Below are 55,002 nucleotides of genomic sequence, written 5' to 3' on the forward strand. Positions count from 1 at the left end.
ATTGTCCACAACGACTATATTGACCAGCTGCAAGTGTGTTTCAGTGCTGTGAGTGTGTAACGTACATCCAAAGGGGAAGTTCATATGTCATAAACGTGGAGTTTGCGCACCGTGGGAGCATCCTTTCACCCCTTTAGCTGCCCAACAGCTTCACACAATAGAAGATGGATGGGTGCTGACACCTTTGCTAGAGAACTTTTTTTTCAGAATGCAGGGCATCTCTGGAGATACGTCACTGAAAAAAAAAAGCTTTTGCTGGAGTAAAACGCCCGCCCTTGTCCCCATCATCATCAGTAGCGCAGCAGCGTCACTTTGTTAGGCGACTAGCATCTGTTCTGTTCCTTGTTTTATCCTTGTTTGCTATACGTGTCATGAAGTGCACAGAAAAGGATTGATTCAAAATAGATGGAACAGCCTCGTCTGGCTCGTAATATGCACTACTGTGTCACTATGTACAATGGAAGTTTGAGGTAATGTGCAAAAGGAGCGCATGCCGCATCTGTCATGCTAATAAGCTAATGTCATTCCATCTGTCCCAGAGCACTGTAATAACTCATATTAACCAGGACGATACGTCCCTTCGCTTTGGGTAGAGTTTAATTTTGGATTGTGGGTTCTTTGATTCAGTGAGTATATATAAATACGTATACACTTATATATAGTAATTATATATTTATACGTGTAATGTATGTATAAACACAATATAGCCGAGATCCCTGCAGTATTGATACAGCTTCCGTTGCTGTAAGAATTACAACAGGTTTCCGAAATGTAAATTTCCCTGTACATTTGTTAGAATAGATACAAACCCATATGCACATATTCTGTACAGTACTCTGATTTGAACTGGTAAGTGGAGGCTCTCTGCTGGTGGCGTTTGGCCCACTGAGATCGATTTTCACCTCAGCGGTATCCTAGTTACCGTGTATATAAGGTAGCTTTCTGATGAGCTGGTGACGAGAGACTATGGATTAGTGCAACCAGAGTCTGGTCTCCTGGGCTCCTGAATGAGAGCTGTAAACACCACAGAGAAAACTAGCTGATGCAATATTTAGGACAGTGTTTGACTCGTCAGTGTACCTGTCCCACATGAAGACTTGGGCTGGGTGTTGAATAATGAGAGTTCAAGTTCAAGAGTTAATACTTTTAAAAGTGAACTGAATGGTGTCTTCCCAGTAAGAGGGTCTTGTCTTTATGAGTCCTGAATACCACTGGACTGTAGAACTACCAATAAAAACCTTTCTCACTGTCACTCCTATAATCTCACTGTACCACCCAGGTCTTCCAGAATAGTATTCAGTGTCCATTTGGAATCAAAGGAAAGACACCTTCAGTAATCCCTGGAATAATATCACCAGGTTATAACACAATGATATACAAACAACAATAAAGTTTATGTTAATCCGATGTACAGTTTCTGTTGGTTTATTCACTTTGTTTGCTCCAGGTTGAAAGCCAAGCCTTGGTGTTTGATATTTTCAAGGGGCACGTGAGATAGGGGTAAACATGAAATAAGTATGTATGATGTTTGAAGTGCAACAACGTCCTCTGGTGGACAAAGCATACAGCACATCTAACATTTACTGAGAGGGAGATCCCTAAGTGTGCCATTCCCTAAAGACTTATCACCCAAACCCAATTGATCCTTCTCCATAACAACACAATAATACAGTTACTTTGAAAATAAAGGTACTTGTTTTTTTAATCTTTAGATGACTGGTTTAAATTTGAAAAAGAAAACACTTTGAAATATATCAATACTGCAATCTATGTAGTGTTCAAATGAAAACAGCTCATGGCTATCAGTGTTCTTTTCAAAACAGTCTGTCATCAGGCATTAAAAACATTTGAGGCAGTATTTGGCTCTCACCCCACTGGGTAACCACAGGCTGCGACAGACTGCTGTGTTGCTCATGGCAGGAGTAGTTCTTAAAGAGCGTTGACACGACGACCTGATAAGTTAAGTCGTGGCTGGGTAAGATTTCTGCCAACGTCACATCTAGGGTTACAGGCATCCTGTCTAGGTACCACTCCACCGTCATGATCTTTGGGTAAAACCCAGTCACCACACAGGTGAGGACCCCCTATGTCAGTCTGTTGAAATCTGATGGAGGCCTCGGGACGAGCTGTGAACACAAATGAAAGTAATTCACCATATAATGATTAGGATGAGTTTTCCTCCTTCACTGTATATTTTTAGGTTAAATTTGGTCTGTGTAATTGTCTCCATCCTAAAGTGTTAAACTGGGTGATAATAAGCAACAAAACAAACATTCCATATGATTCTCCCTTGTTTCTTGTAGAAGTTACACACTGCAGGACCAAAACACCACTTTCACATCAAAAACTTCAGCAATAACAGTTCCCAGGGACTAACTTGAGATCTGAGCCAGTGCCTTGGTCAGGGGCAGTGGTAGGAGCAACTAATTCCAGACATGTATGTCTTTGGCTACAGGAGGAAACCAGAATACCTTGACACAAACATGGAGAGAGTAGAGAACAGAGAACAAATGAATAGAGAACAAACTAAAACAGAAACCGAACAAAACTAAATTCGTAGCTTAATCTTGAAAAGATGTTCTCTGATTAATAGACTCTGCTGATAAGACATTTCAAATAGTGCAAACCCCGAACTCCCATAGAATTTAAGCCTTTCCTATTTGCTTGTGCTCAAGTTGGCCACCCTATGTAAGGGGCTATTATTTATAACTGTATCTGAATTATTGCTAAGGTCATTCTCTAAAAAAAGAGATTATCAAACATTTAACAATTTTTAGGTCACAAATAACCTTGCCTATTCTGTAAATGACTTTTTTGCTTTGCTCGTAGAATCTTTTCAGGTGAGGAACACGCTGCATATAGATCAAGTTTCTCTTGTTCCAAAGGTCAAAATGGTCAAGTATTTTCTTGATTTCCGACGCTTGTCCAGTGTGATGGGCACTCCACAGACTGTTTTCCGGGTCCAGTGACAGAGTGTGTTTTCCATTGACAGAAAACTGGTACACTCCTATGAACGTGCTGTCCTGGTCCAGGCGACATCCATAAATTAACTGTAGAAGTGGACCTACAAAATGGCATTGCGTTTCATACACTTTATGTATTTATTATGTAAAATGTATATTTTCCTTTCTCTGTAATTTCATATCATACTTGTAAGCATTCTGGTTAAACAATTCTTGGTTAGATAGGTCTAAATTTGCTTTATAACATAATGCATACTATAATTCTTAACATACCTATCACCCTAAATCAAGTTAAGAGTGTCAAGACGAGGATTAGCAGAATTAAATCTTAATAAAGCTTAGTAAACAACTGTTTCATCTGCTTTATTAGTATCAGCAATGTGTGATTTTTACCCACCATTCAAACCCAAGGTTTCATTTGCATGTTTTGTGAAGCTTTTGAGGTAGTCAGATCTGATATTTGTACAATCTTGCAGCTCTCCCCAGACAATCGAAAATGAGGAATCTTGGCGAAACGGACCGGAGAAATCCTTGGAAATACTGTCGTAGCTAAAAACTGTAATCGTCCAGCATCCCGTAAGAGCTGTATGTTGGCAGGTATTTGCGCTCTGGCACGAACATCACGTAGATGAGGTTTACCTGGGAGAAAATATAAAGTCACTTTCATAACATTAAATATTATAAAATCATTTCTATTTCTTTCTTGTTATATTAAAACAAAAAATGCCAATAGGCCCACCAACTATGTATGAAGAATACTTTGAGAATTTCATGATTACTCACCTGAATACTCAGCTGTGTTTGCAGCCACCGGCAGGAAGAGCAGAACAAACTGTAAAATAATTTCATTAGTAGTAATTTCATGACTGAACTGTCTGTTTAACTGATACAGTTATTTGTACATAACTGCAAAGTGAGGGTTTTTTGGCCATGTTAGATGGCCTCTCTGAAAATACAAAAAGCACAGTGTTTAGTTTCATTTATTAGTTACTACCAGAGATGTTGGAAGCATCTTGGTGAAAGCCACAGGTCTGTCTATCTGTGAACAGAGCATGTCTATACCCGCAAGGTATGTGCAAGCTTGACCTATAAGATTCGAATAACATGTCATAAAACTGGTTTACTGATGGGAAGAATTCCGACACTAACAGGACAAAGGACAATTTAAAATGGTAAACAAACCATATTTTGTAAATATCAGTGGTTTTGAGAGTACAGGTGAACAAGGGATGGGAGGCCCTTGAGGCAGGGGTCCTTTCCCGTTGGAATATTCTACAATCAAATGTGGCTGCATACCGTTGACTCAGAACTTAACAGGATGCAAAGATGTAAGGCACAGGTTATTCATTACAGGAGTTAGTGGCATGTTTGGGATTTGTTGATTTTCCCTTACTCTTCAGAGTCCAAAAATTTATTTTTAAATTTTCATTTTTAATTCCACAGGAGTGAATTTGGCTTGAGGTTGGATGATGATCTGTAGATGGTGGTGGTAGATGATCGTGGAAAGAGGACTTCTTTGTGCAGAACACTGAAATCTGGGCATTTGAACAAGACCCGCTCCCATAACGTTTTCACAGATGCAGCAGTAAACAGAGGGCTTCTCAAGGGAGTGCAGGTGTGTAACCTCACTTGGAAAGGAAATCGAACACATTGTCCATACTTTTGTAGACGAAGATGAGGAGGATGAAAATAAATACGACATTTTATTGGAGAAATTGGACAGATATTTTAGCCCAGAAGTTAACGTAATTCATGAGAGGGCTAGAGTCTACCAGCGCGTGCAGAAACAGGGCCAGAGCGTTGAGGAATTCTTCCGAAATTAACACGAGCTTGCGGAGACATAGGCTTTCGGTGAGGTAAAAAACGAGAACATAAATGATAGGCTATTGACTGGTATCGCGGTCAAGGAACTGTCACAGAAATGACAGGTTATGCCAGATTTGACTCTAGAGGAAGCGTGTACAGTAGCACGGCCGTAAGTGTGGCAAGAGAGGTCACTACATGGTCTTTGGGCGCACGCTGCAGGCCAGTTATGTTTACAGAGACAACAGGAACGATGATGTAGGGACACGGAAACATTTCCCTGATAGCATCATGGTGCAGGTTTCCAGGGAGTCATGGTCTGTCACATTACAGATTTAAGATACTAGTGTTATTTCAGAGCACACCTACAGAAATCTGAGGTCAAAACCAAGATTAACACATACAAAGGTGGCACTGGACTGTCCTGGAGGTAGGTTGTATTGCATAGGGAAATTCCAAGCTTCAGCCTACCACAAGTGGACAGAGTACTGCTTCAATGTATACATCATTGAAGGGCCAGCAGTTAACAATCTTTTAATCCAGATGTTTAAGAAGCCGTGGGTCTAGTTTGTAGAATAGATTCAATAGAGCATGTTTCCAATGTAACCAGTGAGTTAGTAGGTAGGTCTTTTGAAAACAGCTCCTGTGAAGATCGAGCTAAGAGAAGGTGCAGAGCCATATTCCGTCACTACAGCGCAAAGAGTTTCAGTACCTTTACTCCTCAAGGTAAAAGAGGAACTTGGCAGAATGGTCAAATGTGGCATCATTGAGGAGATCACAGAGCCAACAGAATGGTATGAGACAAGGTGCCTGTGCCAAGAAAAAACGAACAAGTGCGGATGTGCGTGGACCTCAACCGTCTCAATTAAGCAGTCCAGCGGGAAAAATACATTTTGCCCACTCTGGATGATATTCTGTTTAAGTTGGCTGCTTCAAGGATATTTTTCCCTGCAAGATGCTGCAAGTGGTTTCTGGCTGGTTCCCTTGGACAGAGTGCTAAACTTACCACATTCATCATACTCTTTGGGAGGTGTTTTTTCCACCGTCTTCCCTTTGGCATCACGAGCGCTCCAGAAATCTTCCAGAGAGAGATGAACAATCTCCGAAGACACCGTAGTCCCTGGAATAATATCACCAGGTTTTAACAATGACGTACAAACAATAAAGTAAATGTTAATCTGATGTATTGTCTCTGTTGGTTTATTCACTTTGTGTGTTCCAGGTTGAAATTCAAGCCTTAGTGTCAGATTTCATGAGGCACACTGGATCAGGGTAAACGTGAAATAGGTATGTATAATGTTTGAGGAGCATCAACGCCCTCTGATGGCCAAACCATAAATCACATCTAACATGTACTGAGAAGGAGAAGGATATCCCAGTAGATGTAGCACAGCCTAATGACTTGCCACCCAAATCCAGATGATCCTTCTCCATAGCAACACAATAACAGTTACTTTGCAAATAAAGACACATGTTTTTAATCTTTACTAGTGCAAGAAGTGATGGGATAATCGTTGTCTGGTACTTGTCAATGATAGAAATCAATCTCTGTGTTTTGGATTATTCTGAGTTTACCAGAGGCCAATTGGAATCAAGAGTTAATCGGAAGAATAGATGATAGATTATCTCAAGCAAACAAACCAAATACAACTCTCCAATGGCTGTCACACTCACAAACTGTACAAGATAATTAGGAAACTCAAAGACGTTATGACTGTTTATTTTGAAAATTGACAGAGGCTTAAGAACATTCCATCAGTCTCTATTAAAAGCAGAGTTATGTACACATGGTAAGTCAAAGTGAAACAGTACACAAGAGTTATGTGAGAGGTAGGTAGGTGAGATATGTGTGTGTTTTTTTCTTGAAAAAAAGTACTTTTTTTACTTTGTAAGTTTACAGTTTAACTGATAATTCCCAAGCTCATTTGAGCCCTTGTTTATGCAAAAGAGGACACATTTTAAGAGTCAAAGGATGCGTGTAGTACAATGCTGACATTCACTGATGCCAGAACTTGCTGCTGTAAAAAAGTCAGTTCTGATAAATACAAATACACCCACATGACACAGAGTCTATAGTTTTTAATTCTTTAAGTTATAGAATTATAGTCTTATTTTTCAGCAGGTCTTATCTAGCTGACTGACATGGTCCACACATCACAACTGGCTGTAATACAGCATAGCTCCACTTTAAATGTAAAGCAAACAGATCACTACTGCATAGAGCAATAATGCATCTTCCAGCATTCAACACTGAATCTAAACTAGAGATGTCCCGATCATGTTTTTTTGCCCCCCCGAGTCATTTAATATCGAGTATCTGCCGATACCGACTCCCGATACGATACTTGTATTTTCCTAGATAAGACAGTTGCACAGTGCACCTTTCAAGTACGTTAAAGGTATTCCAAGCTGTTCCTTAATTTTTCTTTTTTTTAATTAATCTTTTTTTATTTTGCAAAATAACAACGTAAGGCTTGTTGTAAAGCTCCGGTAGGGCAGTGTCTGAAATGTAGTGTCGAGAGGGTAGGGCGTATCGTGGCTCCCAAAGCTCCAAAAAAAGACGGCGAAAACCTGAGGTGCGTTGAATTAGCAAAGAGAGGCAAGCATTTTCAATCAGTTTTTCGTTTCCTTTGAGTTCACCATGAACGTTTGTGAACACGCACAAACGGTCTGACTAGGTAGTGTTCGGCGAATAAACATGGACCAAGGGAGATGTGTGCCCAGATGGGAGTTATACCAGAAAATATATGTAAGTGTTCGATTTTATTTAATCTTCTTACAATAATTCACGCGGTAAACTGTCGGTTTCGTTGATACTTTTTCTGAAAGCCTCTTTTTGTATGCTATCGTTATCAATCCTTGACTATTGCTCTCTGTGGTAGTTTAGGCCAACTTGCATACATGACATACAGCTAAAGCGCTGGGTGTTTCAATTTTGAAATGATTCCTTGGTTGTTGTTAGTACCCTTGAGGATTAATGTCGTCGGGGTATGCTGACCTAAAAAACGTCAAAATTTAAAAGTTAACCGAAAAGCCATTTGCCTTGAACGTTCGCCTCAGTTTGCCGAACTTGAAAGCAACTTTGTATTCGCTACCACAGCGATTATTTAAGTGCCGTATCAAAGTGGTAGCCTATTGAACGCAGCTCCTCGCGAAATGCTCGCATTACAAACATGGCTGCTGGACTGCTTTCGTTTCCCAATTTAAAGTATTTCCACACTGCAGACATTTTAGCTGCGTCCTGTCATAAATTATGCTCATGACACCTGTGTGACAGCTGACGTAAAACAAAGGATCGGGCTTATAGGGTCGCGCTCAATAAAGCCGATACCGATCAGTTAAGAAATGCCTTGATCGGCTCCGATACCGGTCTTTGAGACCAGATCCGGACATCCCTAATCTAAACCATAAGCTTATCTGATGAACAGAGAGATGCAGACAAACCTATTGCAGTAATAAGTACAGTACAGTACTTATAGTGTATAATACAGTAAAATATTCTAAGATACAGCATATGAAAATGTTCATAAGTTAAAGTGATCTCTGTTGATTAGAATGACACTATTATGTATACAGAAATCATACAAAGGCAACTGACTACTTTTGTCTCCATGTTTTACACATTAATACAATCATTATTATTAGTACAACTGTCACTAAACAAAAGGCTCCAATTAAGCCAATGTGCTTTGACAAAAGGTCCCTGGGTGAAAGAGTAGAGGAGGGATCTGTTGGGAGACAAAAATGGGAGAGATTTCAGATTCTCAAACAATTTTCTGAAATGAAAGAAAAAAATTTGAAAAAGAAAACACTTTGAAATATATCAATACTGCAATCTATGTAGTGTTCAAATGAAAACAGCTCATGGCTATCAGTGTTCTTTTCAAAACAGTCTGTCATCAGGCATTAAAAACATTTGAGGCAGTATTTGGCTCTCACCCCATTGGATAACCACAGGCTGCGACAGACTGCTGTGTTGCACATGGCAGGAGTAGTTCTTAAATAGCGTTGACACGACAACCATTTTCTGAACCTGATAAGTTAAGTCGTGGTTGGGTAAGATTTCTGTTGATGTCACGTCGAGGGTTACAGGCATCCCGTCCAGGTGCCACTCCACTGTAATGTCCTTTGGGTAAAACCCAGTCACTACACAGGTGAGGACCCCCTTGTCAGTCTGTTGAAACTTGATGGAGGCCTCAGGACGAGCTGTGAACACAAATGACGTTAATTAATCACATTACGATTAAGCTGAGTTTTTATCCTTCGTTTTACAGTTTATTCAGCATAATTGTCTCCATCCTACAGTGTTAAGTGGTGTTATACATAAGCAATCAAACAAACAGTCTTTCCAAATGTTGCCTTTCTCTTTCCTGTAGAATTTCTTCTCCACATGATCAAAACAACCCTTTTACATCAAATACATTGGCAATAATCCAGCCCTGCCACACAGTGCTCAGGGACCAACTCCAGATCTGGGCCAGTGCCAGTGGAGCACCTGGTACCTAACATGTATGTCTTTGACCACAGTACCATCACACAAACATGAGATGAGCCAATACTGGGATTTGAACCACAAACCTCTTTCTTGTGAGGTGACAGTACTAAACACTACATCATCAGTTGGTCTAGGCCTCATGTTAAGGTAATCAGGGTTTCAGAGTCAAAGTGAGGACACAGCCTAAACAGGTTTACGTTTGATAATCTCTCTAACAGGCAGTCGGAACGCGTCTAATCCAGTAAGTCCAGACTCTGCTGATAAAGAATTCCAAAAGGCATGGACAGATTTCAAAATATCAGATGTGATCAGAGAACAAACTGAAACCAAAACACTTTACATAGCAAGTGAACAGAGAACGAACTAAAACAAAAAGCGAACAAAACTAAATTCTGACACATACAATGTCTGTGTGAGGGTGAGGCTGTCAACCATTTAATACAGAAGCGTTCCTTTATACAGAGACCAGTAATGGATCTGTATTAAATACAAACGGAACATTGTTTGTTCTATATTTTGCATTCCGTTATCAAAAGAAAAATTATGATTCAGTTTCGTACAAGAGTCTCGACATTAAAAACTACGGGTTAGAATTTAAAATTTAAAACAACTCGACAAAAACAAAACATAGACAAAACACGTTCTCCGCTGTCAGAGTTACATACGCTGAGTGGGTTTGAGGTTTGTGCGAGAGAGCTCTCGCGTCGCATTGGCAACTGTTATGCTACGCGTAGACAAACCGATTAAAAAGTTCTCTGAAATGTCCCAGTGAATAAGTATTTAAACACATTGCCCCCCCCCCCCCTCCCCCCGAGAAAATTTCTCCAGGGGGACTACAAACCCTGAACTCCCTTAGAACTTAAGCGTTTTCTGTTTCCTTTTGCTCAAATTGGCTATCCTATGTAACGGGCTATTTATGGGCCTAACTGTATCCTAATTATTGCGAGAGTCAGTGTCTAAAAAAAGCTATACTGCACAATTTTAGGTCTTAGGAAATCATAAACAACCTTGCCTTTTCTGTGAATGACCTTTTTGCTTTGCTCATAAAATATCTTCAGGCGAGGAACACAGTCGCGCTGCATATAGATCAAATTACTCTTATTCCAGAGTTCAAAACGGTCAAGTATTTTCTTGATTTCTGAAGCTTGTCGGGTGTGATGGGCACTCCACAGATTGCTTTCCGGGTCCAGTGACAGAGTGTGTTTTCCGTTGACAGAAAACTGGTACACTCCTGTGAACGTGCCATCCTGGTCCAGGCGACATCCGTAAATTAACTGTAGAAGTGGACCTACAAAATAGTATCCCGTTACACAGTATGTAGGCTATACACATGTAAATGTACAGTTTCCTTTTCCTGTACTTTCACATCATGTTTACAGGCATTGAGGTAAATCAACTCTGATTTAGTGGTCTTTTTCTTGGTTAGATAAGCCTATATGTGATTTATAATGTGATATAATGTGTGCTATAATTAATAACGTACCTAATCTTTGAAATGTAGTTAATCTGGCAAGACGAAGCTCATCAGAAGTGAATCTTAATACAGTTTAAAGAACAACTCTTTGACTCCATTTGTTTCAGTATGATGTTTACCCACCATTCAAACCCAAGGTTTCATTTGCATGTCTCCTAAAGTGATTGAAGTAGACAGACTTGAAATTTGTGCAGTCTTTTAGGTCTCTCCAGACGGTCGATAATGAGTCGTGGTGGCGAAGTGGACTGAAGAATGCTTCGGATATGCTGTCGTAGCTAAAAACTCTGTAATCATCCAGCATCCCGTAAGAGCTGTACGTTGGCAGGTATTTGTGTTCTGGAGCGAACATCACGTATATGAGCAAACTGTGGTCTCCTGGGAGAAAATATAGTGTCAATTTCATAACATGAAACATATTATAATCCTTGCTCTGACCGTTCTGGTTATATTAAAAAATAGCAATACCGACTGTGAATTGAGAATATTAAGAGAATCAGTTAACTTATTACCCACCTGAATACTCTCCTGTGTTTGCAGCCACCGGCAGGAAGATCAGGACAACCTGTAAAATTATTTCATTATACGTAAGTAGATTTATAACGGAACTGTCTCCTCAACTGATACCATCATTAGCCCATGTAACTGCAAAGTAAGAAGGATTTTACTTTTAAGAGAGGCTGTACTTTTTTAGCCATGTTATATGGTCTTTCTGAAATTACAAAGAGCGAAGTATTTACTTTCGATCATTAGTCTTACCAGAGATCTGGGAAGCATCTTGCTGGACGCCACACGTCTGTCTGTGAACACAGCACGTCTACACTGTCAATTAATTTGTAAACTTCGACGTCAGGTCTACAAAACGAGTTTCGATAATAACATGTCACAAAACCGATTTGCTGATGAAAAAAATTCCAACGATAAAATGGCAAGGGAGAATGAAATATGGTAAACAAACCATATTTTGTAGATACCCAAATTGTTCTGAGAGTACAAGTGAACAAGAATTTAGGGACCCTTAAGGAAGTGGTGCCTTGCTGGAACATTCAACAATCAAAAGCAGCTAATCAAACATATAAAATATCCCTGATGCATACCGCTGACCTAGAAATGGACAGGATGCAGTGCACATGTTCAAAACAGCGATTTTAGGAACAATCCGATGTAGCAACTGAAAGTTGAATGACATCCTATCAGAAGACACGCGTGAACCAAATTAAGGATTGTAACAAATAGCTGATTTGTGTGGGTGAATTGACTGGCATTTCTGATAAGGCTGTGGCAATTAAAACTGGGCAGGTACCCGAAGAAGAAGAAGAAGAAGAAGAAGAAGAAGAAGAAGAAGAAAAAGAAGAAGAAACAACAACAAGAGGAAGAAGAACGACGACAATTACAAGATAAAAAAAAGAAATAAAAATAGAAAAAGAAGGTGGTCAAACAAGATTAAACGGTCACATTTGGGTTTATTATGGGCTAACCCCTGACATCAGTTTCATGTGGCTCTAATGTGACTAAACGACTGGCAATTACCTTCAATTCCCCTTTTGTGAAATGCTGAATAGAAATAGATACAATACTCAACGGACCAACCAGTTTAAAACTTTGGGAACACTTCTGTTTTTACAAAAAGGAAGGAAATTGGTAAATAGACCACAGTGTGACTCTTGACACACAGGACGATGTGTTATTCAGATGCACATTGGCGCTCCCCGTCCCCTCTTCAGTTTTGTTTCGTTAATCGAAATTATACATAAATTACACTTTCAAGCTGTCTCTGTGACATATGAACAGAATCGTATTGTATCCATTCATATAAAGTGATCTGACTGAATCCTTGCGTGGGTGTATGATTCCAGTACTGTGGAACTTGATGTGTACCCACATCTTACAGCTACAGGCTACATATCAACTGCGTCTGAGAGGGAAACACCATATAAATTTATCTCCACATGTCATGGACATAATAAAATCGTTTTGATCAATACAATGCCAATGGACATTCACGCTGATGGAATAAATGACAGCACAACATCGGTGGCAACCGCTAAATTACAAACCACGAAACTAGGCACCCTCAACGCGTTTAAGTCTTAGTAAACCTCAGTTGGGTGAGAACATGCGGACCAGAGACACACATGACTACATATAGCTAGACCATATATGTCAGTAGGCTACTTACCTCGTTAAGTTGTGCTGCCGTTTTACTATCTTCTTAGGGCGCTGTTTCACTTAGCCTAGAGTATCCAGTTACTCGGCGTTGGAGAACAAATGTTGATCATGAAAAAATGAAAAAAACAAAACAAAACAAAAACAAACAGTCTATCGCCCTTATACAACGTAGTATAGAAGGCTTAGGGGCAAGGAGAAAATTGATGTGCAATCCCTTGACATCCTATGGGGACCACAGAACTATAAAAGAAACTCATCGGTGCAAACACGAATGATATAGACCTATCAGCTCCAACCAGGAAGTATTGGGCAAGATTCAGTCACAGCACCCTGTTGGCACTAACCAACAAACGCTGAAAATTACCCTAATGCGTTCACAATTGTTTCAGCTCTGCGGATGAAAACACTGGCATAAGAATGGAAATCAGAATAGAAATAGAAAGACACATTTCACAAACAGGTTTAAGACGTCGCAAATGAAATACAATATGGCTGAGAATGGCTACGTTAAGAAAAATAAAAGAAAAATAGAAATAAGAAAATAAAATAAATACATGAAATATCAGCCATCTGAAAACTATCTCCGATTTTATAACTCTCATTTGAAAACCAGTTCTGAGACATTATACCTACAGTGTATGACATACCAGTGCTATGACAGTTTTATGTCTACATTTCTAGAACCAACCCACTCCAGAATACTGAAATCTAGCCTACTTGCAAATTACCAAAGAACCATTGACCATGCACACATCTGTCCAAATTTAATATACCATTCCTTTTGTCTCTGCATGAGAGGCGAAAGAACAGTCATTAGAATAACACCCATAAAAAACTCAGCGAAGCTGTCAATCTACTAAAAACCCGTAATTTCACAATAGTCATCTTATGTTAAATCCACGTGAGGAAATCTGTGCTTTCATTTATAAAAGCTGGCGATAAATGCTGAGAAACTCTGTGCTGGGATTTATATAAGCTGGCTTTAAATACTGAATAAAGGATATCGAGGATCTGAAAGGCTTCTCTGTCGAGGTACGGGTCAAGACCCTTCTGAGCTTGCTCTTAATGTCAGTTTTTTAAACAGTTTATATTTTGTGTAAATGGTTATTTGACAGACTGCATTTAACCATTAATAAAGTAAAATATATTCTACATGTTGAAAAATCACATCACAGGTTTGTTTGTTTGTCATCTTCATCGTTTTAAATCTGACATTACACATATAACTGCCTCAGGACGGACTGTATATTGAGCACATGTTGCAGTACCTCAGTTTACCACTATGAGGCACAAGCACTTGAGACAAAAGAACAAGTGAGAATTGTTCTCTTCTCAGGGTATTCTGTCAATTCACGTTTACACCATAGAGATTATATATTTTTTGAAGACATTCATGTTGTATACTCTACCGCGTCTTGCACATTTGATGCAGGCCACTTGAAGCTCTCAGTGGGTTTTTTGTGCCTACACATCTTCGCATCACTGAAGACTGGCTATAACTTTACAGTCTTAAGTACGTTTTGTTTTAAAAACGTTGACGGAACGACACAGTTCAACCTTAGGTTGCGTACTATGACATAAGTGCCCTACATGGACCTGAACACCTTGACTAAGTGCCAAAGCTCTGAACCCCCCCTCTCCTCTCAATATTGGTACGGTCTTACAAGCATCTCGTGGACCTTACAGAACAGTCCGCGTCCCAGTCGGTCTACAGTGACTCTGGAAAAAGCAATATGGCTACGGTGTGCGCCGCTTCCCGTTTACTCGGGAAAAGGGTTCTGTCATCGAAAACTGTAAGTTTTTGCAAGCGAAGGTTTTTATTTTTAACAAATAGGCACCATGATAAATAGTATAACATTTATTGTAAGATGTAGGCGCTGCCACGCTTATGATGGGTTCATAGATACGTTGTCTCGGGTTTTGTAACCAGCATCTGTGATTGTCTTATGGTATAGTTAGGTAACTACCCTCTGCTAAGCTAGCAGCTAATGTGAGTAATCTAGTGACGTTTTTCATGTGTACGGGATAATTGTAATTTTAGGATGTCATTAAAGTGATTGCCTTGGTTAATGGTGTTTATGTGCGTGTCGGTGATAGCTTTACGATACGTTTGGCTGATTTTCTGCTGTCTGCAAAATGTAAACACCCGTCTACTGAAGGTCAACCAGCGAAGCATTGTGCCCAGACATCATGGGCTGTATTAGCATGCTAGGTAGCTAGGGATAGCTGCCGTGTGATGATTATATATGTATACATTTAATTGGTTTTGAAGAGGAAGAAAGAAAAACACTTCAACAGTTTCATTTCCCTAGCGCTATCGATATGTAATACACTCAAAGCAACGTATTGCTTGCCCTCTCTCGCTGAAGTTGCTACGGTCTGACACAGTGTAAACTGCAAGCTGGTTAAATCGCTGTTTAGCCTTTGACATGTCTAACACTGCTGTCCGTTATCATTCGTGACGCTAACGCGGACATGACAGATTTTTTTTAATTAATCGAAGTCTGTTTTTTCGTATAACGTTTGACATGTTGGAATGATTAACATATTTGATCTCACTGAATGTCTTTTAGCTAGATCAGATTCTTTTAACCGCCGCTATGGGCTGTGTCAATGCAAGTATAACAGTGATTTGTCTATTCGTTTTTACAATTACGGTTAGCTAACTGTCCTCGCGTAACATGAACCGCATCAGCTGAGTGCCCTTATGTTCTATGCATGAGGAAACATTGAGCGAGTAGTGACAGTATAGTTACAGTACGACACTATACATCACCTGTGTTATGTGTTCCTAATGGATTGATAGATATATATAATTCTGCAGACCATTAGTTTCTGTTTTTCAAATCCTCTCCAGTTTCACCTTCCAGTGTGTTTGTTCACTGGGTGTGTCAGTTCTTGTACACTGGTTTCATACACAGTTTACTGTGCATAGTGTCACAAAGTGTCTTCTTGGCTGAAAAATCCATTGTGCATAACTGTTGTGTCCTGTATACTGATTACATGTGTGATTCATTGTATATGCTTCGCTTTTCTAATGGTCCATTTACTCTGGTGTTTGTTTATTTGTTTGTTTGTTTGTCTGTCTGTCCAGCTGCCAGTAGTTTGTCAAGCAAGCTCCAGAACGCTTCACTTCTCAGTCTATGGGAAAAGGGGTGATGCCAAAGTCTCTGATGAGGTAAGTCACTTCTCACCCAATAGCTGATATCCTCTCTACAGATATTTGGTTGTCTGCACTCTTCCATCATTAGTGGTTCAGCTCAGTTTTTACTTGCAAATGCCAGGACGTTTCTTACTTCAGCTAAACATGACAGCAGTTTTTAAATGCCACCAGCGAATGCAGACAATGAAAATCTGTGTGTTTTTGTGTCCTGCTCCAGATCTCCACGCAGTACCCAGTGGTGGACCATGACTTTGATGCAGTTGTGGTGGGTGCAGGCGGCGCAGGACTGAGGGCTGCGTTCGGTCTGTCAGAGGCCGGTTTCAACACGGCCTGTGTCACCAAACTGTTCCCCACCAGATCTCACACCGTGGCTGCTCAGGTACTCACTGAAGTCTTGCTAACCTTCACCAGTGTTTACACAGACCTAGTGTATTATTTGTCTCTCTGCAGACTTATTTATCTCTTCCTCATTGATTTGCTCTTAGATGCACCCAGGGCTCTCTTTACAAAGGAGCTCAGCAGTTACTCATGGGACATCAATACAGTAGAGGATTATGGGATAATATTTGCCATGCCCCCTTTAAAAGAACACATGCTAACTGTTTTAATGAATTAAAAGCCCAAGTAAATCTGTTTGTAGTTGGTGTATTTCTTTAGGGCTATACCATTACATCTATGGTTTGCTCTCATATACATGCTTACTTTTCCTGAGGGTTTTTTTTGGTCAATTTTGAAATTTACATTTTTAAAATAAACCCTCTCTGGAATAGTGGGAAACTTGGCCTCTGTGTGTAAATGATTGTAACAGTTTTTGCAAAGGTTGTAAAAAACAAAACAAAACAAAACCTGGTCTTTTGGGCCATAATTCACATTGATGTGATTCCAAGGCATAGAAGAGTCTAAAGTTCACAGTCATCATTAGCCTTTGAAACTTGACCTCTTGAACAAGACTGTTACTGTCTGTGTATATTACTCTTGAAAGTTGCAATAGAAATGGTTGTTATATTGAGTCGTGTCAGAATGCATCTTAGAGTTAGAATAATCCATATTTAACACATCTGAGTAAAGTCAGTTGAATTTTTTGATTTTCAGGACATAGTTTCTCATGCAAGGTTTTGGCGGACTTAATTATACATGTCTTTAGTAAAACTGCCACTCATTTTTGTTGGTTTGCAGGGTGGGATCAATGCAGCCTTGGGAAACATGGAGGACGACAACTGGCGCTGGCACTTTTATGACACAGTGAAGGGATCTGATTGGTTGGGAGACCAGGATGCCATCCACTATATGACAGAGCAGGCTCCTGCCGCAGTGGTGGAGGTGAGAGAATGGCCCCACCTCCTCCTCGTGATGCCCTAACACACTCAAGTTCTCAGACAAAACCACATGGTACCAGGGTCAGGTAGCGGGAAGAACCTCACATCGTGATAAAAAAGTTAATACGCCTGTCATGATTCTAAACATGTTTTGCTGTATTTCACATCACCCACTGATATATTATCTGTAGTAATGTCGTGAAGATAAGTTGTACTTCAAAGCAAACATTAAGTCTAAAACCCAGAAATGGTGCTTGGCTGAAATGATGGTCTCTATTTCAGCTTTAATGTGGGGGAGAATCATCATTAGGGAGTGAACACTACTTTTATCCAAAACATTTTGGATGCCTGTGTTTTTTTTTTCTTCATTCAGTTCTGTTTTCACTTACCATTTGCTTTTATGTCCCTGTTCAGCTGGAGAACTTTGGCATGCCCTTCAGTCGTACGGAGGATGGAAAGATCTACCAGCGTGCGTTTGGAGGCCAGAGCCTGAAGTTTGGTAAAGGGGGCCAGGCTCATCGCTGCTGCTGTGTGGCTGACAGAACTGGACACTCCCTCCTGCACACGCTCTATGGAAGGGTAAGGACCAGCTGCACAGGCCTACAAATTACCACCTTCTGACAGTTAACCTCAGTTTGGACTAATGTGTAACCTTTTTTTTTTTTATTATTTTTAACGTCATGATGTGTCTTGACACTTGAAAAACTGGATCAGAACAACCTATTTACGGAAGAGTCATTTTCAGCTTTACTTTTAATAAGTGACGGGACTGAGGTGGCATGCCCCCCCCCCCCCCCCCCCGCATTTGGTTTCTCGTTAAAATATCCAAAGAACTATGGTTTCTAATTGGGCCTTTTAATTTGGATTTTCTTGACTTCAGATTTTTATAGTACACATGTCTGTATTGATAAAGTGCCATTTTTATAGATGAAACAAGACCACAGATTAATTCCTGCATCATCTGTTTGTCCTTGGTTTGTGCCTCCAATGACTCCTCAACGCTTTTTCCCAAATCCACACAGCATCTGTTCTACACTCTAAATTCCTGCTTTTTTTTTTTTTTTCCCCTTAGTCTCTGCGGTATGACACCAGTTACTTTGTGGAGTACTTTGCCCTGGACCTGCTGATGGAGGATGGAGAATGTCGGGGAGTGATCGCACTCTGCATGGAGGATGGTTCCATTCATCGTTTCAGAGCCAAGAACACTGTCATTGCCACTGGGTAAATACGGACACACATCCAGACTTTTAATGTGACACAGTCTGGTCTAATGACACGGCTTTTTACACTCTGCCACCTCAGCCAAAATCCGAGCCGATTACAGTCAAAGTTCTTTCATTTTCTTCTTTCATTCTGTTCAGTCTGTGACTTTACCCAGTGTGCAGAGATTGAAAAATATGTATGGAAAGTGGTTCTCTGGTCCATGTCTAATCGATTCTCGCATACTTTCACACTTTTCTTGCTTTCAGTTTTTTAGTTCACGATTTCCTGTAAGCAGTCATCATAAGACAGTAAACAGTGTTTGGTCAGGCATCGTAATGTGAGGTAATGTTAATGGTTTGGGTGTGTGTCTGTAGCGGTTATGGCCGTGCCTACTTCAGCTGCACATCAGCTCACACCAGCACAGGAGACGGTAACGCCATGGTAACCCGCGCCGGCCTGCCCTGCCAGGACCTTGAGTTTGTGCAGTTCCATCCCACTGGTGAGTTCATGTCTGAAAACACCCCTCATTTCTCTTTTACTGAATTCCCCTTTTATTGAGAAACAGTGAAAAAAAAAAGTAAAGAGGAGGTAGAACTTCAGAGTAGATATTTCCTCAAGACTGCACACTAGGGGTAAAAGCAGGGTATTTTGCAGAATATTTGTTTGTAGAAAGAACAAACTTTAATTCTACATTGCATTTCAGAGAGTGGCAAAAAACCTGATGAATCAGTTATGAATGAATGCACATACCTAACCCATTTCTAACTAAAAACAGAAGTGATTATAGTGACATTATTGCTTAAAGAGGTTAAATTAAACAATATGCTGTAGAGCTGATGTTTATTTTTTCTGATCATCATTGTTTTGAATGATTCCACCAGTGCTTCTAGGGTCAGAGGTAGTCCAGGGTCATTTTTGCCATACAGCCCAACACGAGCTATAATTAGCTGTGTTGACAGGCTGGGGTGTTAGGTGATGTGTAAACATCTCGATCTAAAGATAAGATCTTCCACCTGTCTCTGACCTGTCAGTGAGTCTCACATGACCTGTGATGTCACGCCTTCAGGTATCTATGGTGCCGGGTGCCTCATCACAGAGGGTTGCCGTGGTGAGGGCGGAATCCTGATCAACAGCGAGGGCGAGCGCTTCATGGAGCGTTATGCTCCCAACGCCAAAGACCTGGCCTCCAGGGACGTCGTCTCCCGCTCCATGACCATCGAGATCCGGGAGGGAAGGTAACGCAGTGTCCAGAGACCATTTCCCCTCACATACGACAGCAAGGTTCCAGAGGGTCATGTTGTATATTTGTGAAATATTGTTTATGCTGTCGTTTACTGATTAGCTCTGCGTTTGTCTTGTGGTTCTTGAACAAATTGGTCTTGTTAAGCTGACAGATGGAGCTGTTAAAGTGTAATTAATTTCAGATGAATAGTATGAGGAATGAGCGTAGGAATCAGTGAGCCATGCGATTGAACTGATTGGTTTACAATGCGCTGGAGTGTCTTCAGCCACTGTCTCAGACACTGCATTTGCTCAGGGTAGAAACAGAAACTAATGAACTTACATCGTTAAAGCGAAACTAGACAGAATAAAATCTGTCATTTGCTACTGTTATACTTTTGTTTGAATGTAAATGTGGCCTGTTTGTGTGGTGTAATGCCCTTTCTCCTCTCTCTGTGTTGCTCAGGGGTGTTGGTCCAGAGAAGGACCACGTCTACCTGCAGCTCCACCACCTCCCCCCTCAGCAGCTGGCCACCCGTCTGCCCGGCATCTCCGAGACGGCCATGATCTTCGCCGGCGTGGACGTCACCAAAGAGCCCATCCCGGTCCTGCCTACCGTTCACTACAACATGGGCGGCATCCCCACCAACTACAAGGGACAGGTACCACCCTCCACCCCCCTGCTACAGGAAGCACACACACTCATCCATTCAGACATTATTGAAAACAAATGATCTGCAATACTACTGACAAACAGTGTGTAGTGTCTGCTACAATTATACAATACACAATATAAAATATTGTAAAAAGGCAGACAGTGTTGCTATAATATTTCAGTGTGCTAAGGAGTTGCTGTAACAGTGTATTTTGTAGTAATGGTAGTAAACCATAACTAGGCGAGACTGTGGTAATTTGTTCTTACCAGGAAAAAAAAAAGATCTATTGGCATATGTCTCCATTGCTTTTAAAATCCTATTCAGTAGTGTTATAACTCAGATACATGTATTCTGTTCTCATTGGTCCACACGGATGCCTCTCACAGGTGATCACCTATAAGGATGGGCAAGATCAGGTGGTTCCTGGGCTTTACGCCTGCGGAGAGGCCGGCTGTGCATCTGTGCACGGTGCCAACCGCCTGGGCGCCAACTCCCTGCTGGATCTGGTGGTGTTTGGCCGCGCTTGCGCCCTGACTATTGCCGAAGAATGCAAACCAGGTATTTTCACACCTAACGTACACGTGTGTGTGTTTATATATATATATATATATATATATATATATATATATATATATATATATATACATTTATTCACATTTAGATTTATTCATTTTGTGGATATGTCTTTTATATATATATTTTGATCTATATATTCTTATTTTATATATATATATATATATATATATATATATATATATATTTCTTTTACAGAGAACAAATTTAAACTGCATTTCCCATGAGAAGCACTGAAAGCTACATTTCCCCTGTGATGAACACTGTGAACTGAATATATAACCAAGAGCAAATCATCATCCTGTTTTTGTTTTTTATTTTTTTTCCTCCTTCCCCAGGAGAGAAGCTGGCACCGCTGAAATCTAACGCGGGTGAGGAGTCCGTGGCCAACTTGGACAAGATCCGCTTTGCTAACGGCAGCACCAGAACCTCGGAGATCAGGATGACCATGCAGAAGGTACCTACTAACACACCTCCATTCTTCAGTCAGCGCCAGCAGGGCACCTCTCCATTAAAACCTCTGTTTATGATCAGACTTTTGGCACAGGAAAAGAAAAACAAAGACTCTGTTAAACACCATGTTTTCTGATAACAGCTGGTCTGAAATACCCAGTCAGGTTGTGAGTTTTGTGAAAATAAAAATCTACTCGTGTTACGTAATAGTGTGCTTGTTTTCAGTCTCGGGGAAAGAGTTATATTTGTCACCATGGTAACAGTGGCAATGATATACTCAGACTTGTTCACCGTTTCTGTGGTTTATCCTTTTCTGTGTCTTGTCTCTGATGACATCTGTGACATTTTCTCCCTGTGTGGTCAGACCATGCAGAGTCACGCCGCTGTCTTCCGCACGGGAGACGTGCTCAAGGAGGGCTGTGACAAGATGGACGCCCTCTACCAGACCTTGGACAACATCAAGACATTCGACAGAGGTCAGTCAGTGTGTCCCTGTTCTCTCACAGACACTCGGTGGCCTTTTGTGTTTAGATAAAAACAGTCCACAGTCAATCAGTTTATGCCTTTAAGAAAGGGGGGGGGCGTGCGGCTTTTGTATGTAACTTTGTACAAAATAATAAACCATTACATCATTCAGAGTTAAAGTTTAAAGAACTCAACAAAAATGAACTCTGTGTAAGTGGTGTAAACTCGGAGTCATGTATTATGTAGTTGAAGAGCAGTACTCTTTAATTACAATGCTTATTACTAGCATGCAGGTCATGTCCACAGCCTGTGTCTGTAGCCTGTCTGTGTGTGCTGTGGTATCTTGTGTAACTGACTTGACTGGGTGCTGTGGTGCCAGGCATTGTGTGGAACACTGACCTGGTGGAGACACTGGAGCTGCAGAACCTGATGCTGAACGCTGTTCAGACCATCCACTCTGCCGAGGCCAGGAAGGAGAGCAGGGGAGCGCACGCCAGAGAGGACTTCAAGGTAAACAAATCCACAGAAACCGCGCACTGTTTCTCCGCTCACATACGACTTCTCGTTCACAGGCAGTGGGGAAATTCAACTTTACACCTGTCGGTCTTACTGCTCCTCAGGAGATTATCGTAGCATTCAGTCTCTGTTTTTAGGAAATAAGCAATGCTTATTTCACAAACATGTCAAAGTGCTTTTTTTTAGTTTCCCTTTGGGTGTTCCTTTATGTTCTTAGGTTTGGGTCTCCTTTATAAGGCTACGAAATTACATTTTGAATGGAAGTGTTGGCAAAGCTAAAATGAAGTTAACGTTAGATGTTTTTCTCTGAAAGAGTGAGAACATCAAAACTCGCGTTCATCCAAGCAACTTGCATTCGAAAGAAACACACACACACAGTTTACATATGTGATGATGTGTTCTGTAACAAAAAAATTCAATTATCCTACTCTAGTACAACCAGAAATGCTTTTCTAACCTGACTTGTTAACCAACACCAAACCCTGTTTGTTGTCTCTCCCTACTGTCATTCCCTACAGCATCTGATAGACCTCACCCTTTAAAACACTATTAAATCCATTGCCTCCATATCATTGATAAAGATTAACTATGTCAGAGCCCTGGCTTTGGCCTCTCCGAGGACTGAGGTTAACTTTGTGCTGGGCCTGTGTGTGTGTGTGTGTGTGTGTGTGTGTGTGTGTGCAGGATCGTGTGGATGAGTTTGACTACTCCAAACCCCTGGAGGGCCAGCAGAAGAAGCCTTTTGATGAGCACTGGAGGAAGCACACTCTGTCTTATGTGGACCCCAAGACAGGAAAGGTACAATCAATCAGTTGCTGTTGTTTTTAGGCAGGTTTTGTGTGTAAAAATGTACATTATTACTGAGAATATGTACATTTTAGATACGAGTTTTGCTATTTCAGAATCCAGTGAGGTTATTTGCTAATCAATAACAGTTCTGGAGTTTAGATCAGAGATGGTGTTGGGCAGGAGGGCGGGTAGCCATTACGGTGGGATGGGTTGACAGACGGCCAGGATAGATACAGGACTATCTGGATGTTGAAGAAATCATAGTTTTGGTAAATGTCTTGAGTGCAGTTTCCTCTGCCACAGCAGTCTGCATTCATACAGGTCTATAGTACAGGGCCTAGGCTACAGGAAACTGCTCAAATAAAGGAAACGCTTAAGTAAATGAAACTGCATCTGTTCCTGTGTTAATCAAGCATTTAACATCAGAGGCATGTATGAAACTACAGGGGCCAGTCCAGTAACCCATTAGTTTGGCTATGGTTGAAGGAGGATGAAATCTCATTAGCTCTAATAGAGGGCTGAATGTAGGGCATGTTTAACAGGCACCTGAGTAACAGAAAACTGCACAGCGAATAAAACCACACAATATACAGTTTCCGTGTCCCCATGCAGACAGTAAAAAGATTCAGACTGAAACAGCTTTACCCAAATTTGCCTTCTTGAGGGATAAGGGTCCACCTTTCAAGGAGAACCTATAGAACAACTGATCCTACAATGAGTGTGCATGTGTGTGTTTGTGCGTGTGTGTGTGGTTTTCAGGTCACCTTGGAGTACAGGCCCGTAATTGATGACACGCTGAATGGGGAGGACTGCGCTGCCATTCCCCCCGCGATTCGCTCTTACTGAGCTCACATGTGTCCTCCGTCCACCTCACACTCGCGTACTTAACGATGGTAATATGTGCTATTTCAATTTATTCCAGTTATAAAAGCCCATCTGAACAAGGCTATCATAAAGCACAGGCAGACAGCCAGTGTTGTCTACATAGTATAATCAACGTTAGGAAGCTATTAAACAGTCCTGTGTAACTGAAGTGAATTGTGAAGAACAAACTGTTGTGTATATTATAAAAGATACATCACATTTTGCTTAAGTCCTTGCAGGCAAATAAAGAAAAAAATATTTAATATTTAAATATTGAATAATTCTGTGGAAAATTTCTTGTGTCAGTTGTTGCTTTGGGAATTTGGGCACACTGCCCCTGTGATGCCCCTGTGATGCCATATAGTCCATTTCACATAGAATTCACTTTAAGCCTTTTCATTTAAAAGAGAAAAGCAAAAAGAAAACAAAAAAAAACATCCACACATTTTCATTTGAATGTAAAGTGTTCTTCATCTTATATGCATGGTGTTTTATAGGCTTGATTTCTGCTCAATAAAGAATTTCTTTTGACCTGATCATTTTTTGGACTGTCTTTGGCTGTCTGGCAGTGGGCTTTTTGGCTCACTGAGAAACCTTATCCCTACACTGTAACTCAAAGGTTTAAACTTTGTATTAAAGCTTGTGAATCTCATGTATACATTCCTTGCCACTTTTGACAAGCAAATTTTTACATGTCTCTGTGATGATGTACATGGGGGGGAGGGGTTTACACAGTTTAAATTCATAACCCTCTTGTTACTGAGCTTCTCTTACTACCACACCATCAAAACCTTCCAGTGACTTCCACCAAATTGTTAAGGATACTATTCTTACTCAGGGAATGAACGTGTGTTTAAAATGGGCAGTCAAATCATAACCACTCCCATTTTCCTGGTCCTTGCCCTTGTTAAGCTGCATAAGTGATGACATGTGCCTGTCGTACCCCTGTGCTGAACAATAAAGAGGTATTGTCACAGTTCCTCCACTAATATTTTACTGAACCACACCAAATAAATACCACAAACTATCATAGTGCTCATAGATATGTAACCCAATCTGTAAATTTTACCAGCAAAAAGGTTACCTTGGGAAAATGAAATCTGTTACTGAAATAAATTGTCAATTTTGTGATGAATCCACTCAGGAACAGCTTTATATGTCTGTCTGGACAAACTCTTGCAAATCTAAAAGCAAATCTATAATTTACGTGGAAATTCATGTTTATTTTTTTAAAAAGAGTAAAAAAAACAGTTGATGCCTGTTTTTATTATTAGGGCCACATAATCGCAAAAGTTAATTGTTCAACGTGAAAATTAGTTTAAATATATGTCAAAACTATTTTACCTCCAGAAACAGATCTCAAAAACGAATAATCTGCGACTGTTTAAGAAGTCTCCTGTGTAATAATCATCATTCATATCGCTTTCCTTTTCCATAATATAATGCTATTATACTGCTTAAGTAAAAAAGGTCATTTTTGAATGTTTTTGACTCGTGTGACAGCTTTTCCAAGGTTACATTTAGGGTTTACTTAAAGCGTGTTTTGTCTACTCAACACATTTTGCGGCCATGGGGTGGAGTAACGGCCAAATCCTGCAGGTGTCAGCACTACGCTTTACGACGCTGTTTCTGCCATTAAACCTTACAGTGAGAAGGTGTAGAAGAAGAGGAAGAATTGACGACATGAGTGAGAGGGGGCAAAGAGGAGGTGGGAGAGGAAGCAGGCCTAACCTCTCATAGTTTTATACTAGGAATTTACATCATCTACTAGATACGGTGGGTATAAATGATTAATTCGGTTTGACTGAGGTCAGAAAAATTTGTTGTGAAGTTGTCCACCAATGCTCCATCTGTTGTGTTGTTGCTTCCACCGAAGAGCATTCCGGATTTGGGTGTTTAGCCTGCGGAGTTGTTAGCAAGTTTGTTAGCTGGTTAGCTAACAGCAGAAACACATTGCTGTGAGTGGGGATTATACGTATGTCCCTGTCGGGTTTATTTTGTTACATAGTCAACGTAAAATCGAAATATGTCCCGACCATCTTGTAGTGTCTTTGTCTGTGCTCATGTTTGAGTAAGATATTTGATTTTTTGCGTTTTCAAATGATACACGTTTGCTTGTTGGCAGCCAGCTGGTGTACAGCATCTATAAAAAATGTTCATTTAAACCACCACTTAAAGTTACGCTCGATTGGCTAGCTCGCTAACTGGCAGCACAACACAATAGCTAACACATTTGCCAGACGATAACAACGGTGCAGTACCGCTCCACATGTAGTTTCTTTCTCACTGGAGACATGTTGCATACATATTTTCGAGGCTAATCTCAAATTTATTTTTTCTTTTGTTTTAACTATAGACATATCTTGGTTGTTTTTAACGGCATCGGCCCGGGCCTCAGTCCGCGGCCTTGAGTTGAGCCACTGGTCGAGATTGAAGCTCGCCAATCAGTGCGCAATCACGGTGAAACAGATTCAGTGCTCGTCATGGGCGACAGCAGAGGTAAGAATATTTTTTATTATTGTTGTCGTTTATTTCATTTCAAAATATTTTTTATCGACATGAAACAATATTTAAAATGTAAACATCGACCTCGTCACTGTTGTTTACATTTTGTTTACATCTTTTTTTAAGTAGACGTTACGGTGTTTCGAGTTAACAAGTTCATAATTGCGCATTCAGTTCAATGCTGTACTGGTTCCGTATTTTAAATGTAATCTTAAAAACGAAGAGCTTTGTGGCTTAACATCAAAGCGTTTGTCACTTTATGACCGTCACTGCGGGCAGTCGCATTGGCTATTGTGATGCTGATGTGATTTATCACTGTTGCCTGAGTGAATCGTAAATATATTGTATTGCTTCTTAGATACATTTAATGACTAGTTTTAGCTGAAAGTAAGCGGCAGGGAAGTAAAGGGTAGGACTAAGTTGTGTCACTTGTTGCATGTTAAGGCGATTCTCTTGAAATTCAGATTGGACCTGCAGATTTTGGTTATCGATCTCATGATGTGGTATTGTTCAAATGATAAGGGAATGATATGGTTCATATGGTACTGATGACATATTTTAGTTCGCGTTTTAACGTAATTGCAAAAGAAATGTTTGTTTTCCGAGACGAACGATGTACTTGTGGATGTTCGTTTCCAAAATGCATTGTTTTCCTGTAGTCCTAAATACACGTGTTCAAATAATGCAGCCACAGTACCAGCCAGTGCGTTACCATGGCTACTTAAATTGGTTCCAGCACTCACTTTCCAGTCTAGTCTCTCTTTTTTTGTGTTCCCAAGGCTTAAAAATGAAAATGTGTCAGACCCCACTTGCACAGATATTTGAAGACATTTTATTATTAACCATTTTCATATTTCTTTCTCCTGTTATCTCTTTCTGAACAAAAGTGGTCACAAATGGGAACTGGGTACAAATTGTTCTTGACTGAGATGGTTATCATCTTAACTTTGAGATCTTGGTTCTTATTCTAGATGACCACTGTAACGTCTGATTAGCTCACTCCAGTAATAGGGGCGTACACACATATAGTTCAGAACGACTGTGCAGAGCCACTCCTCCACCTCTGCTTTGACTCCTGTGTGTCCTTGTATCCTTACGTCCATCTCTCAGCCTGTTTCTCTCCTCTTTCTCCAGACTCTCGTAGTCCAGACAGTTCGTCTGTTTCCTCCCCTCCCTCCGGGCAACGCTCTCCTCCTCCTGCCCCCTCTGCCGCTGCTATGACATCACTGCCGCCCATCACCTCGGCTGTGAACAGCCCAATCAGCAGCATCGGTTCGCCCTTCTCTGTTATCAGCTCTTCCCTGGGATCGCCATGTCTACCGGGGACGCCCTCTGTCGGCTACGGACCAATCAGCAGCCCTCAGGTGAGCGAAAACCCCGATAATGCCTTATGTACGTCAGACGTCAACGCTGACTGGTGGTAGAGACATACTTTTCATAGCTCTTGAGTGTTGATGTGTTACAAAGCCATTAGCGTTTTGTTCTCTTAGCCAGAGTGGGTTTAAGGGTGGTTGGATGTTTTTTTTCTGTAAATGTGGTTTATGTTACTTGTTTGTTGTTGCTTGTAAGTTAGCTGTATTTCACATTGTCTCAGCACACTTTTCCTGGTGAAGCTGAAAAATTCCACCAGAACTCAAAAGGTTCTCACATGGAGTGTGGATACAACACAGTACACAAATGACACATACTCATCCCTCTTTCTTCCTTTTCCCTCTCCCTCTCTCCCTCTCTCTCTCCCTCTCCCCCCCCCCTCTCTCTCTCTCTCTCTCTTTCTTTTTCTCTCTGTCCAGATCAACTCCACAGTGTCCATGTCAGGCCTGCATACGGTGAGCAGCTCTGACGACGTGAAGCCACCGTTTGGGCTGAAGCCGATGTCGGGTCACAGCCCTGGGCCCATGCTCTCCCAGAAACGCCTCTGTGCCATCTGTGGAGACCGCTCGTCCGGTACGCCCCTCACTGCCTCACAAGCCCTCTACCCAGTGCACGGCAAAAAACAGAACTGAGATCAGTCCTAAATACTCCATAGAACCAAGAGATGATGCAGAACATAGTTTTACCCTAACTGTGTGTGTTTGGGGGGGGGGGGGGGGGGGGGGTGCTGGCTCAAGTAGAAAACCTTTTAGGTAATATTTTACTTGACTCATGTTGAGATACTCTGACTAGCAAGTGGGAATCGCTGTCAGTTAGCTTGGCAACACTGAAAGGGGAAATTGAGCCTTTTTAAGATGTGAGTTCATTGTAAACCCACCCTGCTGATACTGTTGTGATACACTGACACAAGAGAAACTGTTTTACTATTGATCTTTTAACACCAGTGTAAAACTATCTTTGCCCAGTTGGCTTGCGAAAGCCGTAGCATTGATTTACCCAATGGATTCCAAAATGTTAACAGTGTAAAACATTTGTAGACATCAAGAAATATCAGTCTGTATGAATATCAGAACCGTCAGCTCTGTTTACCTCTTTCATTTTCTCTTTCTCTCTCTCTCTGTGTCTGTCTGTAGGGAAGCACTATGGGGTGTACAGCTGTGAAGGCTGTAAGGGTTTCTTTAAGAGGACAGTACGGAAGGACCTGAGCTATACGTGCAGAGACAATAAGGACTGCATGGTGGACAAACGCCAGCGCAACCGCTGCCAGTACTGTCGCTACCAGAAGTGCCTGGCCATGGGCATGAAGAGAGAAGGTACACAGTCTACACCTGCCCGCTCCTGTCAAACACCTCGCGCTCACACACCACACAGTGCACCCGCATATGCCCTGTCAGACGCCACACCCGCAGGTCTCACGCCACGGCCTGCTACACGACACAGTGCACCCGCATGCCCCGTCAGACGCCACACCCGCAGGTCTCACCTGTCAGAGCGCCTCCGCACCTCAGATAACACACTTTAAAGCATTCTCTCACATCCCTCTGCACTTACACTCCCACACCAGTTCCCATGGCTGTGAAAAGAGACAGCGAATTACAGAAACATCCTGTCAGCCACCCAGAAGAGCAGCTATGATAGAAACGCGTCACCTGCTTAGACAATCCAGCGATTCAGTAAGAACAGGATATGAGTATACAGCGTTCATGTTACACAATAACACACAGATGGTGTTGGATGTTATCGTTTAGTACTCTAGCATATTGCTCACAGAGCTTCACATAAACAGTCCCTCAGAAAGAACAAACTGTTTGTAAACTTCATATCTCTGAGGAGTGTCTGCGTCTGTTTATTACTGACTGTCGAGGGGAGAAAGAAAGAGAGAGAGGGAGAGAGAAGGAAAGAGGGCATGTAGAAATAGGCCCTGTTTTTCTTTCTTTTTTTCCCCCCCTTATATCACAGAAATATCAATGAAATGTACACAAGCTTTAGTCTTTCTCGAATGATAAAATTTATACAACTGAAGTTTTGTCATGTTTTATAGGAAACTTTGCTAATACAATTCCACTATGGCTTTGATAACTGAGCTAAGATTTTGACTCATGTTTATCCTGGGCTAGCTAAGTTAATTAGTGCTTTAATGAAGAGCTGTCTGAGGTGAATGAGTAGTATTACTCTAAAAGGGGGTCAGAGAGAGAGAGATGAAATCGGAGAGGAAGAGAGAGGGGAGGGCGAGCTTTGTAAATACTAACCCTCTGTCCCCTCTCTCCCTCTTTTGTTTCCCCTCATTCTCCCTCTCCCTCCCTCTCCTTCTGTAGTGGTCCAAGATGAACGACAACGATGTAAGGAGGAAGGAAGGAGGGAGGGAGGGGGTTGTGTGTGAACACTGCTGAATGTGCGTGTGTGTGTGTGTGTGCGCATGCACTTGCGAGTGAGTATGTATGTTGTGTGGGTGTGTGAGTGTGTTTGCGTGTGTGAGAAGGGTCTAAATAGTGTTCTGAATTAAGTGCTTTGATGACGCCTTGAAATGGACCGTAGAAAACGGCCGATGTCTTCTCTTCAGATACGCAAGACGTTCAAGGCACGAGTTATATCTGACGCTTTTACAAAATCCTGCTTTCAACACATTTTTAACTACTTTCCAGTGGACCTCAGTGAACGCAGGATAAAAGTAGTATTACCTGATGTTACTGTAAACAGAAGCCAGGCGTTTTTAGGGTCCATTTCATTAGGTGGAGGAATGTGGCCTGAGCAGACTCAGGCATGCATGAATGGGCTTTTAACTAACAAGGAAATACATATCTGTATATCTCTCTCTCTCTCTCACTCTCTTACTCTCTCACTCTGTCTCTACCTTTATCTTCATCTCATTCATTCTTCACCACCTCTGCTACATGCTGTCTTCCATTCCTCTGTTCATTCCTTCATTCCTCTGCGTTTTTCTCATCATACCATCTCTCCTGGCTGCCGACCTCCCACCACTTTTCTCACACTCTTTCACCCATTCCTCTCTCTCTCTCTCTCTCTCTCTCTCTCTTTTTCACTTGTTCTCTCTCTTTCTTTCTCTCTCTTTCTTTCTCTCTCTTTCTTTCTCTCTCTATCTCTCTGTCTCTCCCTCCCTCCCTCCTTTTTTTTTCTTTCTCTGTGCGGCTGCAGCTGTACAGGAAGAGCGTCAGAGGAACAAGGAGAGAGACGGAGAGGTGGAGTCCACCAGTGCTGTGAACGAGGAGATGCCCGTGGAGAAGATTCTGGAAGCGGAGATGGCCGTGGAGCAGAAGACGGAGCTGCATGCGGACGGCAGCTCGGGGGCCAGCTCTGTGAGTGAAGGACCCTTAAGGGCCACAGAAACCATCCCTCCCTTCCTTTCTCCCTCCCGCTCCTCCTCGCATGCCTCCTCACACGCCTCCTTCTGCTCCCACTCCCTGTTCCCCCTGTAGCCGTTTGTGGTTGTAAGGGATGTTTAGGTAACACCTGACAGTCCATGGCCTTAACCAGGAGTCATGATTCAGGCCCTTGTTCCTGGAAAGCTGGATTGCATTTCTGCTAACCACAGTACATTGTCTACTGTGTCTGTAATTGGCTGTGGAGAGCACACACACACACACACACACACACACACACCTGCGTCATGGGGAAAAACATGCTGCTGACCACTAACTGAGGTTAAAAAGCAGCTGGGTTGCAGACCAGGTGGAATAAAGCTGAGACTCTGTGGTCTAAACTGATTCACTGTTAATCCAACCAGATTTAATCCCTTTATAAATGTCCCAAGGTTTCCCTCCCCTCACAGTGGGTTCTGTGTCATTGTGTTATGTAAGTGATGAAAAGGGTAGTGGCAGCTAAAGGGTAAAGATGAGACAAAAGACTGAGGTTTTAACCTAAAACTTTTGCCCTGTTCTCTGTCTCCAGCCCAACGACCCGGTGACTAATATCTGTCAGGCGGCCGATAAGCAGCTCTTCACACTGGTGGAGTGGGCCAAGAGGATCCCACACTTCTCTGAGCTGCCTCTGGATGACCAGGTCATCCTGCTACGCGCTGGTAACTCACCTGTTACACTGTGACTCTCTCACACACACTGTCTCTCACACACCTCTCAACCCCCCTTGACTAGCACACACACACATCCACTAACATGACAGCAGTTAGTGTTCACAGAGAACAGAAGGACTAGTTCTGTGGAGGAACAAAGAAAGAAGCTCATAGTGAATTAGATTTAGGCTCTTTGGCTGAATACATTACACACATTACACCGTTCACATAGCCCAATCAGACTGCAGTAAAAAGTCAGTTCCCATTTGTCCTGCATTCGCTGTGTAGTATGTTGTCGACTGCAGACATTTGTAGTGATTTTTAAATGAATCCCATTTCCCTCTCATCACTCACATCAACAAATATCAAAACACTGTTGTCTGCTCTCTATACGTCCTTTATAGCTAGTCACTGTTGCTGCTGTTTTTTAACCACTGTGTAATTCAGTGACAGTATCACAGATACTCTGTTTGAAATCAGCTTCTTGCGCAGTACTAACGGTGATACTGTACCAGTTCTCTCTCTTTCTCTCTCAGAAAGTCAGGGCCTCTAGTTTGAAAACCCTCTCCAGTGAAGCTTTAGCATCATCCATTTTGACTCCAGCTCTGCATCTGCTCCTTCTCTCTTCTGCCCTCTAATCTAATGACGGGTTAAAGTTATCGATTGTTCAGGAGCATGAGTTTAGTTTTGAATTGGCACTTAACGTGTTTGAGATTAAAGAAACACGTGTAGCACTGTTTCATTGAGGGTGGTGTATAGGATGTGTCGATGCCATTTGCAGACATACCTGCTGCTCATTCATTCTTCAGAGCCAGTCAGGGAGGATTAACACTTGAATTTATCTAGCACTGATTAAAACTACTGAATAACAGTTTGACATTAAAACACACTGTTACGGTTTACAGACCCAAGTCGTTGACGGTTTAGTAAGCTCCAAGTTTCAGACTCTGTAATGGGGAAGCTGGCAGTTGTAACACTTAAATTTACCATTGTTCCCAAATGCGTTTTTTAAACAGAGGTGACAAACGTGTATGTAAATTTAAAAACAGACTTGGTTTGACAGATTTATATTTAGAGGTGTAATGGTTCATTCAGTTCACTCTTTGGTTTGTACCTCTGTTGCTTCAGTTTGGCTTAAAAGAAAACTGAACTGACTAGTTTTTCTTTCTTCTTAATTAAAACATATAGACACATAGAAACATAAAAAACACATTTAATACAAACCTTAGATTAATGTGTCTTTACTCGAATGTAAAAAACACAGGTTCCCACCTGGAGAAGCTCAGAGGTCGGATCTACTTTATTCAGTGAAGTGGATTCATTAATTCCAATAAAGCATATTGTTTATGGTCTGATTAATGGCACCATGTGTTTTGTTATTGTTTAAAGTGAGTAAAGACAGTTAAAGCATACACACACTGCATGATGAGTATGGTGTGTATATTTTCTCACAGGGAGAAATGAAAAGAAAAAAGAAATGGCCTACCATCTTTAAGTTATGATTAAGGTTGTTCGTAATGATGGAAAGTACAGACAGTGTGTAGTGTTCACTCATACTAAGAATATGTTAAAAAAATGATAATAATAATAATTAACGGGAGCCAAGGTGAAAAGAGAATGTGTGGTTTACTACACGTGTGAAGTGAGACAAACTGAGCACTGCAGAGGTGTGATTTTCGGTTTCCATACAAAACTGTCTGTACGCCTACAAAACCGCATTTTGCAGGAATCACTGCAGTGCAGCTTGCAAAGGAATACGTCCCTCTGCCCTTTGTGCATATCAGCACATACAGTATTTTAGCATTCTCTCATACTTCCCACCATCTGGTTGAATATGTAAAATGAGACTTTTTTTTTTATGTTGCTTTGTTTTGTTTTTACATCCCTGTTCTAATCCTCCTTTCCTCCGTTTGTCAGGTTGGAACGAGTTACTGATCGCGTCGTTCTCCCATCGCTCAATCACAGTGAAGGACGGCATCCTGCTGGCCACCGGCCTCCACGTCCACAGAAACAGTGCCCACAGCGCTGGAGTCGGAGCTATTTTCGACAGGTAAACACACACACACACGCTCACACTCACTCACACTCGTTCTCTTGCATAGGGTGGGTCCCACGGGCAGACTCGCTGCATTTCAGTTTGCGTCAGTATCTGATTTTAAATGTAGTATGTTAATTAGGATTGGCTGTGCGTTTACGAAACCGAAGATGAGATAAGGTGACACATCATAGCTCTGTCAGTGTGAATTTCCAGGCTTTTACTTACGAAGTGTTGCTTAGCAACCCAGCCCATTACAAGTAGTTTTTTTGTATTACTTGTGACAAATTGCAAGTTAGAATATTTGCAAGAAATGGATGTTTCAGGCTTACGAGGACTGAAATGGTTTCTTTGTTGGTATGTTTTGTTTAACAGATACTGAATATCTTTTTTTTTTTTTTTTTAATCTCTGATTCTGAACATTATAAGTGATATTGAAGGTAATGTTGTGTGTGATATGGTGAATTGACAGAAGGACGCTCTAAAACAAACACGAATGCCAACATTCAGAAATTTCATAGCGTCTTTGCATGTATCTTCTAAAACAATTGCAGAAATACACACACACTCGAATTCTATGCTAATAGAATCAAGGTACATACAAAAATACATATGCATTAATGAACAAACTTGCAGATATCATTGACTGATAATTGTGTGGTGTTCTAATCCAAGCGCACACATGCCACTCCTCGGATGTTATGTTCTGTTAATTTGCTGTTAATTAAACTGAAGTTATCCTGTTATGAAGGTGAGGGGAAAATTCTAAGATCATCCCGGTGGATCTTGAGCAAATCTTGGTTGCATGCTGTTGTTCCAGGTTTCACTCAAATATAAACAAAAATCTGCTTTGCTGTTGGGTGGTGGAGTGTTTTTAAATCTGTCTGTCTTCACTACTTCATCCATCTTCCCCAGGTTCTGGTGTCAAACTTTTTTTTCTTTTCTTTTTTTTTTTTTTTACAATTAACTGTCCACAGTGGTAAACTTTGGGAAGCTGTCCCGATGCTGTCCTGTCCCCAGATATCTGATTGGAGGAATAATTGTTTTCACGCCCTGTGTCACTGTCACTGATTCATGCTTCCTCTTCAGGCTTCCAACAAGTGTTAAAGTATCGTTTTAAAATGCACCATAAAGGGCACACGCTGTACTCACAAAACAGGCGTAAACATTGCATAGTGCAAAAAACAGAGGTGTGAATACGTCATTAAAAGACTGCTTCAGGAGCCAGAATGTCCCAGCCCGCAAGTGTTAGTTACCATTTAAACAGATCTGCATGCCGCTACAGATTTACTCTCCCGTTTAACCTCTCTGTTAACGCTACGCTTACCCACCCCCCTCCCCAAAAGTGACTGTTCAAATCAGGCCCAATCCCTCTCAGCGAGCGCGTGTGGTCTAGCCGTGTGGTTCCTAGACACGGGCCTTCTCCGAAAACGCAAGCAAACTCTGACTCTGAATGGCTGGAGCCCCGTCCAGTCGGCTCACTGCTTTCTGACCATGTGACTGTGTATTGGCACTGTAATAACGCATTCTGATTAAACACACAGGGAGAGTACGCACACTGCAGAGGTTGGGGCCATATTTGACAGGTAATGATGCCACCACACACGCTACAAACAACCCAAAACAACAAGCAAAAAAAAAAAAAAATTCTCCAGTTGTTGGTTAGAGTGCTCTGCTGGTGGAGAGCTGTTACCTGGGCCAGGTGAAGATCTGAGTTGTCAGTGTTTTTTTTTTTTTTTGTTTGTTTGTTTGTTTTTGTTAGTGTCAGCTGGAGGGAAATGGGTGGAAACTACGGGCCGGGGGGGTGGGGTTGGGTGGGGTGGTAACGTCAATGTTCTTCATACTTGGTATCATCTCTCCTCAGACTTGTACAAATTCCCTCATTCTAAGGGATCAGATCAGTCATTGTTATGCTTTACATCTGTTTTTTAAAATTAATATTTGACACTACATGAGCAGGTCACTGTTTTGATAAACTCGGAAAGTGCAACCCAGCTACGAATAGATAATAGCCAACTAAAATGTATTGTCTTGGATGCTAACATTGTCAATATTTTTCTATAAAATGCTTTTTCAAATGCGTTCCTTTCTACAAATTGGTCCTGACTACAGGTATGTTGTATTCCCTTGCTGCTGAATCCGTGTGGCAAAGGTTTTACCTGTAATGGTGCTGGAAGCTTGATTTTCAGTTTGGTTTTTTTCTTTTGCGCTCCTTTGTGAGTCGGCATTGGTGCCAGTCTCTGAAGGAGACTTTTGTTATGCATCAGTGTGTTTGTCTTGATGCGATAATTGCTCTAACCATCTCTCATTCTGTCTCTCCCTCTCTGCCCCCCCCCCCACCCCCCCCCAACCCCCTGACCTCATCCCTTCCTTCACTCGTCCCCTCGTCCCTCTCCACCTGCTCCCCCGTTCTTGGTGCTGAAGGGTGCTGACGGAGTTGGTCAGTAAAATGAGAGACATGCAGATGGATAAGACTGAGCTGGGCTGCCTGCGAGCCATCATTCTCTTTAATCCAGGTAACCGTGGCGACCACTGTGGGTTCTGGCCCATGTAATTACATTTACTTGTCATATGGCAGCAGTGTAGCATGAAATCAAGATCTGATGGCTAACTCTTCCTCACTGAGTGACTGCTGTGGTTCTCATGTCCAGGCTCAACACAGACGTCTCTTTAAGTGTTTTGAAGCCACATGATGTGTATATGAATACATGCAAAGAATTAGTCTTTTGGTGTCATTTCTAAACTGTGTGTGTGTGTGTTTCATTCCTCCTACAGATGCGAAAGGTCTGTCAAGCCCGAGTGAGGTGGAGTTACTGAGGGAGAAAGTCTATGCATCGCTGGAGGCTTACTGTAAACAGAGATACCCTGACCAGCAGGGAAGGTAAAGCATGTACCTTTTTTCTACACACACACATACACACACACACACACACACACACACACCACCTCAAATGTACATGCTACAACTGGCCATGACTGTATAGTTACATGTTACACTTTCCCACATTGATTAAAACAGTCACGTGCTGTAGATGGACTTTGCCGAAGGACTGCCACAGAATTTTATTAAATCTAGTTCATTACATTAGTAAATCTGCTCTTTGACTCCGCCCTCCCCAGGTTTGCTAAGCTCCTCCTCCGACTGCCAGCACTGCGCTCCATTGGTCTGAAGTGTCTGGAGCATCTGTTCTTCTTCAAACTGATTGGTGATACCCCCATTGACACCTTCCTCATGGAGATGCTGGAGGCACCACATCAGCTGACTTAATCCGGTTGGTTCCAGATCGATCTGGTTTTGCACCAGAGCTCCCGGCTCTCTTGGACTGGGGCTTCACTGTGTCTACTAGTTTAAAAAAAAAAAAAAAAAAAAAAAAAGGTCACACTCACACAGCCTCCCTCTTCCTCCCTTTCCATCTCTCGTTCCCGGTACAGAGGAAAGACCCTTAGCCGTTAAAAATGACAAACAGATTTAAAAAAAACAAAAATTATGTTTTCCACTCAGACCTTGTCACTGTATGTGAGGTAATGATGTTTGTTGAATGAACTTTTTTTAACCTGTCGGCCATAGTTCTATCACAAGCTAGGCCTCAGTTTTTAGACATCAAACATCTGGTTTTGAGAAGCCCCCAGGATTGATTTGGTTTGTATGTTATCTGTAACGTATGGATGGTACGTTTTCTCATGACACAGCAGTTAGGCAGGCCATTTGATTGGCCCAGTGAAACGTCACTCAAATCTCAACTCTGGATGACTGGGACATGATGGCCAATAATCCCATTTGCAGTTCACGAATTGCATTGTGACTACAGAATATTGATGAAGTGCTGTGTTTGGCTTGTTACGTTATAAAAATTGATATTAAGTGCTGTACTCATAAAATGAGTCAAACCGAAACGACGGGTTGAATTGAATGGCTGGCCGTCGGTGAAATCGAAACCAGGGTTTTCTACAGTGAAGCGTTCGTGACACGTGATTTTTCCAGAAGGCGGAATGGTACAGCTGGAACGTTATGGGACAAATCCTGGGGTTTCTCTCTCTTTTTCTTTCTTTTTTTTCTACGTGGACATCCAGAGAACAGCATTGATCCACATCATCAGGACTTAAAATACAAACTGATTCTGCCCAGTGGCCTCATTCTCAGTCATTGGAAAATGCTTGCTCGCCACCCAGATGCATGATATCCATGTCAGGTATGTGTGTGTGTGTTTGCTCTCAGTGATGTGTCTCACAGTCGCTCTCTCTTTTCTATTCTGTTTTTTTTTTTTTTTTTGATGGAGTGGGTGGTAATTGTGATACAGGTTGACTTTTGTTCTCTCTGTTTTGTGTCTATCCAACACAATATCAGTGTGCTATGTTCCCATTGAGCTAGTCTGAAAAGAGCAAATATGTCTTTTTGTTGTTGTTTTTTTTGGTAGCTTGAGAGAGTATTTAGCACCTTAACCTTTATGTGCTTAAATAAAAAAAAAAAATTATGAAGACACAGTCCGATGCCTTCGGTGGTAGCAACAGTCATGAAGGGGTCACGTCATGTCCCACAAGCCCTGTGAAAAGGTGAAAAGACCCCTGACCTTGGCCATCCTGGTGGGCCAGTTGCAGTAGATGGCTCAATTTCGTGGATATATTAAAAGTCAACGTGCCCAGTGTTTTATCGGTTGGCTTTAAGTGCTTGTAGCCTTTTTGTGTGTGTGTGTGTGAGAGAGAGTGTGTGTGTCAAAGTTTACCTGAAACAGCAGGTTTCTGGAGAGGCCTCAGTCACTGATGAGTGGAAAGAGGAGCAGCTAATCGAAACCAGTTCAAACCGGTCAACCAGCATCACATCATTATCTATGCATCCAAAACAGGAGAAAGATTGTCAAATACACACCGCAAGCAGTGCTGTTTCATACATGCACACACACTATCTGCAACTATGTACAGAATTTCTGATACAAGCACACACTGTCCACAAGTGTATGCAAAAACAGTCACACACACACTTTCAACAACCAACACACTTGATAGAACATGTAAGAAGGTTAAGCTCGGTTTGTGAGGTGAACAAATGAGTTACTCTGTATAAAAAAATAAAAAAAAAAACACATGCAGATCTATTAATACGTGGTGCTCTGGTCTGGAGACAGTAACAGCATATGTGTGTTAAGGCTGTGGGCTCACCTCCCCTGAGTGTTCAGGTAGAGAAAGAAACATATATAAACTCCCGGGGGCGGAGCCCTGTGTAGGTTGCAATAGCCAACAGGTTCCATGTTTTCGGTGCTAAACAAATCTGATCATTAGACCTTAAGGTCTAATACCAATGCAAACACAGGTATACACACCATCCACATTTCAGTGCATGTCCATATGCACATTCTGATTCGCATTAGTTTGTTTTTATTTGTTTTTGACTGTTTTTTTCTCTTAAATCATTGAAAGGTGCAATTCCTTATCTACTGAAATGCAGTGAAGGCCTTGAAAAGGATCTGAGGTTTGTGCTCAGGGTTTGAGTCCCAGACTCTGAGAATTCTGCTCTTCACATCCTAAAATCCTGTTTAATTACAGCAAACAGTATCTTCTCTCTGTCACAAAATGCAGCCGTTTTGTGTGTGTGTGCGTGTGTGAGAGCGTCCGTCTTTTAAGTGTTTGATGCTCAGATGTGGCTCTAAATAGGAACGACCCTTGTCCGTTATCCCCTGTATCATCTGTCTGCTACTACTGGTGTCTAGGGGTTCCTCAGATATACAGGCTGAAGGCAAGTCTGGTGAAACAGGCAGACAACTGTATGGCTCAACTCTGATGGTTGAGACTGCTGAGTTTTAGGGGTAAGAGTGTGGTGGTTGCTCTTTTTTTGGACAACGTGCACTGGGTTTGTGTGTTAAGAGTGAGTGTGTGTGTGTGTGTGTGTTGGCATGAACTTGAAGCCACACCAGTGAACGTGAGTCTGTCTGTCGCAGTGTTTTCTGCCTGAGAGAGGGATGAAAGAGAGAGAATATTGGTGGATAAGTGAAGACCTTGGAGAAGGACATCTTCATATATTTGTGAAGGCTCTTTAAAACAGAGTGTGGCAGCCTTGGTTTTCTGACTTGATTTGAGATGCGGCCTGTGAAACTGTAGCCTGACAAAGGTCTAAACAAGGCTGTGCACCAGAGCCTGTGGTTATATGGGGTTTGACAACCAGAATCCATTTTTTTATTATTTCAGAATAGTTCATGTCTTTTATTTTTCTCTCCTCCATCTTTCATGTAACATCTATGTGAAATGGGCTGAACAAGTATAGCACTTTGAGACAGGTTGACATTATGATGTCATAATTGCATTCAGAGGCAGTCCACAGCCACATTCTGACTCACTGTAACAAATGGAAAAAACTGCTGGTTACCTGTAACACACTATAGCACTGCCAAACAAACAGAAGAATTTTAGGGGTACCCATAATCCTCTCTGGCTGTCTGTAGGTATGTGAAAGTCTCTGATGAGCTGTGTTCATTGAAGAGAGAAAAAATTTAACAGACATTTGTTCGACTCCACAGGTGCTTTGGGTTGCGGCTTGGTGCTGTACTTCTTGATTAAAAAAAAAAAAAAAGAAATTATTGTCTCTCTTGAAATTCCCTTATTATTTTACGAGACAGAAGGGAGTGGGGGGAGACGCGTGGAAAATATGCACAGTATGGACTTGAATTGTTTGAGCTAGAGTGGTGTTTTTTTAGGGTGTTTCTGTGTCTGTTGCAGCATAAAGAGTGTGTTTACATTTTTATTTGCCAGGACGCTGCCAGCAAATGTTGACTTGTCCTAAAAATTACATTTACATATATGTAAATGAAGTGGATATTTTGAAAAGTCCCAAAGGAGCCACATGTTAGCCACACCCCCTGCCCAGTGCACCTTTATGATAGTCTTGCAAAGGAGGAGGGTTTTTTTTAACAGGTGGGGGGGATGTCATACCCTTAAAGGGGCAGTGTTGGGTTTTCCAAACGGAGAGAAGACCGTATGATAATACAGAGAAAAGATGGCGAATTGGCATTGAATGCATCAGTTTTACTTGAGCTAATATTGATATGTTGAGTATAATCTTTTTTTCCTGTTTAGTGCTCTCCTATGTTGACTCCCACCAAAAACAAAAAAAACATGAAAACAAACAATGCTACTTTGTATATGCTTGACTATCTTCATAATGCGTCTCATTTTTGTGCATAGAAAAGGTATTAAACGGAGCCCATTCTAAGTTTTCTTCTCGTTTTCTCACCCCCTGTTCGGGTTGTCTGACTCCAGGAGAATAGTTCAAAATGATCGACTGTATTGTTTGTATTTGCGGTAAGAAGAAAAAAACAACAACTTTTTTTCCCCGTTTTCTTTTCATTTTGTCATTAATTCTGAAACTCTTTCTGTTTGATGTACCATGTCTGAATAAAAGTTTTAATACATTACTCGTTTGGTCTGTGTTTTTGTTATCTTTTTTTTAAAAATTTTATGATGTGGTCATTTCTGGGTTTATTAGGAAGAGGGGAAGGTGGGGGTCTCCACGGTATTCTGATCTCTCACGTCTTATACCAAGCTAACTGAAAGCAATATTTTCTTTCATCATTTAGCTGGTAGTTAGTGTTTGGCTTATTTTTTGGGGAAAAGGCAAATTTGCTATTACACGCATTAAATATAAATAATTCAAAGATTTATGTTTTGCAAATGTTATGTTGTTCATTTATGATTTGTCTCAGTATGACTTGGCATAGAATTTATCCCAGCTAGAAAATGAACATCTCTCTCATTTTGTTGGAGTGTTCTCTGCAAAACCTGATAATAAAATGTTAAAACTCGATTCTTAAATAAGTAATTCACCTTACACCCACAAGGAATGTGTCATCTCGACCAAATGGTAGGTTCCGAGAAGCCTCCAGGGGTCCCCTCTGCAAGACATATGTTGGTATGGTCCTCAGTCCAGCAGGACCCCCGGGCCCTGAGTGACCAGTGGGGCTGCGCTTTTGGATGTCGTCCGTTAGAGGGAGCAGTAATCTGCGTACCCTGTGGATGCATCGTGTTATTGCGGCTGTCCAGGCTCAGGTAGTAATACGGTGGACTTGTCTGCTCTGCGTTTAGAGCTGCTGAACTTAACAGGATGTGTGTCTGCTAGTTTCTCGATGTTCTCCTCCTCCTCTCTCCTCCCTCTATTTTCTGTGTCCAAAAATGAACACCACACTGCACGTGTCCTCTGTCATGCATTTAAATTATACATCTGTGGCCAGAAGGAAACGCAGCTTTGTTCGATGATTTTTGGGACGCGCGCTTAAAGGCGCTAATTACGGAGTTATATGTATGATGCAAACAGAAACGTACACGCTGGATATCTCGGGAAAAACAGCGAGATCAGCGAACAGAAAGTTGGCCTCTGGGCGGAATGTGGTCTTCATATGCTCCGAGACTGGGCCTCTTTTGAGTTTTTGTTTAAAAAGCGTCTGGTCTCGTGGCAGATTGCTCCAAGCAGATAATTTGATTAATACGACGGACACAAGCACTAGTATATTTGTTCTATTGTAGAAAATATAACAGTGGTTAAACAATGAAAATTGTGTTGGCGCGCCCAGTGCTGTGATTACTTCTTTACTCCGTCGCAATGCCTCGTTAGCCCGGTCCCTGAGTGAACTCAGTTCTATATAAATACCTATGTGATAAATGTTTGCATAAATATAGTTTGGTCTGACATTCCAATTGTTCTAGGACTGAAAGCCAAAGGACGACCCGTGGGTAGCCTAGTTGTCGCTTTATCAAAGTTGCGCTTGTTTTTCCATTGACCGCCAGCAGGGGGATTGCACGAAATCAACTGTATGCCGAAGAAAGCGCAGCGTTGTGAATGCGAGCGTCGCTCTGACGGGAGAAAGCCACAGTTTGGATAATCTTAATCACAACCCTCTAACACCTGCTGAAATTTAAATCCCAAACGACACTCTACGTAGCTCAAAACAGCGTTAATGCCACCAAACCCCGCTGTCTCCCGTCGGTTCACGCAAACCCTTAAGATATTGCGCGTGCTGGGTTCACTCACATAGTTTAAAGGGTCTTGCACTGTGTCTTAATTATCTGAGTATCGGTTTGTTACGTACGTTCATTTGTCACATTCACTGTCTCCGTCTTCTAAGCTCCTTCCATTATCCGTGCTCATCTACGCATTTCCCCCCTTAAGTCAACTGAAAAAATTCAAAGGCATTTTTATCACCTCACTTCCCATAACACCCCCCCCCCTCCGCTCCTCCCTTTCCCCCTTTTTCTCTTCTCTTCTTTACCCTTTTCGTCCTCCTTCTCTCACCCCTTTCGTGTGTGGGGGACGACATAAATGGTTCCTTTATTCAGGTTCCGAGACTCCCTTTCACTTTTCAACCTGGCCTCAAATATGTTTGATTAACTTTGATTTCTGTAGAGATTTTTTTCTGGATACGAGAATGCCGGGAATATTTGCAGTCGAGGCTCCTGCCGATATTTCGGTTGCACTTGATGAATGAGACATGCTTAGTATTAGAAGAACCGAAATGTTACTTTTTCTCTTGATCATCTCTCTCTATTTCTCTCCCTCTGTCTGTCCCATATACGTCATCCAGCTGACATGCTTGGTTTTTCTTCATTAATCGTTTCATAATCTCTTTCCCAATAATTCGTTTTCTTTTCCCTCCCTCTGGCGTGGTGACCGCATTTAACCTGTAAACCTCTCCACTCGACTCATCCACACTGGTTCCACCCCCCTTTCTCCAAATAGCCGACTGTTTCTTCTCAGTAGTAACAATAACATATATTTTTAAACACATTTGAACTATGAAAGGATCTGAGGCACTTTGGGAGTATGGACACTTAAGCAGAGGTCCCGGGGAGAGTGACTAAGAACACCCAGTCTGTGCTTTGCTAGACTGCCAGTCCATAATATTTGCTTTAACCCAACTTTAAATGGAGCATAAATTAGTAACTGTTTCCCTGTTTTAAATGGGTTGGTTCAAATAAATAAATCAAACTTGGGTGAAATTCACTCTTTATTTTTCCTTACTGCTAAGGTTATCAGTTTTGTGTGTTTGAAATCAATATAATTTACTCTGTTAAACAGCAGATTGTACAAAAGAAAGCCTCAAGGCTATGATTTGGTTTTGTTTTTGAGGTTTGTATTATTACAGGGACTTTGCAGAAGAAGCAGTAAATCCATGTGTACTAATTTTTGTCGTAATTGCAGGATAGTTATGCTTGATGGTAAGTAAATAGAACATTATGCAAAGCAGTGAAAACTGGACAGCTCTCTCACTTCATTATATGATTTTACTTTGGGCAGAGCGTTGCAATTTTCTCCATGAAAAAGTTTGTAAGTACACAGAGGAAAAAGGAGGAGCAAGAGGACTGGACACATGCCATTCTAATTCTGGAAAAAAATCCCTCTGTACTCCTAACTAAAAAGCAAACTACTGTGTGTTTTTTTAGTTTCACATATTCCACATTTTTAACAACCTGAGAACATGGTATATGGTTTACTCATCTATACAGAAATATAGATATTTTTTTGTTTATCTGTCAGTGCCTTACAAAACAATATTGGTCTCTTTTCCATTCTATGTTCTAACTAAGTAATAATGACAAGGAAGATCAACTCCTCCCCCATCATTATGGAACTGATCGAGACCTCTGAAAGTACTTACTAACACTCAGATATCAGAGACTTTCCAAAACATAGATTACTGTGTTTTATCAAGCAAACAGGAGACTAAACAGAAATATTTTGTTAAATCACACCCACTAAAATGAGTGCCGTTCATGGTCCTCAGTCAGGCCATAAAATAAAAGCAAATATGCCAGGCTCAAACAGAGAGAGGCCGAAATCACTGAAGGGAAATGTAGAAAGGAAGGGAAGAACAGAGAGAGAGAGACGGGAAGGAAGAGGGGTGAGGGAGGAATGTGACTGTTCCGCATCATCACGGCATTTGTTTTTTAGACTCTATGTGATGCTGAACATGTTGACACACAAGCAGAGAAGATGAAAAAAAAATTTTTGGAAAAAAAAAAAAAACTCACAGAGAAGCTAAATAAGAAATTCCGCTGCTATCTCTTTGATGTAAGTGGAGAGATCTGAACTGAAAATTGTTTGTACTCAATCTTTTTTTTATTTTTTTTATTTTTCAGTTTTTCCAGCTTTGCCCTGATTACTCAGTTTGTCTCCGTACTGGTTTTGTCCCGGGGTTATCACTTGAGTTCCCTCTAGTCTCAGCCAATCAGACTCCAGTGTCAGTACTGAGGTGATAAATCCTTGTTACTTTGGAATCTAGACCAGATGTGATCACCATCTCATCTACACATGATAAGTGGCATCACATTTTAATTGCAAGTCAATTTCTTGCACAATTCCATTTCATATTTTAATTTCTCAAAATGAACATGAGTACTGGTGGTGGTGGAAGTGTTAATGGTGGCTGGACTGGCTTTGCTGTTGTGGATGGGTGGTGTTTGTGCTATTGTACATTGTGGTGTTGGGGTGGCAGTGCTGAGGAAAAAGACCAGAGCAATTTGAAATGGGAGACAATGTGGGCCAGCAGCTCAAAGAAGAGGAGCCATCAAATTGTGTACATTATCATCATCATCATCATCATCATCATCCTGTTTGTTCGTCATGTCTCTTTGCCTCTTTCTCTGGGTCAGCTGTTCTTCTTCTGATTCTTGGAGTCCCACAATCCACGGTCTTGCGAAGGATGCATCCACTACTAAGTGACGTTGCTTTGGGTTATTGGGACCCTCAGCATTCTTGTTTAATGGTACATGGTGTTCAGTACCTGGTCCTGTGCTGCAGTGATGAGAGCCTCTTTTGATGCCTTGAGACCAGTTACCCTCATCCATTTGTATACCTCTTCCATGGTGATTTATTCCTCTACCTGGAATCAGAACTGCCAGTGCAGGGGCTTGTCCCTCCAAGTCCTGATGGTGTCCTCCACTTGATCTTTCCTCCATGTTACTTGATTCAGATTCTCTACCTCTTATATGGCCCATCAGCTGATTCTTCCAGTTCCTCTCTAACCAATTGGTAGTCTGCATTATTTTCACATCACGTTTTACTACCTACTCAGCTCGCTTGGAACTACACCGGAGTAGGTACAAAAAATAGTAACGGGTATTAGGTACTAGATTTGTTTAATGGAAAACCAAAAAAGGCGAGTAGAGTCTTGTCGAGTAGAGCCAGTACCACGCAGTAGAAAAGCAACAATAGTGAGTCTTCTCATATGTCATGCAGAACGATAGTTAAGAAGAAAAGGCCCTCTTTAAATCTTTATGTCAATGCTTTCCCACCCTTTAATTAAAAAAAAAAACTCTACAATTTTTATTTGGATTTTTCTACTGAAAAATCAAGGCACAGTCACTGTGCTCAAGAACTACAATCTGTAACTGAATCGATTTTACCCCCAACCCCTCGTGGTGTTTGTGATGGTGTTGGTGGGTGTGAGTGGTGGTGGTTTGCTGTTAGGCCTATAACTTGTGGTGGCTGTAAGTATTCTTACTGGTAATATTGGTTGTTGTGATGCTGTGATAGTGTCGTTGGTGGTTTTGATGTTGTTGCTGCTGATGTCCCAAAAAGGAAGAATGATCGGCCAATGGAGATAAGTCCTTATCCAACATTGCCTTACCATCGTGGGGCAGTTAAAGGCAGATGTGTTAAGACACAATACAATCTCAGACAATTTAGTCGAACTTCCATAATGCTCCGACAGTGAAGAAAAATACTCAAACATGGTGTGAGCACCTACGGGCTGAACACAGACAGAAGTCAGTGTAGTGACCGTTGTACCTGTTTTTTTTTTTTAATCAAACAGCAGCCATCACAACAGTTGTTTAAATATGGGCCTAGATGACATTTTCCAAATTTTTTAACTGTTGATGAGTTTTCTTCCAGTACCATGAGGCAGAGAGTCAAAGTGTTTTGTTAAAACCAGTTGTAGGAATAAACTTGGCTGTTGAGGGTATCCAGCTAGAGCAAAATCTTCATCCCTCTCCTTCCCTCTCCTCCTCTCTCTCTTTCTCCCACTCTCTTACTCTCTCTGGTCGGGACTCTACTGTACCACTTGTTGCGTCCCCAGCCCTTCGTCTGCCTCACAAAAGAGCCCTCTGTTCTCCCAGCCTTTCCCTGGACACCCCACCCCCTTCCTCAACACCACAGTGGTACATTCCCCTTCCTCCTCACTCTCCCCCTGGACTGCATTCCACATTGACCGGTCCCATTGTGGGCTCTCTCCTCAGTCAGGGTGAGGGCACAAAGGTGCTTTAACGCCATACAGTACACAAGACGGTTTGTGTTGTGTGCCGGTGGACACCTTGTGCTAGTGCTGTAACAGAACCCTCCACACAAGCTCTGCGGTTTTTCTCCGGTCAACAGAGAGCAAGCTGAAACCGTAGAAATCTTTTTCAAATCCAGTTCAAGGGGCCTTCCAGACAGCCCATGTTTAGTGTACCCCTATGCTAACACTGCTCTTTCAGGTTAATTAAGAGTGTGTTGATTAACAGACAGGTTACGTCAGTGACTGGTCAGTGCAAATGATTTCTGTCCATTTTAATCTGTGGATGTGATTCTGAAAAGCATCATGAAAGCTATGCTGAGCTTGCTCCACAGTAGCTGTGACATACTGTGTATCTGTAATGATCTGTTTGTACTAAATTTTGGTGTTGGAACACATTTAGAAATATATTTTCTCAGATTTTTGTTGCACTTATGTACAGAGGCAGTTTGTAATATTGGTTACATCAATACCTGTGTTAATTAATTAATGAATTAATTAATCCCAAATCAAAGGGAGATTATGTTAATTTGCCATATGCCCTTTGCCCAGGCCATGGTGAGTGTGGCTGTTTGGGCTTTGTGGCAGGGAAAGGTCACAGAGGTCGTTTTAGTGTTAGTGTGCCATTACAGTGACATGCCCTTTCCTGAGTGTGTGTGAATGAACTACAGAGCAGTAGGCTCACACTCATTTCCTGTCTGTGTGTGTGTGTGTGTGTGTGTGTGTGTGTGTGTGTGCGCGCGCGTGTGCCATCTTTCAGTTTTCCAGTTTTCACAGCGCAACTCTTGCAGACCTTATTGAGTCAATTAGTCAAAGAGCCTTGTAAGTCTGCACTTTTGGTGTGTGGTAACTGAGCTAATGCTTTGAAGGATTAGGCAGAAATAGTATAATTACAGGTTAGAGGAGTAACACTCATCTCTTTGCTTTAAGTTCATCAGCTGCAGAACAGCTGTTGGCGACGTAGGTTCAAATCAAAATACAGTCAGCCCTCCTTGTCGGCGGCTTCCGCATCCACGGATTTAACCAACCGCAGATCGAAAGTATTCGGGAAAAAGATCCTCAGTCTCTCCCCAGCACTCGTTGTCTGAGCGTTGTTCGCCTTGCGTCTCGTTTGTTTGCTTCTTGTGTTTTAAGACATTTTTATTTTCTCTGTTTATAATTATATTCTCTTTATGTACTTGTATTTGAAATATTCTTTGTTTTTTTCTATGTATTTCTCTTTCAGGTCATTAAACAAAAGCAAGCTGTAAGTGTTGAAAGAAAGAAAATGTTATGTTGTTGCTGACGTGCTTGTACTATGTAGTTAGGCCTACACTGGTTGTGTCTGTACTGAACTTTTTTTTCATGTCATTATTCCCAGGACAATACAGTATAACAACTATTGACATAGCATTTACATCGTAATAGGTATTGTAAGTAATCCAGAGATGATTTAAAGTATACGGGAGGATGTGCGTAGCTTATATGCAAATACTACGTCATTTTATATCAGGGACTTGAGCATCTGCGAATTTTGGTATCAGCGGGATGTCCTGGAACCAGTCCCCCGCGGATACGGAGGGCCGACTGTATTCACAAAGTTCCTTGTTTATTGACCAAACAAAACAAAACAAAAAACCTTCGGAAGAGGAATAATACCATTATTAAACTTATGTAGCCTGTTTATAATAACATTAAAATTGTGAAACAAGGAACAGGTGAAACAGTTTTATTTCTGTGAGGTGCTTAGCCCTGAGTGATGGGATTAGGCAGTGCATGCAAAGAGACTGATTTGCATTTCAGAAATCTTTCATGTTTAGAACCGTCCACTGAAGTTGCCGCACTCCTAGATAGTCTCAAGAACGATTTGGCTTGGTATGCTATACTTTCAAAACGAGGCATACAATTTTCTACAAACTGAGCTTTACTTTGACATTTTTTCATCTGTCTGAGCAAGTATATATGCTGATCCATATGGAAAAAAAAAAAAAATCAGAAACCACAGCAGTTCCCCAGAGACATGCAGTACATCAGTTGTGCCGTGGAAACAAGGACAGGCTCAGTTGAGACAGCTCTCATGAAGCCATTAATTATGAAAAGTGGCCATGGCTTGTTCATGAAGTAGGTTAGGTTGTTTTGAAAAAAAAAGAAAAAGGATAATTTCTCAAGCAGAACCAAAATTCAGAAGATTAAATGATGGTTTTGAGATTGCTTTGAAGAAAATGAAAAATCACGCTGGGTGCACGCTGAGTGTCAATATGTCTCCTTTTGTACTTAAAGGCTAAATGTAATTCTACAGAGAGAAGTGCATTGATCTAATATCTCGTACAAATCTAGTTTAACCAATGGTTTCCCGAGGAGTGTACACTCAGCCCATCCCTGTTCTCTCTCCTTATGCTCCCAGCTGATGTAATCAGCTGTGAAGACAGTGTAAAACTGAAAGAGGAAAACAATTTAAGTTTTGCTTTGTAAATTGTCAAGCAAATAAAGATAAGACTATTCCAGTAAACCTGGCTAATTTGCCCCACAGATGAAGCCTTCACAGGTTGGTATATAGGTAAGTTATTCTATTTTTAATTTTTTCTTTATAGTTTGACAAACAACCCATTTCACTTCAGGAGCACCACACCACAAGTAAAGACACTGCATTATGAAGAAGAAAAAAAAGGTTTAGATTATTGCATTAATTATAATAAATATACTGCAAATGTTATTGTTGTTGTTGTTTTTTGTTCATTTGTTTTTGTTTTTTCCTCAGATTGATAATTGGCCACTGGATGTTCCGGATAGCAAAAATGTGACCAAAAGATTAAAAATACAAAACAAAAAAAACTCCAAAAAGCAAAACTCAGAACATTTGGCCTCATATTCAAGAGAATATGATGCCATGTTGTAACAATGACAACAGGGAGGGAAAAAAAGAACACAAAGTTTGTTAATAAATCTGGAGGGATAATTACAGTTTTAGGTCAAGTTCAAATTAACATTTGAAAACCTGCATTTGAGGATGGCAGCAGTTGTATAAGATGTGTAAGACAGTATATATAAACTCTGGTACGGAAAGCTTATATAAAGTGGGTGTCAACAGAATGAAAACTGGAATTTTTGGTCACACTAAGCCAGCCTCAGTAATAAACAGTTTAACACTAGTGTTCAAATTTAAAGGTGTCAGTGGCTGAAATAGCAGCTTAAGTATTCAGCCCACTTTGAATGCTGGATAATGTGGCTTACCTCCTTTGCGAATGGAGGAGAGAAGTACATTTGCAAAAAGTGAAAATAGCCTATTGCAAATTTGGGTATTTAAAAAAGTGGATATGCTTAATTTTGCTGTTCAGTACGTTGCAAAACTATAACAGACTGATATCATTTTTAGTCTCACGTACAGTATCCAAACCTCCCCTCCCTCCCCTTCTTGGACACTTAGACGCTTATTCTCTATGTCATCTTTATGTCCCTAAAGTTCCAGCTTAGTCAGTAGGTCAGTAGAAGTGACCCCTCCTCTCTCTCTCTCGCTCTCCCTCTCTCTCTGTGTAAATACTGTTTGATCCCTCTCTCTTTCCCTCCATCAATGGCCCTTATTCATTCCCTCTTTCACTCTGCATGCCTCAGGACCCCCTCCCTCTATCCCTATTCATTCCTATGAATTTTCCTTCCTGTAGCCCTCCATGGCTTCTCTCCTCTACTCCTCTTCTCTCCATCTCCCAAGCTCACTCCTCCTGTGCTCCTTTTCTTACATCCATCTCTCCTCTCTTTTCTCTTAGCGCATTCTACACCTTAAAATAAATCCAACATTGCCCGTGGTTTTTACTCCAACTCAGACCCCCTGTTATCACATGGCATCTCATGGCATTATAAATAAGCATTATGTAATCCCCATTTTAGTAACCACCACACTATTCATATGTTCACACACACACACATTGATCACATGCTCAGTCCTTTGCATTCTGAGTCAGCAAACGGAGGTGTGCACTGTGAAGAAGCAGTCTGGAGTCTTTTACAATTATATACACATTCCTATTAGCTAATTGGTTTTTTGGGTTTTTCTTTCTTTTTTTCTTTTTTTAACTGAGGCCTAAGTGAAGTCTTGTAGGCCTTGTGCATTTCCCTTCATTTCCTGGTTTAATGGAGATTTCTGCAGGGGCGATTAAAGGCGCTCTGGTGAACTGCATTTAATAGAGCCTGATTGTGCTAAATGGCCTGAAGCACCTAGCATAGGCAGCTAATTTTATCATGGTAGATCACAGCCAATCACAAACAGAGGAGCTTTATGAAAATACATGCAGTGGTATTTAGGTAAACACTCAAGATTACACAGTGAGTATGCACACACAGAAGAAAAAAACGCACACACACAAACGCACACACAGATTTTGGACACACCCAAAAAAGCTCTCATTGGTTAGAGTAATAAACAGCAGATACAGTGGCATTGGCACAGTCCTCCCTATAAGCACACACACACACACACACACACACACAGAGGCTGACACACACCCTACATTATACAAACAGTTGCCTCACACATGGATCAAGTCAAATTATGCCACCCCCCCCCCCCCCCCCCCCCCCTCTGTTTCTCTCTCTCTCTCTTTATGCCTATGCCTGTCTATAGCTTATTTTAAGCTGTGTGTTTAGCTGGGTGTGTATTGGGCCCACATAGAAAATCTCTGTCCCATTCTCTCTCACTTCTCTCTCTCTCTCTCTCTCTCTGTCTGTCTTACTGTCTCTCTCTCTCTTTGTCTCACACTCACACAAGCTAACACATTTCCCCGTGCCCTCCTCCTCTTTCTGATCTATTTTAGTGTGTTGAGGCGGGCTAGGGTGTGTGTGTGTGCGTGGTTTGCAGCCCTGCCCAGTAAAATACAGACTTTTCAAGGAAGTCTGCAATATAAGCTCGTCGCTTCATTGTAATTACAAGGTGCCCATTTTGGAAATGGCAGGCTTACCCACCACCACTTGCTGTGTCTATAGGTCTAGGGTGCCTGTTCTTTTGTGCCACCCCTATGGAACAGCTCTTAGGTAGGTCATATACAATGTTGGCAGGAGGGAAACATAACAGATCAGCAGGTGAAACATGTGGCCTCAACGCTTTACACCGGGTTTTGTGTTTAAAAGAGAGAGAAAAATAAATCTGTTCGCATGGGTGGTTACACAATGCCGTATTAAATCACAGAACTCCTGGCCAGACTCCAAATCCCTGAAATTACCATGGACAAATTAGTAGGCTTTATTCATTTAAATGACTCCACCTGCTCAAGGTAAATGTGATGATGACCTAGAAAGCATCTGGCTTTCCCTATTCCCCTAAATGACCCTGAATCCTTCTATACCCTTCTCTTTACACTTCAGTCCTCCTGCTGGATCTGATTTGTTGCCAAGATACGATGTCAGTGTTCTATTTATGTCTCATTGGAAAATTTTAACTTGACTCTGAAATAGTGTGCATTTTCATTTCTTTAGATAGCTAAGGCATGATAATAGTAGTCAATAGTAGTGGTAGTAGCAGTAGAGGTTTTTAAAATAACAGTTTTAGTAGTTCTTTTCAAAAATAATAGCAGAATTAGTTTTATTAATTCAAAGTCATACCAAAGGCTCTTTAAAAAAAAAAAAGAAACTGTCCTCCCAAAATGGGATTTATCTCCCCTGAATGGCAGTCCCCATTGCGGCAGGACCACTTTAAACAGTTTGGGAGGATGAAGATGTGCATCTTCCAAAATTTATGAAGTCAGCCACTGCTTCCTTTCATTGATTCAGTTTAAAGGCATTTCCACGGTAACAGCATATGTGGAAGCCAATGCCTTTCCTCTTAGATTTACCTGTGACTGTTCAGGTCTCCCTATTGATGTCAGAAGCCTGGTGATGTCAAGATATGTACAGTCAGTTGTGTTTTCTGCAGTGACTTCTCCAACCAGCAACATCACTCGGATTTGGACTTGTGAACCCAGTAATGGTTGTACGATGTGAACCTAGGGATGGTGCACAGTGTCATCTCCTGCTGCTCCATCCAAAGGCGTTTTTACAAAAAAAAAGGAAGTTTACACCATGTGTTACTTCTATGTGTAATTATTTCTACATGAGTGCAACAAATATTTATTCTGGATTTTACACCATATCTTGACATACTCTGGCATTACACAACTCTCTTTGTCTAAGTAGTATAAGCACCTGCTAATAACCATACACAGGTCTCTCTCTCTTTCTCTCTCTCGTTCTCTCTCTCTCTTTATTTCTCCACTTCCTCTATCTTTTTTCTCCTTCCCTTTTGTATATAGTGGAACCGCGGGTTCCTTGGGGTCTGTGATTATGGAGTTTTAATATAGAAACAGACTGAGGGCTGCTGCACACCAGCAGAATGAGACAAACAGACAACCACTACTGCTGTGCCTTAAAGCTCTTGCTTTTCATTCATAGCATTCAGTTTTTTAGTCCGTCCAGGGGATGTCATTCAGAAGTCACCACTGTGCCCCAGGAGTTAGGGAAAAAAAATCCCTAATTGTTATCATCATTCTGAATCTGTTTACACCAAAAGAGCACCAAATTTAGACCAAATCATCCAATGTGGTACCGTTTGACTACATCTTGCAGGCTCACTCCACAATAAAGTTCTGAATGTGGCCTGTTTGGTTTTCCACAGAGGTGGCTCTTCCTGTTTGGGTCAAAGTTTTTAAGAAAGCAAAGTTCATGAGTGCTAATCAGCAGAAAATCGAGAACTTGATATTAGGTTGATTTTTATTACAATATGGAATAAATTGTTCATGCATATTTGTTCAAACACACAAAACGTCACTCTCAGTTTCTTTCATTTTTGTTAGAGCATTTGTGTTAGAGAGAGAGAGAGAGAGAGAGAGAGAGAGAGAGAGAGAGAGATTGTTCGTATTGGAAAAGAAAGGAGGGGAAATGTATGTATACCACAAAACACTCTCACAAATGTTTGAATTGCATAGATACTCATTGCAAAGCTTTCTGTGAGGTATTGTGACCGTTATCACCATGTCATCGTAGCGTGGCGAACATGCGTCTTCACTCGTGTCTCTATATGCTGGACACACTGAGCTGATTTCCCAAGTAGCCAGAGCTCCAAATCAACATGTAACACATAAAATCACTGCAACTAATCCGGTTGATGATGTAGTGTCTCTTGAATCATCCCAATAGCTTCCGTCGTTCAACATGTGCTGAAACTGTTAAAATTGCCTCGGTCGTTCGTTGCCTGGTTACATATGACGCTTCAGGGATGCCAAAGAGAACTGGCAAATAATTCACTTGGAGGCAAGGCAAGATTAAGGGGGAGCGAAAGTGGGCGTTACTCGAACGCGAAAAGACTGACTTAGCGGACTTCGACGTGATTGGCTGCAAAAAAGTTGTTTCTGACTTGTTCGGACCCACCGGCCCTACACGGTTCGACTGTATTATCAACTACAAAATCGAAAGTGGTTAAAAGCACCCATAGTAAGTAAAAAAATCGCTTCCTTTGTTCTGCGAGGATGAGAACATATTACAGCAAATCTATACAAACACAATTACATTAGCGCAAAGTTATAGATTGTGCACCAGTCGAGAGATGTCTAAATTCATCATGATTCTATTTACAATGGCTTTCCCCAATGCAAGCATTGAACAAATGTCCCACTCAGAGCAGGTACTAGAGAACTGTCAGCGCGCAGGCGTCACAGTCATTCCTTGATAACTTCTTATGAAGGCGCGTCTCTCTA

At 41.4% G+C, this 55,002-nt stretch overlaps 2 protein-coding genes across 6 annotated transcripts; both read left to right on the plus strand.

Annotated features, from left to right (window-relative positions):
* Positions 1-14,614: 14,614 nt before the first annotated feature.
* On the plus strand, positions 14,615-24,659 carry sdha (succinate dehydrogenase complex, subunit A, flavoprotein (Fp)). The gene is made up of 15 exons (XM_030789742.1): positions 14,615-14,694; positions 15,996-16,079; positions 16,282-16,443; positions 17,241-17,384; positions 17,795-17,959; positions 18,453-18,601; positions 18,958-19,082; positions 19,650-19,818; positions 20,271-20,466; positions 20,847-21,018; positions 21,372-21,490; positions 21,851-21,962; positions 22,331-22,461; positions 23,152-23,265; positions 24,016-24,659. Exons 1-15 carry the CDS (start codon positions 14,635-14,637, stop codon positions 24,100-24,102), a joined length of 1,989 nt encoding a protein of 662 aa, XP_030645602.1. The 5' UTR covers positions 14,615-14,634; the 3' UTR covers positions 24,103-24,659.
* Positions 24,660-25,817: 1,158 nt separating this feature from the next.
* On the plus strand, positions 25,818-41,458 carry rxrba (retinoid x receptor, beta a). 5 transcript variants are annotated; one of them, XM_030789776.1, is made up of 13 exons: positions 25,818-25,896; positions 26,477-26,619; positions 27,760-27,989; positions 28,416-28,569; positions 29,130-29,309; positions 30,312-30,335; positions 31,150-31,310; positions 31,903-32,032; positions 33,941-34,073; positions 35,603-35,644; positions 36,483-36,574; positions 36,834-36,939; positions 37,179-41,458. In XM_030789776.1, the coding sequence occupies exons 2-13, from the start codon at positions 26,604-26,606 to the stop codon at positions 37,324-37,326; spliced, it is 1,416 nt and encodes a 471-aa protein (XP_030645636.1). In that variant the 5' UTR covers positions 25,818-25,896; positions 26,477-26,603; the 3' UTR covers positions 37,327-41,458. The 5 variants fall into 5 exon arrangements, with proteins under 5 accessions (XP_030645636.1, XP_030645652.1, XP_030645644.1 ...); XM_030789792.1 differs by lacking the exon at positions 35,603-35,644; XM_030789784.1 differs by lacking the exon at positions 30,312-30,335.
* The last annotated feature ends 13,544 nt before the right edge of the window (positions 41,459-55,002 follow it).

The sequence above is a fragment of the Chanos chanos genome, chromosome 1 (assembly GCF_902362185.1).
Source record: "Chanos chanos chromosome 1, fChaCha1.1, whole genome shotgun sequence".
Taxonomy (NCBI): domain Eukaryota; kingdom Metazoa; phylum Chordata; class Actinopteri; order Gonorynchiformes; family Chanidae; genus Chanos; species Chanos chanos.

Bases quoted from the DNA above. Each gene is read 5' to 3' on its own strand.
- sdha (XM_030789742.1), top strand. From the start codon at position 14,635: ATGGCTACGGTGTGCGCCGCTTCCCGTTTACTCGGGAAAAGGGTTCTG. The intron at 17,385-17,794 runs GTGAGAGAATGG...GTCCCTGTTCAG, and splicing joins CTCCTGCCGCAGTGGTGGAG to CTGGAGAACTTTGGCATGCC. The intron at 18,602-18,957 runs GTAAATACGGAC...GTGTGTCTGTAG, and splicing joins AACACTGTCATTGCCACTGG to CGGTTATGGCCGTGCCTACT.
- rxrba (XM_030789776.1), top strand. The intron at 27,990-28,415 runs GTGAGCGAAAAC...CTCTCTGTCCAG, and splicing joins GACCAATCAGCAGCCCTCAG to ATCAACTCCACAGTGTCCAT. The intron at 31,311-31,902 runs GTGAGTGAAGGA...CTCTGTCTCCAG, and splicing joins GCAGCTCGGGGGCCAGCTCT to CCCAACGACCCGGTGACTAA.